Genomic DNA, 60,948 nt, shown 5'->3' with positions numbered 1-60,948 from the left:
CCCAGGGCAACGGGGGCGGGGCCGGGAGAACAGAGACAGAGACCGAGACAGACCCAGAGATAGTGAAGAACAAGTGGAGACAGAGACAGAGAGATGGGGGACAGAAACGAGAGACAGAGACAACGAGACAGACACAGAGAGAGACAGGGAGGCAGGAAAGATGCTGGAGAGGAGAGCTGGGAGGGTCCGGGCGGGATGGGGAGAGACTGAGTCAGACATGGATTTTTCGGGAACTGGGGGGGGGGGGGGCAGAGAGCTAGAGCTGGTCCGTGGGGGTGTGAGAGGGACAGACACATAGATGCACAGACTGCCTGGGGGGGTTGGGGGGCACCTTTAAGAGGAAGTCCCGCCCTCTTGGTCGTCACGGTTAACACCCCTTCCCCGGGCCCCCACTTTTCAGCAGGTACCCAAGAGCCTCCTCATAGCGCAGCGCAGCCAAAGCAACGGGGTCCCGGCTCGCCGGGCCCTGCGGCCCCCCCTCCCGCCCCCTCCCCGGCCCCCAGGACTGCGGACTCCCTCCCCACCCCTCTAGTCTCCTCCTCCTTCTCCTCCTCCTCCTCCCGTCGCCTCTGCTTTTACCCACTTCTCTCTCCCTAGCTCTGCCTCTGCCCATCGCTGCCTCTGCCCCTCCCTGTCTCCGCGCCGTCCCTTCACTTCTCCCCAGGTCTCGGGCCGTCTCTTCCTTTCCGTCCCTGGCTCGCTGTCCCCTCTTTCTCTGTCTCCCTCTGCTTCTCCTCCAGGCTCTTCTCTGTCCCATCTCTTCCTCTTTTCTTTCCCTGTCTCTGTACTCTTCCTATTCCCCAATCTTTTTCATCTTTCCTCCTCTTCCTTTTCCATCTCACTTCTCTGTCCGCCACTTTTCCTCTCTCTCTCCCCTTCCTTCCACATCTCTTCTCTCATTTCTTGTTTCCTCTCTCTCCCGTCCCTTCCCCTTTTCCATTTTATTCCGTTCTCTCTCTCTCTCTCTCTCTCTCTCTCTCTCTCTCTCTCTCTCTCTCTCTCTCTCTCTCTCTCTCTCTCTCTCTCGCCATCCCCACCCCTCCCCTGGCTCCTCGGCCTCTCCCTTGGGACTTCTGGCTTTCATCTCTTCCCATCTCTCCTAATTTCTTCTCTTTTCCCTCACCGATCCCTCCCCCTCCTTTCCCCGCCCTTGCCTGCCTTCCCCACCCTCCCCACCTCTCCCAGGCCTGAGATCTCCAGCTCCGGGTGGTTTCCCAGGCAAGGAAGGCTTGGGACCATGGCTGGGCTGGGCCCGGGAGGTGGGGAGGTGGAGGGTGGCCCCCGGCCCCTGTTTTGCAGGAAGGGGGCTCTGCGCCAGAAGGTCGTGCACGAGGTGAAGAGTCACAAATTCACAGCCCGCTTCTTCAAGCAGCCCACCTTTTGCAGCCACTGCACCGACTTCATCTGGTGAGGGAGGCAGGGCTCTGGGGCCCCAGGGGGCGGGGCTGGGGGAGGGGGCTTTGGGACCCGAGCGGGAGGAAGCTGGGAGACAGGAGAGTGGGGGTCCGGGGGGCAGCAGCTGGGTGGAAGCTCTGTGGCTCACGGGGAAGGGGCCTCCAGAAGTCAAGCTGGAGGAGGGGACTCCTGTGTCCCGAGGGGCAAGGGCTGAGGGGTTGTGAGAGGAAGGAGCTGGGAACTTCAGTGCTTCCCAGGGGCAGGGGCTGGGAGAGGCCCTTCCCTCTCTTACTGCGCTGACCTGAAGGTCTGGCTCATTTCAGGGGGATCGGCAAACAGGGCCTTCAGTGTCAAGGTAAGAGCTGGGGATGCGGAGGCCGGGGTCTCTGGAGAGCAGAGGGCTGTGTGTCCCGGGGGAGGGGCCCACGTGTTCGTGTGGAGCAGAAGCCTGAGCTGCTGAGGACTAGGATGGGGCCAGGCCTGGGAGGAGGAAGGAGGAGTGTGGGGGCCCCCGCAGCTCCAGGTGGGGAAGGATCTTTGGGGAATCTGTTACCATGGGAACAGCCAGTGAGGGGAGAGGGGAGAGTCAGAGACACAGAGATACCCGGGGAGTCGCCGGGAGATCGACATTCAGACAGACAGACAGACTGAGAGGAAGGCGGGCAGAGATCAAGACCAAGTTCAACGAGGTGTGTGTGTGTATGTGTGTGTGTGTGTGAAGAGAAAGAAAAAGAGAGAAGAAAGAGAGGAGAGAGACAGAGACAAAGACACACAGACACAGAGACAGACATAGTGTATGTGAAAGACAGAGATAGTGTGTGTGTATGTGTGTGTGTGTGTGTGTGTGAGAGAGAGAGAGAGAGAGGAGAGAAAGACAGAGAGAGAGAGAGACAGAGAGAGAGAGAGGAGAGAGAGAGAGAGAGAGAGAGAGAGAGAGAGGAGAGAGAGAGAGAGGAGAGAGAGACAGAGACAGAGAGAAAGAAAGAGACAGAGAGAGCGAGAGAGAGAGAGAGACAGAGACAGAGAGAAAGAGAGAAAGAGAGAGAGAGACCCAGAGAGAGAGAGAGAAAGAGAGGAAAGAGAGAGAGAGAGACAGACAGAGAGAGACAGAGAGAGAGAGGAGAGAGAGAGACAGAGAGAGAGAGAAAGAGAGACAGAGAGAGAGAGAAAGAAAGAGAGAGACAGAGAGAGACAGAGAGACAGAGAGACAGAGAGACAGAGAGAGAGAGAAAGGCCTAGTCAGGGAGAGCCAGAGCAGGAGAGAGGGGGTCAGGCGGGCTCCCCCTGGTCCTTCTTCTGTTTCCATAGCAACCCCATCTCTTCATGAGGATTTCCTCAAGGCGGGGCTTGGGGAGGGAAAGGGGTGGTTGCCCAAGTGGACCACAGCTGTTTCTGGGAACATAGTCAGAGAAAGGGTGGGATTGGCGGTAGGACCCCTCATTCGACCTCCATGTTTTTATTCCTTTCTGTATATATCTGCTCCTTTGGGGGATCAATGGCTCTATCTCTTGGCCTAGATCCTCCTTCTGCCCTTCTCTGGGTTTCTCTGTCTTGTAAAACCCGTCTCTGGCTCTGTCTTCCTCTGTGTCTCTATCTCTGTCTTCCTCTGTGCCTCTGTCTCTGTTTTCCTCCATGTCTCTATCCCTCTGCAATTTCTGGTTCTTTCTCTTTCACTCCCTTTTTCTTTTTCCTTGCCCTGCACGTTCCCCTCCCTGTATCCCTCTCCTTCCATCCCTGGCCTCTCCCTCCGTGTCCTGACCGTTCTCTGCTATCTCTGGTCTGTCCGGCTCCGGCTCTGTCCCTGTCTCCATTTTTCCGTCTCTCTCCTGGACTCTCCCCTGCCCTGCCTGTGCCTTCCTCATTCTGGCTCTCTGGTCTCTGCCCATCCATCGCTCTTTCTGCCAGTCTGCAGCTTCGTGGTTCACCGACGATGCCACGAATTCGTGACCTTCGAGTGTCCGGGCGCGGGGAAGGGGCCCCAGACAGACGTGAGTGCCCCCTATGCCCGGGTCTCTGCAGAGGCCTGGCTCGCTCCCCCCTTCCCCAGCTCCCCCTGGATGCTTGGCCCAGTTTCTCCAGCTATTTTTATGGGAGGGGGGAGGAAGGGGGGGCTGGAAGCAGTGGCTCCTGGCCCACATTCTCTGCCCTTGGCCTGGAAATCTAGGGAGGGGGGAGGTGATACATGGGACTGGAGGGAGGAGGGAGGAGGGGCGATGGAGGTGGAGGTGGGGCCAGGAGAGTTTCAGGATCTAGGAGGACAGGAGAGGAAAAGGAATGGAGAAGGAGACAGACACGGGCCGGGAGACGGACACGGGCAGGGAGACGGACACTAGGAGCAGGGATATTGCGGGAGACGGGCATGGGCAAGAGACACAGAGTGATAGGGGAAGAGGTCCAGAGAGATCCTGAAAGGCACCACAGTCCAAGAGATGGGGAGCCAGAGGGGTTCACGTACTGGAGACGGGAAGACGAGGGATCCATGAGACAGAAGGGCGGAATCCCATCTCTAGCCTTTACAGTCTCCGAAACGTGGAATCGCTCTATGAAGCCGAAAGCTTGGTTGTATTCGTTTATTATTAGTTTGGGATTGTATTGGGAAACTGAGGCTTCTGGAAGGGAAGTGACTCTCCAAGGTCATGACTTGAGCCAGGGACGGACCATTCGACGCCAAAGTTGCCTCAGTCTGGGCCAAGGGCTGTCCCTTTCTTGTGGGGTTTTTTCTGCCTCCTTGTCAAAGACAAGGAGAGCGAGTGAGTGACCCACAAAGCAGAGAGAGAGTAGGAGAGACATCGAGGGAGGGAGAGATTGATCACAGGACGGAGCCACTAACTGGAGCGGCCCTCGGGGAGCACCGAGTCCAACTCTTATATAAGGGAGAGGGAAAAGGGAAGGGACAAGATGCCGGAGGAGAAGAGCTGAAATCCCAGCTTGGGGGCCCGACTCCCCGCACGGTCCATCTGTGGTCCTGGGTCTCGGAGGGCACGGAGACTTGGCGGAGCCACTTGGTCGCCAGCCTGGCCCTTGTTGGATGTGGGCCGTGCCCTCTGTCTCAGTTCTCTTGTGTGTAAACCCTGGGGCCGCCTCCTTCGCAGCCGCTGTGAGGAAGGAGCTTTGTAAACCCTCAGTGAGTCTCCTCCTTCGGAGATCAGACAGATGGCGGGCAAAGGCAGAGGCAGAAAGGTGGGGAGACAGAGGCACCCGGAGAGGCAAGGGAGGCAGCAGGCCGAGGAGGGAGACCCCCTATTTGGAGGCAGGAGGCCGGGGCCCTGTTTGCGGCTGTGTGGCCCCGGGAGAGTCTCCGGTGCTCAGGATCTCCTCTGTGATATGAAGGGGCCAGACTTGATAACAACATTAGCTCATTTCTAGACCACCTCACGCACATTATTTCATTTGATCCTCACTACAACAATGGGAGATGTGTGCTAGTATTATCACCATTTGGCAGGTGAGGAAACTGAGGCAGAGAGGTTGAGGGACTTGCTTAAGGTCACCACTCACAGTACGTATCTGAGACGAGATCTGGACTCGGATCGTCCTGAATCCAAGCCCACTCATTCATGCGCTGAATCACCTCGCTGCCCAGTGAGCGCTAAAAAACTCCCTTCTGGCTCCGGAGCCGTGAATCAGCTTCCTCTTCTCAAACACCAGCTGCTTCAGGCAGAAATGCAGGAAGCCAGAGACGCGAGAGAGGCAGAGAGATAAAGTCTCCGTGACCAAGGGGGGAGAGAGACAGACTGGAGACAGAGATAAAGGGAGAGACAGAGATAGAGGAAAAAGAGGAGAAGAGAGCTGGGGAGACAAAGTCACAGACATAGTGTGACCCAGAGAGAGAGACACACAAAGACCAAGGAAGAGACAAAGAGAGAGAGAGAGAAGGAGACTAAGACAGACAGAGGGAAAAAAAGAGAGTTAAAAGGATAGAATCATGGAGACAAGGTGACCAAGGGAGACAGAGACAGAGACTGACTAGAGAGACAGAGACAGAGGGAAAGAGAGAAGAGATTTGGGGAGACAGTCATGGAGATGAGCTGACCAAGACGGGGAAAGAGACAGACAGACTGGAAATAGAGATAGAGAAAGGGAGAGACAGAGATAGAGGAAAAGAGAGAAGAGAGTTGGGGAGACAAAGTCACAGACATAGTGTGACCCAGAGAGAGACACAAAGACCAACGAGAGAGACAGACAAAGAGAGGAGGAGACTAAGACAGACAGAGGGAAAGAGAGAAGAGTTGAAAAAACAATCACCGAGATAGGGTGACCAAGGGAGACAGACAGAGACAGAGACCGACTAGAGAGACAGAGACAGAGAAAGAGAGACAGAGAGAAAGAGACAAGAGAGTTGGGGAGGCAAAGTCACAGAGATAGGGTGACTGAGAGAGACCAAAACAGACACAAAGACTGAGGAGAGACACAGAGAAAAAGAGATAAACAGAGACTGAGACCGACAGAGCCAGAGGAAAAGAGAGAAGTTGGGGAAAGAGTGGGGGTGACCAAGGGAGACAGACAGAGATAGAGGGAAAGACTGAGACAGACAGAGAGGGAGGGACAGAGTCGGGACAGGGTAACCCTGGAGACAGACAGACAGAGGGACAGAGTCGGGACAGGGTGACCCTGGAGACAGACAGACAGAGGGACAGAGTCGGGACAGGGTGACCCTGGAGACAGACAGACAGAGGGACAGAGTCGGGACAGGGTGACCCTGGAGACAGACAGACAGAGGGACAGAGTCGGGACAGGGTGACCCTGGAGACAGACAGACAGAGGGACAGAGTCGGGACAGGGTGACCCTGGAGACAGACAGACAGAGGGACAGAGTCGGGACAGGGTGACCCTGGAGACAGACAGACAGAGGGACAGAGTCGGGACAGGGTGACCCTGGAGACAGACAGACAGAGGGACAGAGTCGGGACAGGGTGACCCTGGAGACAGACAGACAGAGGGACAGAGTCGGGACAGGGTGACCGCGGAGACAGACAGACAGAGGGACAGAGTCGGGACAGGGTGACCGTGGAGACAGACAGACAGAGGGACAGAGTCGGGACAGGGTGACCGTGGAGACAGACAGAGACAGAGGGACAGAGTCGGGACAGGGTGACCAAGGGAGACAGACAGACAGAGACAGACAGAGAGGGAGGGACAGGGTGACTGTGGAGACAGACAGAGACAGAGACGGAGGACAGAGTCCCGGGACAGGGTGACGGGGAGAGAGGGGGCGAGGGGCCCACAGCCGCCGAGACAGTGGCGGGGCCGGCCGAGCACTGTGGGGAGCCAGAGCCCAGGGAGCCGGCGGGCGCTGCGGGGAGGGGGAGGGGGAACTCCCGTGACGCCCCTGCTGCCCTCCAGGACCCCCGCAACAAGCACAAGTTCCGCCTGCACAGCTACAGCAGCCCCACCTTCTGCGACCACTGCGGCTCCCTGCTCTACGGGCTGGTGCATCAGGGCATGAAGTGCGCCTGTGAGTGCCCGGCCGGCTGGGGGGCGGGGCTGCCGCTGGGCGCGCCCGCGGGCGGGAGGGAGCCCCTAGAAGGGCGCAGACCTCCAGGACCCCCGGGGGAGAGTACAGGGAGGTGGAAGGGAGGGGGCGGGGCCGCTCAGGGAGGGGCTGCTGGAAGCTTGCGCCCCTGCTCGGGCGGCTCAGGGGCAGAGGGTTGATGGACTAGGGAGACCTAACAGGGAGGGAGGTGGGGGTAGTTTCGGGAATCCCAGGAGGCCCCGCGACCCCTGCAGCCTTCTATGAGGGATGCTGGGAGTCCTAGTCTTTGCTGAGTCCCGGGGCGCCCCCTGCAGGCTGCGAGATGAACGTGCACCGGCGCTGTGTGCGAAGCGTGCCCTCTCTGTGCGGGGTGGACCACACCGAGCGGCGAGGGCGCCTGCAGCTGCGCATTCGGGCCCCGACCGGGGATGAGATCCACGTCACAGGTGAGGCTCCCCGACCCACGTTGTCCGTGGCCACCTTGGGTCCCCTGGGGCGGGACACGGGGAGAGAGGGAAGGAAGCGGCATTTATTAAGCACCTACTGTGTACCGGCACTGTGCTAAGCGCTTAGCCGTTAAGGCCGCCCTGGCTGCTCTGGCTGCGGGGGGGATGGGGGGGTGGGGGGCTCCTTGGGAGGCGGGGCGCGCCTGAGTCGGAGAGCCCGGGCCCAGTGTCCTTCCGTCCTCAGTGGGCGAGGCTCGCAACCTCATCCCCATGGACCCCAATGGCCTGTCCGACCCTTACGTGAAACTCAAGCTGATTCCGGACCCAAAGAATGTGAGCAAGCAGAAGACCCGGACGGTGAAGGCCACGCTGAACCCCGTGTGGGACGAGACTTTCGTGTTGTGAGTGGGGGGCAGCGGGGGTCCCTGGGGGAGCGGAGAACCCTTGTGGGGAACGCGGGGCCCTCAGAGGGATACCTGAGCCAGAGGCCCCGGCCTGTGCAACCTGCGGGCTGAGCTGTGGGCCCCGCCCGAGATGCTCTCCCCGCTCCACCTCGGTTTCCCCATCCGTACTCCCATCCAGTCAGGGCTTTTCCTGCTCCCATCCCATGGATTGAGTCCCGGTTGTGTCCCAGGCTCCGTTCTGGGAGATGGGGATTCAGAGACACAAAGTTCAGATCCATCTGGGGAACTGAAATTGCCTGGGGGGGGGACAGGCGGGCTCCCCCCTGTCTCTCTTCCACTCCCTCTCCTGCTCCCCCCAAGCTTCTCATTGCCCGGGATTGTGCCTAGAACCCTCCCTCCTCCTGTCCAGACTGGAGAGTCCCTCAGCTCCGTCTTCTCCCATAAGGCACTTCTTTCCCTCTGGTTCCTGTGCTCTATCACCTCCTCTATGTACTTGTCTCCTGGCAAAAGTCTAAGCTTCTTGAGGGGAGGAGCCGTTTGACTTTTGTCTTGCCAAGGACAGAATAGATGCTCCCAGAGTGCTCTCTGTTCGATAAGCCTGAGCAGAATAGAGACTTCAGACAGGGCAGAGAGCTGGGCGGAGGACGAAATTCTCAGCCCGGGGCCAAGTAGACTGAGAGTGTATTGACTAGTTGTTCGACTTGGGCAAATCACCTGACTCTGCTTGCCTCAGTTTCCTTATCTGTAAAGTCTGGAGAAGGAAATGACAAACCACTGGGGTGTCTTTGCCAAGAAAATGTCAGATGGGGTCATAGAGACCTGGACGTGACTGAGCCACAAAAATTTCAGATAGGCTCAGGGGATGAATGAGCCAGATTAGAAACAGAAGAGACCGTGATGGGGGAAAGAGGCAGCTAGCGAGGCCGGATGGGAGGAAAGGGGCAGGAAATAGCGATGGGGGAGAGACAGAAAAGGAGGAGGGAGAGAAAGAGAGAGACGGAGAGAAACAGAAATAGAGACACAGACAGACATATAGACAGAGACACAGACAGACATATAAAGAGACAGATACAGAGACAAACAGAAATAGAAACAGAGACAGAGACTGGCAGACATAAAGAGACAGAGCCAGAGAGCCCTAGATTGAGACTGACACAGAGAGGTAGAGGGAAAGGGAGCGACCGGGACAGAGACAGACAGAGGAGACATGGAGGGAGAAGCCGGCCTAGTAGAGACAGACAAGAGAAGACAGAGAAGGTGTCCAGATGTCACGAGCAGGGACGGAGAGGCGGAGGGGTGGGTAGGGGCCCCACGTGGAGGGCGGGAGTGTGATTGCAGACGTTGGCGAGGAGGGGGCCAGACCGAGCCCACCCTGGTCCTCCCCGCAGCTCCCTGAAGCCCGGGGATGTGGAGCGCCGCCTGAGCATCGAGGTCTGGGACTGGGACAGGACGTCTCGTAACGACTTCATGGGAGCCATGTCCTTTGGCGTCTCGGAGCTGCTCAAGGCCTCTGTGGACGGCTGGTGAGGCTGCTCTGTCCCCGGGGAAGGGTGCCGGCTCTAACCCAGCCTCCTCCTCTGTCCTCAGCTCTGCCATGATGCTCCCAGCCCAGCCCAACAGCCCCTCTCTTTCTGTTCTGTATTTCTGAGGTCAGAACATCTCGAGTTTCTCTGGTCTGTCGCTCCTGTCCGTGTCTGGGATGCGCTGGGGGACCTCTCGCTGGCCTCTCTCTCTGAATCTCCCCCCCTCCCCCCACTGCTGCCTTTCTCTGTCTCTGGGTCCTCGGTCTCTCCACCCGTCCCCCTCCTCAACGTGGATCCCCGTATTTGGGGGACGTCCACGTCCACAGCTCCCTCCATTGTCTCTCACCCTCTGGAGGATGTGGGGCCTCTCATTCACTACATCTCTCATGGTCTCTGGGTTTCTCTGTTATAGGTACGGGCGGGAGCTCTCTCCCTCGTCTCCCCTCTCCGAGTTCTCTTTGCCCCTCTGCCTTGGGGGAGGGGCTCTGCTATTCCGGGCTCACTTTTCCTTTTTCTCTGTGGGTTCTCACTCCCTTTGTGTCTGGACCGTTTCATCCCTGTCTCGGGTTTGTTTTGGTCTGTGCCCCCTTCTTCTCTTGCGGTCTCTGTGTGGTGGGGCGTCTCTTCCTGTATCCCCTGGGTCTCTGTCTTCCCTTGCCCCCATGTTTGGTCCCTCCCCGGGTGGTGTGTGTGCCAGGTACAAGTTACTGAACCAGGAGGAGGGTGAATATTACAATGTCCCAGTGGCCGACGCTGACAACTGCGGCCTTCTGCCCAAGTTTGAGGTATCCTTCTCCGTTCAGGGTTCTGGACTCAGGTCCGACAGCCTTTGCACCACCTCAGGGCTCCCTGTAGCTCCCCCTCCCTTTGGTCCCCAAACCCGACCCTCCAGGGACTGAAACCCCGAGCTGAGCTTGTGTCTAAACTTGCCTCTCTTTCTTGTTGTGCCCCACAGGCCTGTAACTATCCCCTGGAGCTGTATGAGGTGAGGAGGGGCCAGAGCTAGCAGAAGTGGGGAGCTGTATGTAACCTCAGGGATCTAGGGGCTTCTTCCCTCTCCTCAGACCTGCCCCACTCGCTCCCTCTTAGTCTCTGTTCCTGCTTGTGCTGTCTGGTTCTCTCTCCCACAGGTCCACTTATATCATGTTTATATCTGTGTCTGGAGCCTTCCTTTGTCTTTTTATATGATTTCCCTCTCTCCCTTCTTTTTTCCCTTTCTCTTTTCCTTCTTTCTTCCTTTCCTTCTATCCCTCTGTCCTTCCCTCCCTTCCTCCATCTCTCCTTCCTTCCCTCCTCCCTTTTTCTTTCCTTCTTCCTTCTTTCCTTCCTTCCCTCCCTTCCTCCCTTCTTCCTTCCCTCCCTTACTCTCTTCCTTTCCTCCTTCCTTCCTCCCTCCCACCCTCTCTCCCTTCCTTCCTTCCTCCCTCCTTCTCTCCCTCCCTCCCTCCCTTCTTCCTCTCTCCCTCCCTCCCTCCTTCTTTTCCTCTCTCCCTTCCTCCCTCCCTCCTCCTTTTCCTCTCTCCCTTTCCTCTCTCCCTCCCTTCCTCCCTCCCTCCCTCCTTCTTTCCTCCCTCCCTCCCTCCTTCTTCCCTCCTTCCCTCCCTTCCTCCTTCCCTCCCTCTTTCTTTCCTTCCTTCCTTCCTTCCTTCCTTCCTTCCTTCCTTCCTTCCTTCCTTCCTTCCTTCCTTCCTTCCTTCCTTCCTTCCTTCCTTCCTTCCTTCCTTCCTCTGTGTCTCTCTGGCTCACATATGACAAGGACATTATTACATCCTGTGCGATCCAAACCTTTTTTTTCTTTTCACCAATTCTAAGCCAGACAAGTCAGGGATAATTTTTTTTTGGGGGGGAGGGGTGTCCTTCCAGTTAGGGAGTGTCCTGGCCCCCAGCTGGTCCCTCAGGCCTCCGTAGAATGTGCTCCTCTGTCGAGGTCCGCCTTCCTGTGTTCCTGTTTGGGTGGCCTGGGTTCGGGATCTCGGGGAAGATCCTGCTGGCCCTTGCCCCTCATCTCTCCTTTCTGTCCGTCCCTCCCTCCTTCCCTCTTGGGCAGCGGGTGCGCCTGGGCCCTTCTCCCTCCCCCTCTCCCTCTCCCAGCCCCACGGACTCCAAGCGCTGCTTCTTCGGCTCGGGCTCGGGCTCGGGTCGCCTGCACATCTCCGACTTCACCTTCCTCATGGTGCTTGGAAAGGGCAGTTTTGGCAAGGTGAGGGCCGAGGGACGTTGGGGCCCCAGGGGCTGGGGTGGGAGTGGACAGGAGGAAAGGAGCTGGGGGTCATAGGAAGCCTGACCAGGCTGGGGGGGGGTGCGGGACGGACTGAGGAAGGGCCAGAGGGGCCCCTGGTCGGAGCCGTGCCGGACACCTGGGTCCCTCCGGCTCCCAGGTGATGCTCGCTGAGCGTCGGGGTTCCGAGGAGCTGTTCGCCATTAAGATCCTGAAGAAGGACGTGATCGTGCAGGACGACGACGTGGACTGCACGCTGGTGGAGAAGCGCGTGCTGGCCCTGGGGGGCCGCGGGCTGGGCGGCCGGCCGCACTTTCTCACGCAGCTGCACTCCACTTTTCAGACCCCCGTGAGCGCGCCAACCCGAGGCGGGGCCCAGGCTGCGGGGGGGCGGGGACGCCGAGGGCTTTGGGCTCCCGGGGTTCGAGGGCGGAGAAGCGGGAGCTCCCCCGAGCCGGGTCTTCCTTTCCCCAGGACCGACTGTACTTTGTGATGGAGTACGTGACGGGCGGGGACCTCATGTACCACATTCAGCAGCTGGGCAAGTTCAAGGAACCGCACGCCGCGTGAGTGTCCGAGAGCAGAGGGGGAGCACGGCAAGGGGACCCCGGCGCTGACCCGCTCTGGTGTTCTGTCTCTCGCCCCACACAGGTTCTACGCGGCCGAAATTGCCATCGGCCTCTTCTTCCTCCACAACCAGGGCATCATCTACAGGTGAGGGGCCCCTCCCCTGGAGATTTGCCTCCCCCCCCCCGCCCCTTCAAACACTCCACGCTCCGCCCCCCCGAGCCGCTCCGCCCCCCTGAGCCACACCCCCGGAGAGCCATCACCCCCGCCTCCAGCCCCCTTACCAAGTAACGCTCGGGTCCCTTCCCAGACCCCGCTCCTTTCGGGTTCGGGACGCCCTGATCCCGTCCCGCCTTCCTCTGGCCCCTCCCCTGCAGGGACCTGAAGCTGGACAACGTGATGCTGGACGCGGAAGGACACATCAAGATCACGGACTTCGGCATGTGCAAGGAGAACATCTTCCCGGGGACCACGACTCGGACCTTCTGCGGGACCCCGGACTACATAGCTCCCGAGGTGCCTCTTCCTGGGGAGGGGGAGGAGCTGGGCCTGGAGTGGGGCGGAGCATAATGTGGGGTCTAGAGGGAGCAGAGTGCGGGGGCGGAGTGTCCTGGAGGGCTCGCCTCCTAGGGGTCCGTAGTGGGAGGAATGTAGTGGGGGAATCTGTAGGGGGCGGAGGGTAATGGGGCCCGCCTCCTGAGGACCCAGAGGGAGGCGGAGCTTGATAGAGGGGGGGCCCGAAGGGGGCGGAGTGTAATGGGATCCTCCTCCTGAGGACCCAGAGGGAGGCGGAGTATCACGGGGGATCCTAGGAGGCGGAGAGTTTATGGAGGATCCTTAGGAAGCGGAGTGCAATGGGAGTCCTGAGGGGGTGGAGTGTAATCGGGGTCCGGGGGACGCAGTGCAATGGGGGACCCGCAGTGGGCGGAGTGTAATGGGGTCCGCCTCCTCAGGATCCGGAGGGGGCGGGGCATAATGGGGGTCCGGAGGGAGCGGAGTGTAGTGGGGAGTCTGGAGGAGGCGGGGTGACATGAGGGCTCCGCCTCCTCGGGGGTCCGGAGTGGGCGTGTCCTGACTGCTCTCCTAAAGGCCCCTCCCTGTGCCCCGCGCAGATTATCGCCTACCAACCCTACGGAAAGTCGGTGGACTGGTGGTCCTTCGGGGTGCTGCTCTATGAGATGCTGGCGGGGCAGGTGAGGAGGCGGGGCCGGAGAGAACGGCGCGAGCCGGGGGCCGGCCCGGAGAGCGCTGACTTGTGGTCTCCGTCCCCAGCCTCCGTTTGACGGGGAGGACGAGGAAGAGCTGTTTCAGGCCATCATGGAGCAGACGGTGACCTACCCGAAGGCGCTGTCGCGGGAGGCCGTAGCCGTGTGCAAGGGGGTGAGCCCCGCAGCCTGCCTCCAGCTCCCCCCGCCCCTTTCCCGCGTGCGGGCTTCGCTGCCTCGCGGGCCGGGGTCTCGGCCCCCCCTTTTCCGCGTTCGTCCTTCCCTGCCCGGGCTCACCTCTGCCGGCCTCTAGGCCGCTAGGTGGCACCATAGTGCTCGGAGCGCCGCCCGGAGGACTCGACTTTTCCCAGTTTGGCCCCAGGCTCTTAGAGCCGCCTTCGTGCCCCCGAGCAAGTCCCTTAAGGCTGTCAGTCCGTTTCCTCATCCACCAAATGGGCTGGAGAAGGAAGCGGCGGACCGGCCTCTTTCCCAAGAAGGCCCCACACAGGGAAAAACGCGGGGACCAGGGCCGCTCCCCGGCTTTGCCATTCTCGGCGTCCCGGCGTCGGTGTCTCCCTGATCCCAATTTGCCTGTTCTTTCTTCCCCTCCGTCTTCACCCCTTTGCTCCCCTTCACCCCAACGGGTGAACTGTCGAGCTCGGTGCCTCCCTGCTGTGCCCTGTGTCTGTCTCACGGCTCTTGCTTCAGTAGAACGGAAGCTCCCCGCGGCCTTCCCTGCCCGAGTGGCGGTGGGAGCCGGCACCTCCTGTGTGGATGGAAGGGGGCTCTCTGTTCTCTGAGATGTTGTCGCCCTTCTGGTCTTTCTGAGACTCGTTTCGTTGTTTCCCCGAGGGCTCCACCTTTTTCCAAGTCCTGCTTTTATCTTGTGCTCCTGTCTCCTTTCTCTGTCTCTCCCCGGGCTCTGCTGCGATTTTCCTTGTTTCTACCTCTTCCCGTCTAGTTTCTCACTAAACACCCAGGAAAGCGTCTGGGCTCGGGGCCTGAAGGCGAGGTTGCCATCCGGGGCCATGGCTTCTTCCGCTGGATTGACTGGGAGCGCCTAGAGAGGCTGGAGATCGCTCCGCCCTTCAGGCCACGACCAGTCAGTATCTTCCTCCATGTGTGTGCTGTATGTGATGGGGTGTATGTGGTCTGTGTGTACCATGTGTCCAGTGTTCTATGTGGTATGGTGTAGTGGTCTGTGCGTACCACGTGTACATTGTATTGTATGTGGGCTGTGTGCATGTACCATGTGTATTTTGTGTTCTATGTGGTGTGATGTGTGTGGTCTGTGTGTACCATGTGTTTTGTGTTATATGTGGTCTGTGTGTACCACGTGTGGTGTGTGATGTATGTGGTCTGTGTGTACCATGTGTCCAGTGTTCTGCGTGGTCTGTGTGTACTGTGTGTTGTGCGTGTGCGGCCTGTGGGCTCTCCAGGACCCGGGAAGGCCCTTGGGAGAGGAGCAGGGGCCCCACTGATCTCCCACCGTCCTTTCCCCCAGTGTGGCCGGAGCGGTGAGAATTTTGACAAGTTCTTCACCCGCGCGGCCCCGGCACTGACGCCCCCCGATCGCCTGGTCCTGGCCAGCATCGACCAAGCCGATTTTCAGGGTTTCACTTATGTCAACCCTGACTTTGTGCATCCCGATGCCCGCGAGCTGCCCAGTCCCGGGGCCGGGGCCAGCCCCGTACCCGTCCTTTGAGCGCTCCGCTGCTTCGCCCTCTCCTCGGACGGGTGCGGCCGGGGGGAGTTCTCGGATCTGTTGGTTCTCTCCCCCCTTCCCCCACCTGGGACTGGCATCCTGCATCCGCTCCCCTCATTCTAATCTCCCTTATCCTATCCTACTTTCCTAATTCTAATCCCCACCCCCATGTTCTAGTTCCCCACCCCCGCCTAGTAGCCCTGGCCCACCACTCTCCTAGTCCCTTGTCCCGAGCCTACCTTCAATTTGAAGTCCTGTGGGAGGCTGCGCCCCCACACCTGGGACCCCAGGGGAGAACGGAGATGGTCCCCAGCCGGGGCCCAGCATCCAGATCTGCCCGGTCCCCCCCGCCCCCATCTGGTGTTCTCCGCCAGCTAGTATTCTAGAGCTTCCCACCCCCATCACTGGCAAACCCCTTTCCTGCTGCCTGTGTGATTCAAGTCTCAGCTTCATGGAGCCCTGGATCCAGCTTTCTGGGCCCCCGAGGCCTCTCAGTCAGGCTCCCCCATCTGTCCCCACCCCCATCCCTCAGGGCTGGGAAATAAAGTTGGGGTTTGATGCTGGCTAAGCTTGTGTTTGCTTGGGTCCTGACTTAGGGAGAGGTGGAAGGAAGAGTCAGTGGAGGAACAGACAGAGCTCGAGGGAGAAACAGGGGCAGTGGGAAGGACATTAAATGTTAAAATTAAATTAATTGAGACGGAGCCCTTTCGCTGGGGCCTCAGAAAAACCCCTGGATGCCGCAGATCCGGTTCCAGGCCAAAGGAAGGTGGGGCTCGGACCGGCGGCGGCCCATTTCTCAAACCTCTCCTAAGAGCCGGGCACTGATCTGGGGCTTACCACCCAGAGGTAAACGTTACACGCTCCCTGCCCTCCCGCTGTTTACGTTTCTTCTGGAGGCAGCTAGCCTCAAGGAGGCTCAAGCATCGGGAGCCCAGAAGATCTGAGTTCCACTCCTGTCTGCCAGGGACAATGAACTCAAACTCTTAGACTCCTCTTTCTTAAGTGCAAAATGGGGATAATAATAGCATCTGCTTCCCAGGAGGGTGGTGAGGATCACATGATATATGGAGACACGTTAAGTGCCACAGAAAAGGGAGGTGGTGTGCTTATTATGGGAGAAGAGAATATACACAAACATATAAAATAAGAACAAGGCAACTTTTCTGGAAGGGGGAGAGCGGCAACGGCAGCTCGAGGCTTTCGGATGTCAGCCAGGAGCACTGATGTTTGCTCCTTAGCGGCAACGGGGGGATCCTGGGAGCAGGACTGGGGCAGGGTGAGACCTGTGGGTTATAGAGGAAAACCACTGGCGGCCACACGGAGGGTGGGCTTCAGGCTTTGGACGCTTTCTGGGTCTCAAGTTAGTTTCCCCATTAAATTGTAAGCTCCTTGTGGGCAGAGGCTGTATCACCTTCTGCTGCATCTCCAACACGGAGCACGGTGACTGGCTCACAGCAGACACTTAACGAAGGCTTAGTGACTGCTGGGAAAGGTTATCCGGACTCCAGGTCTCCCCTCTAACTAGCAGACCCTAAATAGGTATAGAAAGGGGAGAGAGAGAGAGAAACAGAGAGAGACAGAGAGACAGAGAAAGACATACACACACACACACACACACACACACAGACAGAAAGAGGAGACAGAGAGGCAGACACACACACACACACACACACACAGAAGAGACACACACAGAGAGAGACAGAGAGAGAGACACACACACACACACACACACACACACACACACAAAGAGAGAGGAGAGAGACAGACAGAGAGAGGAGACAGAGAGGCAGACACACACACACACACACACACACACAGAGGAGAGAGGAGAGAGAGAGAGAAGAGAGGAGGGAGAGAGAGACAGAGAGAGACACACACACACAGACAGAGAGAGAGAGAGAGGAGAGAGACAGAAAGAGAGAGAGAGAGAGAGACAGAGACAGAGACAGAGAGAGACAGGAGACAGAGACACGCGGAGACAGAGAGAGAGGAGAGAGGAGAGAGACAGAGAGAGAGAGAGAGACAGAGCGAGACAGAGAGAGAGACAGAGAGAGAGAGGAGAGAGAGAGAGAGACAGACAGAGAGAGAGAGAGAGACAGAAAGAGAGAGAAGAGAGGAAGGAGAGAGAAACAGAAAGAGAGAAACAGAGACAGAGACATAGAGAGACAGAGGAGACAGAGACACACGCAGAGACAGAGAGAGGAGAGAGACAAAGAGAGAGAGAGAGAGAGAGAGAGAGAGAGAGAGAGAGAGAGAGAGAGAGAGAGAGAGAGGAGAGAGAGACAGAGAGAGAAGAGAGAGGGGAGAGAGAGAGAGAGAATGAGGGAGAGAGAGAGAGAGAATGAGGGAGAGAAAGAGGAGGGCGGGAGAGAGGAGGGAGGGAGGGAGACTGGGAGTGAGGAATAAGCCAAAAGACAGAGGTGGAGGGGAAGAGGCTGAGACAAGGACAGATGGAGAGACAAGCTCAGAGATGGGAAGGATAATGAGAGACAGAGACATGCTGAGCTTTGGACGGTGAAACAGTGAGAGACACCTACAACCGGGAGAGACAGAGACAATGACAGAGAGAGGCGGAGATGGTGAGAGAGAAGCAAAGATTCAGGCTCAGGGTGAGTGAGAGACAGAGGGAGGGTCTGAGGGGTCACTTTCGGACTCGTTGCTACTGTTACCTCCCCCCCCTCACAACCGCCTCCTTTACACCCAGACTCTATTTCCCATAAGCAATTGCGGCCAGCTCCCCTAATCCTGTCTCCTACCAGCCCTTGGTGGAGGAGATGTTGGGGGGGGGGGGTTACCTGCACGGGGCTGCTGGGAAATGTAGTCCTAGGGTGGGGGAGGGAGCGGGGGAGCAGTAGCCGACCCCTGAATGTCCAAGTCCCCTTGGCTCAGTGCAGACACTGGGGCCCTGTTAGGGCTCGGCAAGACGGGAGGGGGCTCTTGGTTCCCCTTCAAGGAGCGGAGGTCCAGCCTCTGAATCCCTCTGAAGATGGGATGTCGGCTGGATTGTCCAAGGAAGCTGGGCTGGGGGAGGGGACGCCTGGGTGCCTGAGGGGATGGGTTTGGGAAAAGAGACGTCTGGGTCCCCAAGGGGGCGGGATCCCAGACTCCTGAGTCCGTCAGGAAGTGGGGCTAGGGAAGGGATCTCCTGGGTTCTTGAAATGGTAACAATAATGAAAAGGAAGCCCTTCGCGCCTGCCCCCTCCCTTCCCCCCCCCCAAGGGCTAGTTTCTAGAGCATTGAGGGGGCTGCAAGAGGGAGTCTGGCGGGAGGTTGAGGAAGGAGCCCTAAGTCACCGAAGGGGTGGGACAAGTGGAGAAGTCCCTGGGTCTCTCAGGAGTCATTCTGGAATCCCCCTTCCCAGGCCAAGTGAGAGCAGCTTCGGCCCCTGTGCCTTTAAGAGAGAAGGGTGGGGGGAGCGCACGACGGCCCGCTGACATCACGCTGGGGCGGGAGGGGGGTGGGGGGGCTCACTCAGGCTCTGTGAAGGCTGCAGGACCCGGCCCGGCCTCGGCTCCGTCCACCCAGCGCCCCCCGCCCCGGTCCCTGCAGGCCTGGCCTGCCGTCCCTCGGCCTGCTTTTTGCTGCTCTGTCCGGTGTTTCTGCGTGTGTCTGACTCGGCCCCTCTCTCCCCGTATCTCTGTCCCGTGAGTGTCTCTGTCTCTGCATTTCCTTCTCGTCTCTTGTCTCTCGGCTTCTCGGCCCCGGAACCCGTGCCCCCCTCTCTCACCCTGGCTCTGGCTGTGGCTCCCTCTCTGTCCGCACTGCTCCTGGCTGGCTCCCTCCCCTCTCCGCCCCTCCGCAAACCTCCCGGTCTCCCTGCATCGCTTTGAATCCCGTTTCTCTCCGCGTCCTTCTTCCCGGCTCTCTGGCTAGGTCTCTTTGTCCCTGTCCCTGTCTGTCTCTGTGTCAGTGTCTCAGTCTCTCTCCATCCCCATCCTCTGCGTCCTCCCTGCTTCCCTCCCCTCCTCCTCGGCAGCCAATGAGAGACCTGGGCTCCCTGCTCCCGTCTCCGTCCGACGAGGAGTGAGGGAGGGAGGGAGGGACGGAGGAGGCTGGGCCCGGGGCCCGAGAGCAAGCCGGAGCCGGGGCCGGAGCCGGAGCGGAGGCCGAGGAGGAAGAAGAAGCCCAGGGGGGCGGGGGCCGGGACGCCGGGGGCCGGGAGCGGCGGGGCCGGTCCGGGGAGGCCGCGGGGCCGGACATGCGGCTGCGGAGCCCGGAGCCCCGAGCGTCCGCCCAGCGTTGAACGAGGTGAGACCGGCCAGGCCAGGGGTCCCTAACGGGGCTGGGGAGCCTGGGATGTTTGTGTCCCCGAGGAGAGTCCAGCTGATTGATGGATGGAGAGGGGAAGCCTGGGTTCCAGGTGGGAAGCAGGATCCTGGAACGCCTGGGTCCTGGGGAGGTGGCAGAGAGGGCCAGGAGGAGGGAGCAGAACTCTTGGGTCCCGAGCATTTAGAGGGGGGAGGGGAGAGGGGGGCGGCCCGTCAGCCTGGCACATAGGGACCCCCGAGTCCAGGCTTCGGGAGGCAAGTGGACATTCCAAGTCCCGACAGGAAGGAGCTGGGAGGGACGGACGCCCGGGTCCATTAGTCGGGAACCCTGGAATGAGTAAGGGGTTGAGGCGCTGGATCCCGGAGGGGATGCGGCTGGGGGGCTGAACCGGGCCCACCGAATTCCGAGGCACGAGGCAGGCGGGGATCTCGAGGGCCCAGAGGGGGAAGAGTGGAGGGGGCGGGGGTGGACACCTGGCTCCTATTCACCCGGGACCGGCCGGGGGAGAGGCCTCGGAGCCGGGATGCCTGCATCCTAGGGGGTACGGGGACGGCGGCTCCGAGGCCGGGAGCGAGCCCGCGAGCTCCAGCTCCCGGGAGGGAAGGCTTGGAGCCCGCTGCGGGGGACACCGGGATGCGGTCGGGGCCGGGGTCGGGTGGCGGCCGCCCGGGCAGGTGGGGAGGGCCTCCGGGGCTCGGGAGAGCGCGGGAGAGCAGGCCGCCCGCCTGGGCGCTCTCCAGCCCCGCATCCCCGCGCTCCCGCCTCTCCGTCCGCCCGGCCGCCTGTCTCTCCGCAGGCCCCGCGCGCCTCCCGCCCGCGGCCGCCGCCGCCATGAGCTCGTGCAGCAGCCGCGCGCTGACCTTGCTGAGCAGCGTGTTCGGCGCCTGCGGCCTCCTCCTGGTTGGCATCGCGGTCAGCACCGACTACTGGCTCTACATGGAGGAGGGCACGGTGTTGCCCCAGAATCAGAGCACCGAGGTCAAGATGGCGCTGCACGCTGGCCTCTGGAGGGTCTGCTTCTTTGCAGGTAGCCGGACCCCGGCCGCCCTCCCCCAGCTCCGGGCCCGCCCCCTCGGGGACCCCGCGCCCTGCCCCTCAGGGATCCGGGTGGGGGTGGGGCCGCTGTCAGCCCCAGCCCCTCCCCCTCCGGAACCTGACTGGACCTTCCCCCAGTCCGCGCTTCTCGGGGACCCTGGAGACCCTCCCCTTCTGGCGACTCGCCCCCCCATCCCCAGGCCTTTGGGGACGTTGCCCTCATCCCTGGATCGTCGGCGCCCTTCTCCGGCTCCCCTCCCCCTGCCCCTCACTAGGGTGTTCCCTGCTCCGTTTGTGGCCTCGGCCTCTCTCGTGCCCCCTGCCCCAGTTCTCCCCCGCCCCCTCCCCCGCCCGTGCCCGCGGAGCCTTCCTCGAAGCAGCTCCTCCCCTGGCCTTTGCCCGCGGCCCCGAGAGCTCCGAGGGGCGCCCATCGCACTGGCCGAGTTTGACCGATCGCTCTCTCCCCGCAGGCCGGGAAAAGGGTCGCTGCGTGGCCTCGGAATATTTCCTCGAGCCCGAGATTAACCTGGTGACCGAGAACACCGAGAACATCCTGAGTGAGGGGGGGAGGCTTTGTGGAGGGGCGGGGGAGGGGCTTGTGGGCCGAGGGGCGGGGCTTGGGCTGGCAGGCTCCCAGGCTCACCCTCGCCCCTCCCCCCTGTTCCCCTAGAGACTGTCCGCACCGCCACCCCGTTCCCCATGGTGAGTCTTTTCCTGGTCTTCACGGCTTTCGTCATCAGCAACATTGGCCACATCCGCCCTCAGAGGACCATACTAGCTTTCGTGTCCGGCATCTTCTTCATCCTCTCAGGTGAGCGCTGGGTGCCCGCTCTGCCCCCCTCTGCCCCGGGCCGGGCTCTCTCTGGGCCCCTCCAGGGTCCCCCGGACAGCTGTAAGGCCTCCGAGAGAGGCCAGCCTCAGAGTCTGGGGGCCTGCGCCCCACCCCTGACTGGCTGCCTAGGACCCCTCTTCGGCTCTGGAAAGCGAAGACCAGGCTCAACGTACCAGTGGCGCCGGCTGTGGGTCCCCGAGCCTTCCGGTCCGTTTCTGGTCCAGCCTCCCTCTCTGCAAAATCAAGGTGGGGGAGGACCAGATGAGGGAGGCCTTGCACAGAAAGGCTCCTCGGGACCCTCCTGCTTCTGCCCTTGGTTTGGGGGAGCTTAAGCTTCCTGTGTGATCTAGAAGTCCCTTTTTCCTTTGGACTTCACGCCAAGGAAAGGGACCGGCCAGAGCAAGATTTCCTCCTCAAGGCTCGTAGATACATTTCAGGGAATCCATGAACCGGAATGGGAAAAAAAAGATATTTCTATTTTTCCTAATCTCTGATTGAAATTTAGTGCCTTCAATTATTTAAAAACTTGATTCTCAGAAAGGGTCTGTGGACTTGCCAGACTGCCCATCTCTCTCTTACACACACACAGTCATACACACACACACTCACATTCATACACATACACACTCACACTCATACACACTCACATTCATATACATACACACACACAATCACACTCACACACAATCACATTCATACACACACATTCACACACAATCACACTCACACCACACACACAATCACATTCACACACACAATCACACTCACACCACACTCACACACAATCACATTCATATACATACACACACACAATCACACACACACAATCACATTCATATACATACACACACAATCACACTCACACCACACTCACACACAATCACATTCATATACATACACACACACAATCACACTCACACACAATCACATTCATATACATACACACACAATCACACTCACACACAATCACATTCATACACACAAATTCACACACACAATCACATTCACACTCACAATCACATTCACACCCACAATCACACTCACACCACACTCACACACAATCACATTCATACACACACATTCACACACAATCACACTCACACCACACTCACACACAATCACATTCACACACACAATCACACCCACACCACACACACAATCACATTCACACACACAATCACATTCACACACGCACTCACACACAATCACATTCATATACATACACACACACACTCACACACACAATCACACTCACACCACACACACAATCACACTCACACACAATCACATTCATACACACACACTCACATTCACACACACAATCACACTCACACTCACACACAATCACATTCATACACACACACAATCACACTCACACCACACTCACACACAATCACATTCATATACATACACACACTCACACAATCACACTCACACACAATCACACTCACACCACACACACAATCACATTCATATACATACACAGACTCACACACTCACACTCACACACAATCACACTCAAACACACTCACACTCACACACAATCACATTCATACACACACACACTCACATTCACACACACAATCACACTCACACTCACACACAATCACATTCATACACACACAATCACACTCACACCACACTCACACACAATCACATTCATATACATACACACACACAATCACACTCAGACACACACAATCACACTCAGACACACACAATCATGTGTACACACACACACACACACACACACACACACCACACACACACAATATTTAGAACTCCTGGCCAAGGTATCTCTAAGCTGTCTGTCCAATTCTATCATTTGATGAATCTCTACTGAGCTCCCCTGACTCTTTTCAATCCAGTGCTGGAGGAGCAGAGTAGGGGAGATAAGGAAAAGGGGAGCCTTAAGCCTTATGCCAAGGGGGAGTGTGTGTCTGGGTATGACTGGGGAGGGAGGAGGGTGGAAAGAGCCCCCTTCCCAGGAGAGGGAGTACCTGCAGCTGAGGTAAATGGGGGTGGCTGTTTGGCGCAAGGCGCCCACCAGGGCCCTGGGGATGGGGGGGACCCATCAGGGGTGCCTCCCGGAGCCAGCTCTGGGACAGCCGGCTGAGCAGCCCTCCTCCTTCCGGGGCAGGCCTCTCCCTTGTGGTGGGCCTAGTCCTCTACATCTCCAGCATCAATGACGAGGTCATGAATCGGCCCAGCGGTTCGGAGCAGTATTTCCACTATCGCTACGGCTGGTCCTTCGCCTTTGCGGCCTCCTCCTTCCTGCTGAAAGAGGTGGGAAAGGGCTGGAAGCTGGGATTTCTGGTGGCCTGGAAGCCTTTTTCCCGATCTCCCCCCCATATTACATATCTGGGGCCCTAAGTCGAAAAGGCAGGAAAGGGCTTGGAGGGGACCCTGGGGTTCTGAGAGAGTGGGGCTGAGCTGGGGATTCTGGGTCTCCGAGGGGCGGGGCTAGAGTTGGGGAAGGAGAATGGGACCCAGGATCCCCGAGGGGGCAGGGTTAGATTTGGGGAAGGGGATGAGTTTTGAGAGAGAACCCTAGATCCCCAAAGGGGTGAGGCTAGAGTTGGGGAAAGAAATGGATTTCAAGAGAGAACGTAGGGATCCTCGAGGGGACGGGACTAGAGCTTGGGAAGGGGAGGGGTCCCTGGGTCTCTCGAGGGTTCGGTTCTAGAGTTGAGGAGAAGGGAATGGGTTTTGGGAGAGGATCTTGGATCCTCGAGGGGGCGGTAGGGCTGGGAAGGGGTCCCTGAGGCTAGAGCTGGGGAGTGGGGAATGGGTTTTGGGAGGGATCTCTAGGTCTCTGAGGGGGCGGGGCTAGAGCTGGGAGGGGTCCCTGGGTCTCCGAGGGGCGGGGCTAGAGCTGGAGGGGGTGGGGTTTGGGGAGAGAAGCTGGGGCCTTAGTCCCGGATCACGGCTCCCCACAGGGGGCCGGCGTGATGTCCGTCTACCTGTTCACCAAACGCTATGCGGAGGAAGAGATGTACCGGCCTCACCCGGCCTTCTACAGGCCCAGGCTCAGCGACTGCTCCGACTACTCGGGCCAGTTCCTCCAGCCCGAGGCCTGGCGTCGAGGCCGCAGCCCCTCGGACATCTCCAGCGACGTCTCGATCCAGATGACACAGAACTACCCTCCCGCCATCAAGTACCCGGACCACATGCACATTTCCACCTCGCCGTGCTGAGGGGCTGCGCCGCCCCGCCCCGCCCCGCCCCTCCCCTTCTCCTCCGCTTTCCCGAGGCCCCCCTTCTACTCCCCGCTTCAGCCCGGTCCTTTCTCCTCAGCCTTTCCCCTTCTTCCCAGTTCCTTGCCCTTCTCCGAAGCCCGGCCCCTTTGGTCCTTTTCCTTCCCTTAGTCTCCTCCCCTTCTCCAGTCCCCCTCCTCTCTCCCGCTACTCCTCCCCCCTTCCTCCCTCCCCCTGCCCCTCCGCCCCCGCCCCGTTTCTTGGGTATCTTCAATGTCAGGCAGCTCCTCATAGAACCAGACCGCGGGCCATCTTCCAGCCTGTGGGTCCTTTCTCCCCCAGCACCCTGACCCTGATTTTCCCGGGTCCATCCAGCTATAGGCACCTCTTCCCCGGCGCCCCTGCCCCTTCCCCCCGCCCTTCCCCTCCCCCTCGCGGCCTCCTACCCAGTCAGGAGCTGGCAGGGGCGGGTTGCTAACCTTGACCTTCTCGTTCCCCTTGCCCCTGGGTCACCTGGCCCCCCTTCTTCCTCCCCCCCAAGTCTGTCCCTCCCTTATGTTACTGGAAATCTTGTCTGTCTCTTTTTCTTCCACCTTTCTTTCTTTTCCACACCAGAGGCCCCCCTGGGATGGGGAGAGAAGGAGGCTGCCAGGCTGACCCGGACGCCTGGGTCCCCTCCCTCCTCGCTCCTCTCCCCCAAGGCAGGGGCAGTAGCGGGGCCTAATGGCCCCCCAAACCTCCGAGTCTTCCGCCTCTGCCTCCTCGGCACCTCCGCCCCTGCCCCTTGCTCGACTCCAGACTTCGGCCCTCTTAGGGGGTCTGCGCTCTGGGGACGGCTGGGGCGGGTGCAGGGGCCCGGAGGGGGCAAAGTTATGTACTATGAACCAGACGGCCCCCAGTGGTGGGGCCAGGGCTTTTAGTCTGCATCTTTGGGGGGAGGGGGGAAAGCGGGGGGCAGGGCATCAGTTAACCCGCCATTATGCCGCGGGTTTTTAATGAGGCTTGGGGGGAGGGGGCCCAAGTGGGCCAGGGGCCAGGGTGGGGGGTGACTCTGTTACTTACTATGTATCATATGTAAATACCAACAGAAACTTCAATAAACTCTATTTCAAACACTGGGTGTCTGCATGGCGGAGGGGGCGGGAGTGAGTCAGGATGGGCCCGGCTGCCTGGGCTTGGGGAAGGTCGGGCTCATCCTCCTCTCCACACCTCAGTTTCCCCCTCTGGAAACTGAAAGAATTGGGCCGACATTTAAAGGGCTCTGGGGGGATGGGGCTATGCGGGGGGATGGGCTCTCTGGGAGGATGGGGCTCTCTGGGAGGATGGGACTCTCTGGGAGGATGGGGCTCTCTGGGGGAATGGGGCCCTCTGGGGGAATGGGGCTATGCGGGGGGGTGGGCTCTCTGGGGGGATGGGGCTCTCTGGGGGGATGGGGCCATCTGAGGGATGGGGCCTTCTGGGAGGATGGGGCTCTCTGGGGGGATGGGGCTCTCTTGGCCATCCCTCTGGGCTCTGCTTTTCACCTGAGCTGGTCAGCCTCTCTGAGGCTGCAAATACAATGCTCGGGGCTTCTGTACTGGACGACCCCGAGATGTTTTTCTTCCAAGCCCTCCCTTTTTATCTCCTCTTTGCCCCTCCCTGCCTGTGCTCCAGGAGCCCACTCCCTCCCCCGTTGCCCCTTGGCTGGGGAGCATCCATAAAACGACAGGGCCCGTGCGCCTCCCTTCTTGGGCTGTGTTCCGGGACTGACGCTTCCTAGTGGGCTTTTCTCCTTGGAAGATCCGGAGGGCGGGCACTGACTGTGTTTCGCCAGACTCAGCATCGGCGGGCGGGCGCATCACAGGCACTTGATAAAGGTTGAGGGCAGCCGGGCAGTGCAGGGGATAGGACACCTCTTCCCCCGAGTCAGGAAGATCTGAATTCAAATTCAGCCCCGGGCAAGTCGCTTCATCCCTCTAAGGGGCCACACGGGAGACGGAAATGGCAAAGCATCCCAGGGGCTCTTCTCCCGGAGTCACATAGAGTTGGACGCAATGAACAACAATAAATGAAGGTTTATTGATAAACCGTGCCTCAGTTTCCCCATCTGAAAAAGAAAGGCTTGGGTTTCATACTTTCCAAGGTTCTTCTTTAAATCTAATTGTTTTTCCGTGATACTCTGATATTCCCCAGAGGGCCTCAGCCCACTCATTCTTTTGCCTCAGTTTCCTCCTTTGGAGAAGGAGAGGGCTGAGCTGAGCACCCACAAAGCTTCTCTCCCGGGTCTCCCATCCTGGGACTGGACTGCTTTCGAAGCCCCATCGCTCCTCCCGCCTCCCAATAAGCCCAGTGAGCCAGCAGGGGGCTGCCAGCACGGTCTGGGACCTGGAGGGCGGGGGGGGAGGCCCCAGAGCCCCCCTCCTCTGGGTGCCTGATGGCCACCGAGCTCTCCAGGGAGACCTGGCTTCCCGTGAAGCGCAGGACCCTAATAGCAAGCCGAGCTAAGCTTGGTCACTTTAAGAGCGACATCCCTCCCTTCCTCCTCCCCCCCTGCTTCTCTTCCTTCTTTCCTGCTGAGTCTGGGGGTCCTGCAGTGGTCGGGGAAGGATCCCCCAGATCCATTCTCTGCTCCTGGATTCAAGAGGATGAGGAGAGGGTTTGGAGCAGCGGCTGGGGGAGGGGAGAGGGAGATGTAAGGGGGGTCCTCCTTTTAAAGGGCCCCCACTCTGTTTCCGGTTGAGGCCTGAATCCGGTTGCCATGGGGACAGGAGGAGGTGGAGGAAGGGAAGGAGAGATGTTGCTACAGGGGAAGATGGAGATGGGGGAGGGGGGCTCGTGCCCCCTTCTCCCCTCTCTGGTGACCTTGGCCACTTCCCCATGGGGAGTTCCGAGGGTCCGGCCCCCCCATGTGCTTTAGGCAGCTGCAGCTGCAGCCCCTCTTCCTGTGTCTCTCCCCCTCCCCCGCTTGTCTCTCCTGTCTCTCGCTTCCTGTCTCATTTCTTCCTCAATCTCTCCCCATCTCCTTCCTATCTCTGTCACTCTACCATCTCTCCCTGTCCCTCCTCCTCTCCCTCCACTGTTCTCTCATCTTTCCCCCTTCCGTCCACTGTCTCTCATTTCTCTTATTTTCCATTCCTGACTCTCTTCCTCTCTTCACCTCTCTGTTTCATTCATTCCCTCCCCCCCATCTCCCTAACTCTGGTCCCCCCCTTCTTGTCACTGTCAGGCTCCCCCAATCCCCGAGTTTCCCTTTGCCTTTGCCTTCTCTGGAGCCAGACCTTACCCCCTTCCCCCATACCCAAATCCTCGCCCTCCCCCCTCCCTGCCTCCCTCCCCCTCCCTCCTGTGTTCCCTCCCTCCCTCCTTTCCTCCCTCCCTCCCTCCCCTTCTCCAGCTCTTCCCATCACCCAGTGGCAGCAGAACAGAATTCTCTCCTCCCCCGGTTCTCGGGCCGGATCAGCCAGGCCCCCTCATCCCCTGGCCCCCGATCCCAGACTCCTTGGTCCCCGGGGCACCCTCTCCCTCAGCTGCCAGGCCCAGGCACTTGGGTCCCCAAACTGCCCAGCTCCCCCTTCCTTCCTTCGGCACTTAAGCTCGGCGCCGGGGTTCCCCGGCTCCCCCTTCCCCCATTCCGGAGGCTTAGCTCTCCAGACTCCTGCATTCTCTAGTCCTCCACTTTCTGAACCCCCAACCCCCATTCATCTGCTTCATTGGCCCCCAAGTCCTGAGGCTCAGCCCCTTGGACAACTGGCTCTCCCAGCCCCCCCATTCCGGACACCTGAGTCCCCTCCCCGCCTTCCTCTCCATCCTCCATCCTAGGAGCTCAGCTTCTCGGACTAGCGGGTCCTCCGCCAGCCCACTCTCAGCCTCCCCATCCCAGACACCTGGGCTCTCATCCCCCAAGCCTTTGACTCAGCTCCCCGGACACCTGCGTCCTCTGGACAGCCGGGGTAGGGGGCTTCCTCCTCGTCCCCATCTGTCAATCTCAGCGGAGGCCTGACTACCGGGAGCTCCAGGTGAGGAGGGGGTCATTGTCCAGGAGGGAGGGGCTGGGGGACAGGGCCCCGGGCCACTCGGAGACACTTCCTCCAGGCTCAAGTCCGGCGGGCGGGAGGGGGCAGGGGATGGGGTCTGGGAGGCCCCCTCCTGGCCAAGCGGGACTACAAAAGAGTGTGTGGGGGGACGCCCCGGGGTCTGCCTGGAGGCAGATCGGAGGGACTGGTGTGTGGGAGGGAAGAGGATGGGGGAGGAGAGGAGGCCTCTTAAAGGCCCCGTTGCCATGGTGACCACCTCCCCTACATCCGGCCCCTCTTTAGCTAATAAGAGGAATGGGGGAGAAACTGAGGCAGCGGCCAAGGTTACGGTGCCCGAGAACTTAGGCATTCTAGGTTCTGAGAGAGATCTGGGGGAGGGGGGAGGAGCCTGAGATTGGGGGTGCCGGGGGGAAGGGAAGAAGTAACAGGAGGTGGAAATGAAGTGACTGTCAGCTGAGTAGAAGCTGGGGGTCCAAGGATGGAGTTCTTTAGGGTGGGGGTTCTAAACCCTCTTATGCTTCTTGTCTGTCAGGTCTCTGAGCTGTGGGGGTTGTGAGTGCCAAGGGAGAGAGTGATAAAAAAAAATTCTTTTTCCTTCCCTGTGCCTCAGTTTCCTCCCCTGTAAAATAAGTCCAGACCAATAATTTTTAAAGGTTCCTTTATTTTCCACTGAGCTATGAATCTGGGGGTCTCTACAATTGGAGGGGACTGTTGGAAGTCAGATTGAAGGGGTGGAAGAAGACAAAGTCAGGGGTTTCTTTGAGCAGCAGGAAGAGTGGGTGAGGATAAGAGGGGAAGCCAGAAGAAATAGTGGTCACCCGGGAAGGACTCTGGGAACAGGAGGGAGAGAATGCTTTCATCATGGGGTCCCTACCTTCTCTGCTCTCTGAGATCCCCACTCTGTCTCTGTGGGGCCCGGAGAGACTGGAAACTGGGGGGGGGGTGATGCTCAGGATGAGAAATTTTGCCTCTAGTAGACAGAGGTAATGGGGCTATGGGGTCAGCAGTGGGGCAAGGAATGCCGGGAACCGGGAGATACCCAATCTGGGGAGCGGACAATAAGCCAAGAGGGGCAGGGCTCCTGACAAAGGGCACAGGGGGCCCCGGAGGTTTGTTAAAGGGGGTCTCTTCTTTCTCATCCTTGTTCTTCTCTTCCTGGCCTCTGGGATGCTGAGAGGAAAGACTGGGAACTCAAGTGGTGGTGGGAGGAGGGGACAATCCGAGTCCCTGGTACGGATTAATTTTCTCCCCCCCCCCGGAAGAAGAGGTGGTTAAACTCTGCTCCCCAAGATCTCTTTTGCTTTGAAAATTGTGGATTCCATGGCGAGGGGGTCAACAGTGAGGAGCCATGCTAGTCAAGGTCACGATGGGGCAGAGGTTGCCGTGGAGGGAGGAGATGGAACAGAAGGTGGAGATGAGGGAAGAAGGCAAAAGTAGTCCATGGATGCCGCTCAACAGCCCAGAGGGCTTGCTTTGGCCAGGGGGTCCCGCTCTGTTCCTCCCCTCCCCCCAATATGGGAATGGCTGAGGAAGACATTTTAGTCCCTCATCTTCTCCAAGCCTCAGTTTATCATCCTGTTAAATGGCCAAGATATTCTCTATAATAATAAATTGTGGGGAGGTTGTCTAGGTCATAGAATCATAGGTTTCCATCCAAAAAAGACCCCAAAGGTCATTTTCTAGGGCAAAACTTGCCTTTGACAGAGGAGAAGACTAAAGGACGGGGAAAAGCCATTTGTCCTGGGTCACAAAGCTAGCGCTGAGTGAGCCTGGAGTATCCTCACTCCGAGGATCCTGTGGGCAGAGGCAGATGTAACAAAATATGGAGACACATGGGGGAACTGGGAGTGGGGGGAGAGGAGCATCTGCGTGTGGAACTTGGAGACGAGAGCTCGGGTTCTACACTGGCTCCAGTCACCATCGTTTCAGCCTCGGTTTCCTCGTGTGTCATAAAATGTATCCCCACATGTAACATAGTAAGACCTTCGTCAGAGTTTGTTATGAGGATCAAATGAGATAACACTCGGAGAGCTCTAGAACTGCTGGCTATTATTATTGTTTATTCTGGGAAGTATTCAGGAAGGCTCGTTGGGGGACTGAGTCCTCGCCTCCCTCTCTCCTCCCTCCAAGCCTTCCTTCTTGCCTTTTCCTCCTGGGCTTGGAACTGACAGCAGGCTTTGGGGATCGCCAGGACGAAGGAATAGAATTTAATCCTTTTTCCTTTCTGGATCTCAGTTTCCCCATCTGTGAAATGGGCCTGTTGGACTGGAAGATTTCAGAGCCCCTTTCTAGCTCTAATTCTTCTAATCCTATGAACCCGGGAGATGCCGGAGTGGGGTCAAAAGGATAAGAAGGAAAACCTATGGAGGCCTTGTGGGTTATTAAATACCACCAAGGAACATGCATTTATTGAGCCCCTACTGAATGCTAGGCAAGGAACTGGGGACATGGAGATGGAAAGGAGATCATCCTGCTCTGGGGGCCTGGCATTCTAGGAGAGGATATCCTGTTCTCCAGTGGGTGGGACGTGACACGTACAGAATAAATGCGCAGTGATTTGGGAACGTTAACAATGGGGGAAATCGGGAAGGGACTGGAAGGCGGAGTCTGAGGGGGGGGGGGGGGGGGGGGGGGTGGGGTGGGGGGGTGGTTTAAGGCCAGGTGGTAAATACCGGAGATGGTGCCTGCAGAGGGCTGGGGGCGGAAGGAGGTGCTCTGGGGCACTTGGGTTTGCCTGGAGCACGATGGGGGATAGATATTGGGCAAGCAGCCGGGAAAGGTTGCTGGGCTCCAGAGCCCGCCCCCTGGGAGCAGAATGGAGCGCTGGGGCTCCGCGGGAGAGGAGACCCGGCCTCTGGGAGGACTTGGGAGGTCCGAGCGCCCTAATCCCTGTCCTCCCGTCTCTGTAGCCACTGACCATGGCAGCCCGCTGACCCCCGTGCTCGACCGCCCGCCTGCCTCTTCGCTGCCCGGCGCCAGCCCCCCGGGGGGTCCCGTCTCGCCTGAGCCTGCCCAACCCCCGCCGCAGGCACGGCCCCTCCCCCGCTGCCCCGGTGGTGGCCGGCGGCCCCCCGGCTGCCAGCCTTCAGACTGGAGTCCCTGAAGCGCTGGACAGAGGCTCGGGGCCTGTGGTGTGAGAAGGGCGTCCAGGTGCTGCTGACCACGGTTGGTGCCTTTGCCGCCTTCGGCCTCATGACCATCGCCATCAGCACCGACTACTGGCTCTACACCAGGGCCTTCATCTGCAACACCACCAACCTGAGCGCCTCTGCCTCCGAGGACCCCCCGGCTCGAGGGCCCGGCGGGGTGGCGGAGAAGAGGGACCCTGGGGGGCTGACCCACTCGGGCCTCTGGAGGATCTGCTGCCTGGAAGGTACAGCGCCCTCCTCAGGGCCGGCCCGCGAGTCTGGGCCCGGCGTCCTCCTCCCGGGGTCCGCCCACCTGCCGGGCTGGGGCCCCTGGAGCCTCGGCTCCTCCTCCTGTGAAGTGGGAGGGTCCCACTTCCCTTCTAGGTCTGATCTCTCCGGTTAACGGCCATCCCTGCCCTTTTCTCGGTTTCTGGGACCCCCTCCCAGGCCATCCCGTCTCCCTTCCGGTGGGAAGAGTGCCGGCTCACCCTCCGGGGGCTCTGAGCTCTCCCGGCTCCGACTCTCCGGAATTCTCTGGCGCTGGGGAGGAAAAGGGAAGGAATAAGCAGTTATAAAGTGCCCACTGTGTGCTAGTACCCGAGCTAAGCCCCGGACAGTTACGATCTCATTTGATCCTAACCCTGAGAGAAGTGCTATTTATCCCGTTTTACAGGCCAGGAATCGGGCAGATGGGCAAGGCCACTTGTCCAGAGTCCCACCTCTCGGAAGTGTCCGAGGCTGGATTTGAGCTCAGATTTTCCCAACTCCAGGCCTGGTCTTCTATCCCTCTAAGCATGGGTGTCTCCTCTTCCTGTCCTTTCTGAGCCTCAGGTTTTCCCCTCTGTTAAATGGGAGTTTGGTTGACCCAAGACACATGCTGGCTATTGAGCTCTTCCCACTTTGTGTTTTCATGGGTTCTTTCCCTTCTTGCTTCTTCCTCTCCCATGTTCCACTCTTCCCTTCATAAGCAGAGGAGGTGATCATCCTCTTCGACTCCAAAACTTTGAGCTGAGAACAAAGGCTCCCCCCTTCCCCCCATCCTTTTATACTCCCGGCACTTAGCACATCGTACACAGTAGGTACTTAATAAAAGCTTGATGACTGAGTCTCCTTAAGAGCTCCCTCCCAAGGTCAGAAAAGAAAGAGCAGCCTTTAAATGCCTACTATGTGCCAAGCAGGATGCTAAGTGAGGGTTGTGGAGGTGGTGAGGACACAAAGCTCCTAAGGAGTCAGAGTTTTGCACTACTCTTCCCTCTCCTCCCTCCTTTGTGGGAAGGGGGAAGGGTCTTCCTTCGGGCTCAGCCCAGCCCTTGCTCAGAGTCCGGCCGTTGTTTCTCTCTCTCTGCCCCTTCTCTGCTTTCTCTCTGCTTCTGGCTCTGTCGTCTTGCTCTTTTCTCCCCCTCTTCCTTCTGCCTCATTGCCCCTTTTCATGCATCCTCCCAGCATATTGTAGCTATTGTAGAACTTTGGATGGGAACTCCTTCCTGCTTCCCTCACCTCCCACTGTCACTTTACAGGGACAAAAATGGAGGTCAAGGGAGGGAAACGGACCTGCTTAAAGCCACATGGGGTGGTGGGCTCCCCACCCCCAACCTAGACTTATTCTCATTCTCTGAGAGACACAGAGACAAAGACAGACAGACACAGAGACAGACAGACACACACACACAGACAAAGCCAAGAGCTCAGTCAGACTGAAACCCTGGGAGCTTAGTCTCCCAGACCTCTGGAGATCCCGTGTTGGGAGCCTCACACTAGTGAAGGAAACTGGATGGAAGACCTTGAGCCAGTCTTTCCCCCTCCTTTCAACCCCAGAATCGCCCTCTGTGGAATGGGGGTGGGGGGGTCTCTCTGGAGCCTTCCAACTTGAGCGTTTTCTGATGCAAGGATGCGGACACCCCCAAGGTAACCGCCTGCACACTCCCAGGGAAGGAGGTAGGTCAGTGGGCTCCCCTTTGCAAGAGGCCAGAAGCGAGTGAAGGAGAGGGGAGAGGGAATGGTCGGCGATGCAGAGGGGGCCAGTCCCGGACTGGGTCCTTCCCCCCTAATCTCCATCTCCCCTCTCCCCAGGACTGAAGCGGGGTGTCTGTGTGAAGATTAATCACTTCCCAGAAGACACAGATTACGACCATGACAGTGCAGAGTACCTACTCCGTAAGTGGGGGCTGGGAATTGGGACTCGCCGCCCCCCATCCTAGGGGGTGGAGCCTTGGATGCCCATCTTTGAAACCCATTGGCTGGGATCTCCTGGCTTTTGATTGGCTGGGAGGACTCTCCCTGGGGAACCGAGCTCTGGGAGAATCGGAGTATTCTGCTCAGCCAGCCTGGGAATCCAGGACCGGGATTGGCCCCTGTCTTTGGGATGTCGAGGACTCCCTTCTGATTGGCTCCTTCTTACTCCGAGTTGATCTCGAATCTGACAAGTCGGTCCCGGGCCTTGGGGGAAGGGGGGAGGGCTGCGTGTGACCTGGTCCTGGTCCTCTGCCAGGTGTGGTCCGAGCATCCAGCATCTTCCCCATTCTCAGCGCCATCCTCCTGTTGCTGGGGGGCGTGTGTGTGGCGGCCTCTCGAGTCTACAAGTCCAAAAGGAACATCATCCTGGGGGCCGGCATTCTGTTTGTAGCCGCTGGTGAGGGCCGGGGAAGGGGCACGGGGGCGGGAGCCCGCAACGTCGGGGAGGGGAGGGGGCCTAGACTCTCGGGATGACCCCGCCCCGTTTCACAGAGCGGGGATGTGGGAACCTAGCGAGGGCGGCTCCTCACTCGAGGTCATCCCTAGGTCAAGGGCAGAATCGGGACCTCGGGGAAAAGAGCTCAGAAGGTCCTGGAGAGGGGGAGTTTCGGAGAAAGAGGCCGACAGGGAGGCAACAAGGGGGCAGTTGGGCAGGAGCTGGGACAGGCAGGGATTTAGCACCAAGAGAGGGACAGCAAACGGAGGCTGGGCAAGAATTTAGGGAGAGGGAGGGGCTTAGAAGGGGCGGGGCTTGGGAGAGGCAGGGCTTAAGCGAAGGGGCGGGGCTTGGAAGGGTACAGGGGTTAGGAGAAGGGCCGGGTTTGGAGGAGGAAAGGGGGCTCAGGAGAAAAGGAGGGGTTTAGGAGAAGGGGAGGACTTGGAAGAGAGGGGCGGGGCTTTGAAGGGGCAGGGCTAAAACGAAGGAGCGGGACTTGTAAAGGGAAAGGGCTCAGCAGAAGGGCCGGGGTTTAGAGGAGGAAAAGGGGCTCGGGAGAAAAGGAGGGGTTTAGGAGAAGGGGAGGACTTGGAAGAGAGGGCGGGGCTTGAGAGGACCAAAGGAAACTGAGAAGGGAATGTCTTAGAAAAAGAGGAGGAGCTGGAGTCAAGGGGAGGGAGTTCAGTGGCTGAAGGCAGAGTTATGAGAGATGGGGAGAGGTTTCGGAAAAGTGGGAGGGCGGAGCTTAGGCGAGGAGGCCGCTGAGTTTTGAGAAGAGAAAGCTTAAGAGAACTAGCTGGGAGGGGGAGGGACTTAGAAGAAGGGCCCGAAGAGGGAAGGGGCTTAGAGAAAGGAGAAAGCTTTGGAGAGCCGGGATCAGGAGGCCTGGAGGGGATTAGAGGAGTGGGCGGGTTCGGGCAGAAAGGAGGCGGGGCTTAGACGAGGGGGTGGAGCTGAGGGTGGCTGGCAGGGTGCGCGCAGCGGCCGCCGTCGAGGCTCTCTCCGGCTGACAGTTGCGCCCCCCTACCCCGTCCCCCTTGTTGTGTCTGTTCCTCTCTCCCTCCCTCGTCCCCCACCCCCTCCCTCCCGCCCTCGGCCCCTCTCTTCCTGCCGCCGTCCGTGTCTCGGTCCCTCCACCCGTCGCGCGCGGCCGGCCAGGACTCAGCAACATCATCGGCGTGATCGTGTACATCTCGGCGAACGCGGGCGAGCCGGGGCCCAAGCGGGACGACGAGAAGAAGAGCCATTACTCGTACGGCTGGTCCTTCTACTTCGGGGGGCTCTCCTTCATCCTGGCCGAGATGATCGGCGTGCTCGCCGTGAACATTTACATCGAGAGGAACCGCGAGGCTCATTGCCAGTCCCGGGCGGACCTGCTCAAGCCCGGCGGCCGGGCCGGGGGCGGCGGCGGCGGCGGGGGCGGCGGGGGCGGGGGGCCCCCGTCGGCCATCCTCCGCCTGCCCAGCTACCGCTTCCGCTACCGCCGCCGCTCGCGCTCCAGCTCCCGCTCGAGCGAGCCCTCGCCCTCTCGGGACACGTCGCCGCAGGGCTTCCCCTCCACGGACATCTCCATGTACACGCTGAGCCGAGACCCGTCCAAAGGCAGCGTGGGCGCCGGGCTCGGAGGGCCGCCCGGAGGCGGCGGCGGCGGCGGCGGGGGTGCGGGCGGGGGCGGGGGCGGAGTGGGGGGTCCCTACGGGACAGCTGAGCGGGAGCGCTCGGGCTCGGGCTTCCTGACGCTGCACAACGCCTTCCCCAAGGAAGCCAGCGGGGTGACGGTGACCGTGACCGGACCGGGCTCCGCCCCCGGGGCCACCGGGACCCTCAGCAAAGAGGCGGCAGCCAGCGGGGCGTCCAACACCAACACCTTGAACAGGAAAACCACGCCGGTGTAGGGGGCGGGCCGGCCGGGGTGCTGGGAGGGGGGTGGGGGCCCGCTGGCGGGCGAGCGAGCGGACGAGCCAAGAGGGCGCCGAGAAGGGGGCCGGCAGCCGACGCTTGGCCCAGCCTGGACGTGGGAGGCTGGGGATCCCGGCCCACCCACCACCCCACCGCGGCAGGGACACAACGGGATCCAAACTGGGGACGTTGGGGGGGCAGGGGGGGCAGGGAAGGGGGGACGCTGGGGGGGCTGTAGTGTTTTTTGCAGTTTTCAAATCTGTATTTTTTTTGCTGTTTGCATGGGGGGGGTGGGAATGGGGTTGGGGGGGTCTTACCTGGCCCGGTCCGGGGAACACAGGGGACCCCTGACAAAAAGAACGTGAAGACCAGAGGGAGGCAGAGAAAGACTGGCTGAGAGAGAGAGCAAAGGGATTAGAGGCCGCGTGAGAGAAAGCCCTTCCAGAGAGAGCCTGAGAAAAGAGGGGTTTGGGGAAGTAGAGGCACAAAAAGGGGGAGACAGAGACAGACCGTTTATATATTTACCTGTACCCACAATGCCTTGCTCCTCTGTCACGGAGACCGAGGTAAGGAGACATGGGGAGAGAGAAGGAAAAGTAAGGAAACCCAGCGTGTGAATCCCCACACAGTGCCTGGCGCACAGTAGGAGCTTAATAAATACTGTGTTGACAGACAACAGATAAAGATAAGGAGCCATGGGAGGACAAGCAAGAGCTAGAAAAGGACAGAGGGAAGAGGGATGCCAGAGGAAGACACTGAATCTGTCTAGGGCTGGGAAGAGTCAACTAACAAGCAAAGTAATGATAAAGACATGAAAAATTAAAATCAAATTACTCTAAAATAATAGAGGGAAGAGGGAAGCAAGCAAAGTAGTGATAAAGACATCAAAAAATCAAAATCAGATTACTATAAAATAATAAAGGGAAAAGGGATGCCAGAAGAAGACACTGAATCTGTCCAGGGCCAGGAAGAGTCAACTAACAAGCAAAGTAGTGATAAAGACATGGAAAACCAAAATCAAATTACTATAAAATAATAAAAAGGGAAGAGGGATGCAAGCGAAGTGATAAGGACATGAAAAAACCAAAATCAAATTACTATCATAATCAAGGGAAGAGGGATGCAAGCAAAGTAGTGATAAAGACATGAAAAATCACAATCAAATTACTATAAAATAATAGAGGGAAGAGGGATGGCAGAGGAAGACACTAAATCTGTCTAGGGCCAGGAGAGTCAACTAACAAGCAAAATAGTGATAAAGACATGGAAAATCAAAATCAAATTACTATAAAATAATAAAAAGGGAAGAGAGAAGCAAGCAAAGTAGTGATAAAGAAATGAAAAATCAAAATCAAATTATTATCATAATCAAGGGAAGAGGGATGCAAACGAAGTGGTAATGACATGAAAAATCAAAATCAAATGACTACAAAATAATAGAGGGAAGAGGGATGCCAGAGAAAGACTATGAATCTGTCTAGGGCCGGGAAGTGTCAACTAACGAGCAAAGTAGTGATAAAGACATGATAAATCAAAATCAAATTACTAGAATAATAAAACCCCCAAAGGATACAGAGATCGGAACAGAAGAGACAGCAGATGTTTCTTTCTCTCTCTGTTTGTGTGTGTGTGTGTATGTGAGTGTATATACACACACACGCATACATAAATACACATATATGGCATCAAATGCAGATTATATTTGCCCAGAGAGTCATGAGAAGGCAGAGGGACAAAGGCACCTACTGAGCTCTATCCAGGCACATGTTACCTCCGGAGACGGAGACAGTGACCCAGAGACAAGGGGACACACAGGAGGGAGAGAGGTACCAGCAGGGAAGCCCGATGGGAGAGACAGAGCAGGCTTAATGGCTCCAGAGAGATGCTGAGGGCCAGCGGCCAGAGGGAGGGGCTGAAGAATCTGGGATAGGGCGAGCCAAGCGGTATCCGGTCAGCTGTTGCCACATGGAGACAGGATCCCGAACCTGCCTCCATCCCTGCCTCCCTGACGGGCCTGGCTCCTCACCCTGCTGATGTCCTAGTCCTGGTTGCCGACTGGGGCTGCAGGCTCGGGGCCGGGGCGGCGTGGACCACCCTGTGAGGGTGTCCTGTCTAATAAAGTCGATGAAGAGAACGGTGTGGGCTGTTATTCCAGCTGGGCCCCCTTCCTAGGAGAAGCCCAGATTTCATCTCCCCCTCTGTTGGAAGGACTCAGGCATCCCTTTCCCCCAGTCCCTGCCCTCTCCAGGACCCGGGCATCCAGGCTCCAGCTCCTCCCACCCCCAGCCTCCCTCCCTCCACTTGTTCCCTTAAAATACCCACAACAGGTGCGGGTGTTACTTACATGGTGGGGCCCAAAATAGCCCCAGAGGCCTTGGTCGGGGGCAGGGCTGCCTGCCTGTCTGTGTGGGTCAGGGGGGAGGCCGCAGTCGGAGCAGAGGGGGCTGGTGCAGCGGCGCCGGGGACCCCGACCAGCCGGGAGAGCGGTGGGGCTGGGGGCCGAGCCTGCGCTGGAGGCCCGGCCAGCCACCTGGGGCCTGGGGCAGCCCGGTGGGGCTGGACCCCTTCTCCCCCAGCCACCATGATGTGGTCTAACTTTTTCATCCAGGAGGAGGAGAGACGCCGGGCTGACGCAGCGCGGAGGAGAGCCCAAAGGCCCGGCCTGGCCCGGGAGCGCCGCGGCCCAATCAAGCTGGCCCTGCTGCTGGCCGGCATGGGCACGGCCCTGGCGGTGCTGGCCGTGGGCACCGAGTTCTGGGTGGAGCTGGGCACCAAACGGGGCAACGGCACGAGTGGCGTGTGTGAAGCTGCCCACCTCGGGCTGTGGCGAGTGTGTGCCAAGAGGCTCTGGCTGGAGGACCTGCCCCCCAACAGGGAGACCTGTGGCCCTGCTGAGTTACCTGGAGGTGAGGACCGAAGGCGGCCCGGGGAGACAGGGAGACCCTGAGAGAGGCAGACCCAGGGAAAGGGCCCAGGGCCCGAGGAGAGTCCGCTGGGACAGCCCCCTACTTTTACAGAGAGGGAAACTAAGGCTCGGCCAATCGGGCTCACAGGAAGGAGACAGTGAGTCAGGGACTCCGAGGCAGAGAGGGACGGCTGAGACCGAGGCAGAGATCCAGGGAACTTGAGGAAACGGGAGGCCCGGACTTCTGATGGGGTGGGCTCCTCTGGAAGTAGGGTAGGGCCGCCTAGACCCGCCAAGTGCTCTGGGGGCCGGGGACATGGTCCAGACGGGGAGTGGGGACCCAGGTGGCTTTCTGACTGACCGGCTCGAGGGGAACGAGCCGATGACGATGGCAGCCCAGGCAGAAAGGATCCGGAGATGCTTTCAGCCCCTGAGCTCCTGGGGAGATCTGGGACAGAGCGAGCTGTTCCAGGGGGGCGGGGAGCGGTCTAGAGCTGCTCTGTGGGAGAGCTCACTCGGAGCCCAGGGGGAGCCAGCATCTCGGGCTTCCGGGGAGACCCATCGGCTGCCAGGGACTCCTGCCTGGCTCCTCCCCCGGGAGAAGTCCAGATGGCCCAGACGGTCGGTCTCTCCAGGAGACGTGGCGGTCCCGGCTTCGTCCGAAGAACTCAGAACTGAGACGGGACGATGAGCCGGACCTCGGGAGCCACGGAGAGGGCGGGGCTCCCACAGGGTGAGACCCGAGAGCTGAAGTCTGAGGGCGGACCTCGGGTACCCCCGAGCTCTCCAGGGAACCCCACGGGTTGGAGAGGCGGTAATACCCGACCCCCCGGGAAGAGGCGTGCTGCCCACATCTGGGAGAGAGACACGAGTGCCTCCAAGCTCCCCCCGAGATGATGGGCAGTCCAGACCACCCCAGGAGCTGTGGCTCTGAGCTCAGTCCCAGCCGGTCAGAACCAGCTAGACCCCCACGACCCTCAGGGAGAGCGAGGGGAGTCACAGACTTCTCACTGCCCGCTGTCCCAGGGACATGGAGAGACGCTCGGGGCCTGGACCTCTGGCCTGGGCTCTGCACCCAGAGACCTCGAGGGAGTCAGGGGAGCCGTGGGGATTGGGCCGGGCTCTGATGGGGCCCGGACCCAGGGCAGAGCTCCAGGGGAGGCCCAGGCCTCAGGCTGCCTTGGAAGGGCCTGGAGCGGCCAGGAGTGAGACAGCCCCGACTTCCGAGGGCCTCAATTTTCGACTGCCTGGGGGACGCAGAGTTGGCTCTGGGGGACGTTAAGCGATCCTGAGTGTGCCGGGGACAGCGCCCAGGAAGGCAGGCCCAGGAAGCTGAAGACGAGACCCAGAGAGTGTCCGAGCTGAGGGGCGCCGAGCTGGCCCGGACCTTTGGCTGCAGAGGGGTCAATGATGTGACCATGCTGGCGGGAGAGCGCCGGCTTACAGAGCAACCCCTCGAGATGGAGCGAGGTCTCCCCTCGGCCTAATCCGAGGCAAGGTGATGCCGGGGAGATGTTCCGAGCAACCGGGCCCTCACGGACCCAAGGAGAAGGCTCTAGAACCCCCTCCTCCTCCTCTGGGTGCTCCCCAACACGGCCCATCGGGCCTGCTGCTGCTGCTGGGATGTACGGAGATGCTCTACTCCCCTCACTGAGCGGGGCGTGGCAGAGATGCATTAAACTGGGGGGCGCAGACGCATCCCTGACCTCTGCCTGTTCCTGGGGGCGCCCCGGCACTTTCCTGGGGAGACAGGCAGTGATCCGCACCTGCGGCTGGTCAGATGGTGAGACACCCTGAGCTCAGCTCGGCTCTGGGAAAGTAGAGAGCCAGACTCGGGTTTCCTTGAGACTTTGTGGGGATGCTCTAGGCCGCTGTTCCCCCCGGGAGACAGAGACAGGGCCATAGTGCCCAGAGAGAGACCGGGAGCCAGCGCACGCCTCTGGCTGCCCCCAGGGACTGGAGAACAGGAAGGTTATGTGAAGCCCACCGCCCGGGGGGGGTTCTGCCCAGGGATTGCTGGGAATAACGGACAACCCAGCCTCAGAGCCGTACCAGGCTAAGGGAGGGGAAGGAGCCCTGGCAGCCCCAGGGACGTGGGGAGACACCCCCAAATCTAGGAGTGACCCCGTGGGAAAAGCAGACACCCCCAAACCTAGGAGTGACCCTGTGGGAAAGGCAGACACCCCACGTCTCTGAGTCTGAGACTCAGATGTGACACGGAGGACCATCTATCGCCGACAGAGGCAGAGGAAGCAGAAAGAGGATGGAGAGAGGAAAATGGGGGGATAGGGAGATAGCAGAAGGGAGACAGGGATCTCTGAGGAGTGAGAAACAGATTAGAGATAGAAAGAGAGACAGAAATAGAGACGGAGAGGAAAAGGGGAGGAAAGAAGAAGAGGGAGAGAGAGAGACACAGACAGGCAGCCAGAGACAAGGAGAAAAGGAGAGGGAGAGAAATACAGAGACAGAGAGGCAGAGACAGAGGGAGAGACAGAGATGATACAGAGATAGGGGAGATAGGCCGGACTTGGGGGGACAGAGAGAAGCTTCTTGGGAAGGCAGAGACAGGGCCGTGACCTCACCCTGGCCCCTGGAGAACAAGAATCGACAGAATTAACTTATTTTTAAGTTAATTGTCCGTAGAAGGACATGAAGGACAGCTGCGAGTTCTGACCACTGGGAGGGAGAGAGAGATGCTGAGATGAGGCAGGCTGCTGATCAGCCTGGACAGAGGCCAAATCGCAGACTCCGGAGCCATCCGGCTGTGGAAGAGGTCGGGGGAGCCATCTCTTCAGAAAACATAGAAGCCCCAGACTTTTTCAAGCTAGAAGGCCGGGGTGAATCTAATAAGATAAACGTTAGCCAATAATTTTCTATTCTTAAGCCTAGTTTAAAAAAAAAAAAAAGTTAATGCTGAAGACCTGGGAAGAAGGTAGATAGCGGTGCAGCTGAAAAAAAAAATCTAGAGATCTCAGTGGACTACAAGCTCAATGAGAAGCAAAACCAGCCGTGGGATAAGGAAGCCCACTACGCTAATGGGACGTTGGGCCCGGCTTCCGGGAATGGAGAGTCTTCTCCAGATCGCGTATTTTTAATTTTGGGAGGGGCAGTTCGAGGATATTGCTAGATGGGGAATATCCAGAAGGTATCCAGGGCGGGGAGGGGGGGGGGCGGCTTGAATCTAGGTAATATGATGCTCAGTTGAAGGCTCAGAATGTGCTGGAGAAGGGAGGACGCATGGGGTGGGGTGAGGGGACATGGGAGCCTTTGTGCGGAGGAGGGAGGGGCGGCCGCCCGACCCCGGAGGGTGCGATCAAGAGTGGTGGCAAGGCTCCGCAGCTGCAGGGGGCGCTGCGTCAGATAGCGCTGAGGCTTCTTCCCAGTCGGAGAGTCAGCCCCTCATTTGTGACTCAGTTTGCCTAGATCTTCTCTCTGTAAACCCGAGAACAGACTCAGGAAAGCGGGAGATGGAGGAGACAGGAGCCAGACCATCCTGGAGATCACAGAGGCCACTCTCCGGCCTAGGGGGCCGCCATCGGCCTTCTTGGGAAAAGGGGCCAGACTCTAAACTGCAGTGGGGAGACCTGTGATACAAGGACCCGGACTTGGCCAGCGGACTCCTTCCCTCCTTCCCTTAAGCTCCACCCACTTCTCTCTGGACCGTAGCATAGGGAGGCTGGGGCTCATTATTCCCATTTCCCAGAAGAGGAAGTGGATACACAGAGGACAATGACTGTTCCACAATCGGCTAGCTATGAGAGCCAGATCTTCCCCTCCTCCTTTGTCCTTCCATCCACTTCTCTCCCTTTCCCTGACTTTAGCATCCCCCACATATCTGTGTCTTCTTCCCGCAGAGGCAAACTGCTCTTACTTCAGATTCTTCACCACGGGGGAGAACAACCGGATCCTGCAGAGGACAACGAAAAAAGGTAGGTCCTCTTAGCCCCCGGGGGTCTCCTGGGCTGAGATTCAGGCCCCGAAGGAGCCTCAGGGAATGCCAGAAGTCACCCGGCTCCATTCCATTCTAAACTCCCTCCAGCCCATTTTACAGATGAGGAAAAGTGCCAGAGAAATGAAGTCACCTCCCTAAAGTTGCCCGGGCAGTCGGGGAGGGGCTCCTGTTTCTACAATGCCACTGCTTGCCTTCCCCAGGTAGGCCATAATGGAGCTGTCTCTAATGTGCTTTTCCCCCCCCCCTCCCCTCTCCTGTTCTCTCCTCCCCACTCCCCTCCTCTTTTTCATTCTCCTCTCCTCCCCTCCCCTCCTTTATTCCCCTCTCCCCCCCCCCCCCCAGAGCTGGGAGTAGCTGCAGCCATCACTGCCACTCTGGCCCTGGCTATCACGGTCCTAGGCTGCATCTGTGTCATCATGGTCCTCAGCAAAGGCGCCGAGTTCCTGCTCACGCACGCGGCCGTCTGCTTCAGCCTCTCAGGTAGGGACTGGTCCATATCTGCCCGGTTCCCCAGGCCCTGTGCTCCGCCTGGCCCAAAGCTGGCGATTTGCAGAATTCAGCCCAGTTGCATGCTGGAAGTTGGGATTTCCAGAGAGCGCATCATATTGTGAGGGGCAATAATGTATGGGGGCGGGGGGAAGTCTCTGAGGGGTTTGCTCCCCAGCAGTTGTAGTTCTTGGAGCCTCAGCCACTCAGCGCCTAGCACACAGTAGGCGCTTATAAATGTTTGTTGACTGGCCGGTGCTGCAGGCCGGGAGTGGTAGTTCTAGGGATTGTTGCTGTCTGAGATTTGTGGACCCCAGCAGTGCCCGCTGGGAGCTGGAGACCACGGGCCCCGGGCGGCTGAGTGGAGCGCTGGATCCCTTTTCCTATTCTCTCCCCGCAGGACTTTTGTTGCTGGTGAGCCTCGGGCTGTTCCGCCAGGGGGTCCGGGAGCTGCTGGCCAGGACCGGGCCAGGCCCCGTCCCTTGGCTGGGGTACGAGTATTCCTGGTCAGTGGCCTGCGCCCTCGCAGCTGCTGCCCTGCTGCTCCTGGGGGGCGGCTCCTTCCTGCTACTGGCTCTGCCCTCAAGCACCTGGGGGATGTGCTGCCGTCAGCATCCCGGGGATCGAGGGGCTGGAGGTGCGGGAGCCACCTAACGGCCAGTTCCCTTCCACCATGGGCAGGTTTCTTTGGGTCCCCCAGAGATCCCTCTGACCCCCTGCCCGGCCTCATGCCACGGAGCTGCTCAGAGATCTCCCCAACCGCAGAGAGTGGGATCTCCTCGGACCTTACCCAGCCTCAGGGACGGCATCTCCTCTCCTGGCCCCATGAGAGGGGCTCCTTTCGGGTGCCAGCTGATGCCAAGGAAGAGGTCCCGTGGGTACGAGTGAACAACCTCCGGTTCCCGTCTGGGCCTCCATCGCTTGCTGAGTCACAGAGAGACCTCTTCCTCTCCCCGTGCGTCTCTGGGGAATAGATTCCTTCTTCTCCCCTCTCTTTCCCCCTTGGCCACCAGCCCTCCCCCACCCCCGAATGCAGGGAGTAGATAGATCCCTTCCGGCTCCAAGAAGCCCAGGAGTGGCTCCTCCAGCTTCTCCCTGGACCAAAGGAGCGGATCCCTTGCTACCTCTGCCCATCCACGGGGAGTCGACCCTTTGCCGGCGCCTCTCTGACAACTTCTCCTCTTCTTCCCTGATCCCGGAGACCACTGGCTCCCCTCCAATGGACCATCCCCCCTCCCTCCCTTTGTATATATGTTGTGCTAAATCTTGGCGTACGGGGGTGGGTTCTTACAGACGAGGGTCCCTGCGGAGGCAGATGGGGACCTGATAGGGGCAGGGAGAAATCGTAAGGGATTCTTCTCCTTTGCCATAATTTATTTATTGGGGAATAGAATTTGCTTGGGACACGGGCGAAGTTGTGGACCGGGACTGCTCGGGTTCCACCTTCTACAGCCCAGGATTAAAGCTGGGGAATTGAAATCATCTCAAGTGTGTCCCTTTCTTCACAAGTACATGGGCTGGGGGGGATCTCTAGGAAGGTAGATTGCCCACAAAAGTCCCTCATGCCCCCCCCAGGGGGCAAACAGCCTGCTTCCCCGGCAACTCGGGGTCCCTGAAGGAAGGGTCTTTCCATTGTCAGGAATTAAATCCAGGCGCTTCCACACTCCTGGAAATCAGATCCTCTGAACACAAAATTAGGCCTTCTTCAATGGTTATGATTTCACAAGCTTGATCCTAATCTGCTTTTATGCATCCAAGAGCCTGGTGCGTATTAGCCGGGAAGTTCAGTGCCCGCTTTGTTTCCCATGTGGGGAAACAGGAACTCATCCAAGGTGATACAGCAAGTGCGCCGTGATTGAATCTGGAGTTAGAAATGCTCTTTAAAAATTTATTTTCGATTATGGCTTTTTATTCACAAAATATATACATGGGTAATTTTTCAACAATGACCCTTGCAAGGTACAAGAAACACTTTTAAAATAAGTGAGGCATTAGAAATTTTAATGCAAGGATGCAAATTGGACGAGATAAAAGCCAGCCTGAGTTTCTAGATCCCGGTGTTCCTGAAACAGGATAGGTGAAAGGGAGACTGTATGCTGAAAAGGTAGAATTACAGGAAGAAATCCAGGGAAAAGACTGGGGAAATGTGATGGAGATGTTTGGGTGAAAGTTGAAGGAAGGAGAAGTCGGAGTCATTTTATCACCAGAATATATTACAGACCACCTGGACAAAAGCAGGGAAGAGATGGGGAAAGCGATCACACAGCACCTGGCCAGAGGCATGGGGGGGGGTCCACTGTGCGGCTCCCTCCCTCATAGCCAACATTCACATTGCTCTTTTTTTTCCTACTACTTCTTTTCTTTTCTTTCCTTTCTAAGGATTGGGGTTAAGCAACTTCCTCAGGGTTAAGCTAGTAAGTGTTAAGGGTCTAAAGATGGATTTGAACCCAGTTCCTCCTGATTCAGAGCTGGTGCTCCATCCACTTCTCCATCTAGATGTCCTTCTCCTTATTCTTAATGACTCACAAAGCATCTCACAAATATCACCTCATTCGATCTCCATGACAACTATGGGAGGCGAGTACTAGGATGATTTTCTCCATTTCATAGGTGAGGCAGACCAAGGTTAAGTGAGGCTCACAGCTAGTGAGCATTAGAGACCAATCTTAAACTCAGACCTTCTGGACTTGAAGCATTATGGAGCCCCCACGGGAAAGATCATTTCATCTTTCAAAGGACAGAGATGGGGAAATTCTGGATGGACCCGTCTGTTACTAACTGCTCTTCTGATAAGAGAGGCAATCTGGGGCTGATCTGACATCTTGATATTTTTCTTTTTTGTGATCTTGATTTTTCAAAAGTGAATTTCATTACAAAGAAAATACAGGTAGGATCCCACGGCTTAAAATGTTCCAGTAAAAGTCAGCCCAAGTGGGATCGGAAATGCTCAACAATGAAATTCTGAGAGTCCGCGATGAATTCTGAGGGTCTGTGATGAATTCTGAGGGTCCGCAGAGAAACAATTCTGATGTCATCTCAAGGAAATGATGGAGATGTGCTGGAAATTTGTGACAAACTTAAATTTGAAGAAGAAATGTCTGTACGATGGAAGCAATGGCAAGCACAAGAGGATGAGTGTAAGAGTATGCTGGAGTCCGAGAAAGCTGCCTCGGGAGGGCTAAGATTTGTGATGTGCCAAAAGGAAGGACATCTAAAAGGGTCGAGATGGTGCTTCTTAGCTTGCTCCATTGGGGAAAGTGCAGGCCCAAAGAAGGTCCAGGACCTTCTCTTCCAAAGTTTGGGATGGGGACAACTGGCCCAGGGGAGAAGGCCCGCATGGTCTGTACTTATTTTGCCTTTATTTTCACCGTCTAGGAGAATGATCTTTGTGTTGAAAGAGAACAAAAGGGGCTGAGAGGCAGGAAATACCCAATATAGCTAAAGAGGGAAAATGGATTCTGAAAAGACTCCTGAAAACTTTCTCCAGAAGATCATTAAAGAGATGGTTAGCAAACCTCTAGAAAAAGGAAATGATTATAGAAAGTGAACCTGGCTTCCTGAAGAATGGGTTATTCCAGACTAAGCTTTTTTTATATGACAGATTACTAAACCAGTAGGTTGGGAGAAGCTAGATTATCTAGATTTTAGTTAACTGTGTGCTCAAGTATTCATGTAATTCTAGATTTAGAAATGGAGACCAGGAAAGACTACAACAGGGGAATTCAGCACCACTGGAGCGGACAGAGAAGTCTAGTCGCTAATAGTTTTTGGTGGACTTGGAAGGAGGTCTCCTGTGGTTCTGAGCAGGGATATGATTTGGTCCTAGTTAGATTAACATTTTTAATCAGTTACTTAGACAAAGGTAGAGAGAACATGCTCTTAAATTTGAAACTGGGTGAAATGGTGAACACACCGGAGGAAAAAAATAACATCTTCATAGGTGAGAGCATTGGACTGAATCTAATCTGATGAAATTGAGTAGACATGGATGGAAAGTCTTTACATTTGGTCTTTAGAATTCAACATTATAAATTATAAGAAAGGGAAGAATTAGAGTTACACATTTTTTTTTTTTTTTTTGCTGAGGCAATTGGAATTAAGTGACTTGCCCAGAGTCACACAGCCAGAAAGTGTTAAGTGTCTGAGGCCAGATTTGAACTCCGATCCTCCTGATTTCAGGGCTGGTGCTCTATCCACTACACCAACTAGCTGCTCCCAAATTTTGTTTTTTTAAAGAAAAAAAATTAGTGGACCCTAATAGAAAGATGAGTGGATAATGTGACAGGACAGCCTTAAAGTTGAGGCTACATTGGACTTCATGAAGAGAGGAATAGTTTGCCATCATCATCATCACCACCCTAGCACTGGGCTAAGGACTTTACAGGCATCTTATTTGATCTTCACAATGAGTCTGTGAGGGAAGTTCAGTTATTATCTCCATGCTAAGTGAGCAGCTCTTCAACCCCTTGCCCTGGTCAGACCTGTTTGCAGGAATATGGGCATTTCTAGATCCATATTTTAAGAAGTCAAGCCAACAAGCATTTGTTATACGTCAGGTGCTTCACTATATATTTTATCTTTTCAATAACAGCTTATTTTTCAAAACACATTTAAAATACAATAGATTTTTATTTTTCAAAAGATATAATTTTCAACATTCACTCCTGCAAAACCTTGTGTTCCAGATTCTTCTATCTCCTTCCCTTCCTTCCCCCTCCCCTTTCCTAAGCAATTCAGTATGGGTTAAACGAGCAACTCTTCTAAACATATTTCCATATTTATCAAGCTGCAGAAATGAGAATGAAAAAATCTACATATTTTAGAAAGAACATCTGTGAGCGAGGGCTGTCCAGATGGTGAAGGGCCTCACGTACAATGGGACAAAGATTGTTTGATGGTTTCGGGGAGGTTTAGTTAGGTCATAATCATGTTCAATATTTAGAGAGCCACAGAGAAGAGATTTTACGCCCATAACATGTGACTTGATGGTTTTGTTGGTTTTTTAAAAAATAGATTCTATTTGACCTTGAGCCTGGAGCCACAAGGAGAAATTGTGAAAAGGGCATTTTGAGGTGAGATGACAAGGAAAACTCCCCAATAATTAGGGAGCTGCCGAGTCTCCCTTGTGAGATAGTGGGTTCTCTCTCCTTGGAGGTCCCTGAGCAGAGTCTGGACAGCCCCTTGATGGGTATTTTTGGTAGAGATTTTTATTCTGTAAACTTGTAATTATTTCATTTTTTAAATTAAAAAAATGGATTTATCTAAAAGGCAGCTAGGTGATGAGGCAGTTGTAGTATTAGACACGGAGGCAAGTAGTTCTGAATCCAGATCCTGCCTTATCAGAAATTTCCTGGCTTCCTGACTCTAAGTAAGTCACTTAACGTCTATTGTTTTCTTCCTCATTCATCATCATCATCATCATCATCATCATTAAATGGGAACAATAATGTCACCTACTTTGCAGGGTTGCAGTGAGGATCCCATGAGGTCACATCTGTAAAACATTTTACAAGAATTAAAATGCTACATGAAATGCAAAATGTCAATAGAAAAGACCTAGAGAGGGTAAGAGAGCTCCTTAAAACCACAGCAAGTCAGTGTCAGCATCAGTTGACTCCAGCTTTCCTCCTATGATAAGCCACCTGAGAGTAATGATTCAGGACCTTGGACCAAGGTGGGAAAGAGCCTCTGTAGGACAAGGAAACAGCTGCCGGGAAGCCTAGGCACCTGGGGAAGGGACAAATCGATCCCACGCTGAGGCTGGAATCTCTTGGCAGAATTGAGTAGCTGACAGGGGATATTCCTTCATGAACTTGGCCATCTGCTTTTCTAGGGTTGGGAGCTGGAAGAACCCTTAGGGCACATCATTGAGGCGATCTTTGTGCCATTTGACTGGGGGAAACGAGTTCAGGAACTTCTACCTACACGTCTGCTCTTGACAACTAATGTCCCTCAACTACCCTTTCCCTTTCTTCTACTATTTTGGTTAACTTTCTCACAAAATAAACTAAATAAACCATAAAAATACTGGTTTTCCATCATGGCTTTGCTCCTGTCCAGGTGAAGGCGGCCTGGCATGGTGGACATCCCACTGCATGTGAAATCAGAAGTTAGGTTCAAGTCCAGCTCTTTGAGAATAGTTAACAAGGCAAGGACTAGGTCTTTTAACTTTTAAGGTCTCAGTTTCCTCATTTATAAAATTGAAATGTACTAGGTGTAAAGAACTCCAACCAGTGAAGTCTATTAGTCAACAAGCATTTATTAAGCTCCAATTGTATGCTAGGCACTGTGTCAAGTGCTGGGGGCACAAAGCAAAGTAAAATAAAGTCCCTGCACTCCAGGAGTCCACTGAGAAAGACGGCACACACATAGCTAGGTACAAACAGGCGACAGCCAGGAGAAATTGCAAATCCTTCATCGTCTTGAGGTATACAGGTGGAAACAATGGGAGCTGGCTACAGATTGGTTCGGAAGTGTATGAGAGGGAGCGAACAGTGGAGGCTGACGCCCAGGTTGGGAGCCTGGGGCTACTGGGGTGGTGACATTGTTGACAGTAAAAGGGAAGTTAGAAAGGAGAATTTTGTATTTAGTTTTGGACTTGTTGAATTGAAGGCGTCCCCGGAGGCAGTCTGGGATGTCCTAAAAGGGGGGGAAGACTCAAGAGTAGAGGTTAGCAGAGAGGAATGGATCTGAGAATGGTCAGCAAAGAGATGGTGGTTCAGTCTATGGGAGCTGATAAGATCTCTAAGAGAAGCTGTGGAGAGGGAGAAGAGGAGACGGCCCACGGCTGAGCCGTGTTAGAACACAGAATGCAAAATGTGAAAAATAATCGCGGAGTTGTTTTCAGAAAAGTGTTCTGTTTGTCAACCGTTCCTCCCTGAAAATGTGTGACTAATTTTGGGTTACACGTCTCGGTGAGAGACAGATGTCTGGAAGGATGCTGAGCCTACTCCCAGAGGAGTCTGGGGTCACCAGAGCTACTTCAAGTAGGTCATAAAGCCCACTTGTCCCATTTTACAGATGGGGAAACTGAAGGCTAGCAAAGTTATGGGACATTTTTCCAAACTCTCCTCTTATCACTTGTCCATCTTTTTCTTGTTGATCCTGTGGGTTCAATTATCATTTGTACCCAAACACAGATGATTCCAAGATCAAGATATCCAGCAATAATCTCCCCTGAGCTCCAGTCCTGAACCATCGATTACCTGTTTGCCATCGTCAATTGAGAAGTCTCGACGTCTCCCTTTTATCATGTCCAAAACAACTCAGTAGCTTGCTCCCCAAGCCAATGCACAACAGAAAAGATTGTAGCTAGGGAGAGAAGGGGTTAACAGTGTCGAAGGCTACAGAGACGTTAAGGAGGATGAGGAGGGAGAAAAGGCTGTTGGATTTGTCAACTAAGAAGTCATGGTAACTTTGAGGATACTAGTTTGGGGATAATGAGGACAGAAGCCAGACTGTGGGGTTGGGAAGAGGGTGAGAGGAACGGAAGTGGAAGCAATAGTCATGAGACTGCAGAGGAGACAGAGAGGAGAGAGCTAGACAACAGCTGGAGGCATCGGTGAGGTTCCTTTTAGGCTAGGGGAGAGTTGGGGTATTTGTAAGCGGCAGCCGGGGAGAGATGCAAGACTGGAGATGGAGGTGGGGGCAGATCTACTAGAGGAGTCAGGCTGGAAAGCATCCCTTGTGCGTGTCGGGGGGAGCCTCGGCAGGAAGGGCTGAAGGAGCAGGTGGCCGAGGGCATTTAGGGCTAGAAGAAGGGAAGAGGGAGCCTTTGACCAACAGCCTTATTTTTTGTCATTGAAGTATGATATAAAGTCTTTGGCAGAGAGGGGGAGCAGGGAAGACAAGATTTGGAGCCACTGCTCTACTCAGAGGGATAAGGGATAAGGGAAGTGTGTGTGTGTGTGTGTGTGTGTGTGTGTGTGCACGTGTGCGTGCGTGTGATTGTGAGTGTGTGTGTGATTATGTGTGTGAGTGAGTGTGAGACTGTGTGTGAGTGTGTGTGAGTGTGATTGTGTGTGAGTGTGAGAGTGCATGGGAGTGTAAAAGTGAGAGTGTGTGTGTGTGTGAGTGCAAAAGCAAGAGAGTGTGTGTGTATGCGTGTGTGTGTGCACGTGTGCGTGAGTGTGATTGTGTATGTGATTATGTGTGTGAGTGTGAGATTGTGTGTGAGTGTAAAAGTGTGAGTGTGTGTGTGTGTGTGTGTGTGTGTGTGTGTGTGTGTGTGTGTATTGCAGCTCGAAGGCAGGGCTTATTTGATGTGTGGTCTGCATTCCCTGCATCCAGCCTATCCCAGTCACGTAGGTAAGTGGACAGCTGGAATCAGCTGGAATTTGAAAACTGGCTCTGGGATGGATGGGTCTGCCTCACTGGTACCCCGTCTGTGGCCAAGGGGTCCTGCCTCCGGGTCCCAGAAAATCAAAGAATCCCAGCTTTGGAAGGGGCCACAAAGGCAAGGCGGGCCAGCCTTCCTCTCAAATAACCCCTCCTCCTGACAAATGGTCATCCCGCTTCTGCAGGAAGGGGAACCCCCTCCTCCACAGCCCCGGCTGCCAACTCCGGGGGAGGGGAGACAGCTTAGGTGACATGGCTCATCATCAGATCAGATCTCTGCCCTCTGGAGCCAAACAGCTTCCATATGACTTGAAGACAGCTATTAATAATGACACACTCCTAGACGTTCAATTTGTCAAAGCACTCTGCTCAAAAAATGGTTGGATGCAGCACCGGGTTATTATTAATACCATTCCTCTGGCATCTTTCCAGATCTCTCCCCTTTCTCTCTTTTCCTTCTCACACGCTCAAGTGGGATTCCCTGATTAGCCACCGGCACCTTTAGGTACTTTGTACGTTTGCCGCTTTTCCACATGACAGCCCATGGGTTTTTTCCTACTCGTCCAGAAGACAACTGGGTGATGGAGTGATTAGAGCATCAGGCCTGAGTTCGAATCCAACCTCAGACATTTCCTGGCAATGTGGTCCTAGGCATAGTGTCTCAGTTTCCTCATCTGTAGAATGGGGATCATCACAGCACTCACCTTCCAAGATCTTCATGAGGATCAGATGAGTCAAATCTGAGCATATGTAATATGCTCAGCACATAGTAGGTGCTGTAGAAGTACAGGTAATTATTATTATTGTTATTACTCTATTCAAGGTGAAGCTTTTGATGAGAACATTTCTCTCACAAACCCAGGGCCCACTCCCCCATAGATGCACCTCATCAGCTGAGAGAACACAGAGGGATTGTGCACGGGAGGGCAAGTGACGTCGGGGACCCTGACATCCCCTCTCATTATTCTGTTTTTGTGGGTTCCTGGCTCTGCGGGCTCTCCCAGAATGTTCGTCTCCAGCCCCTCCAGCTTATGCTCACTCTGCGCGGGTAGAGTAGCTGAAACCTGTCCCTGAGAGAAACAGCATGGTGGCTGTTTAGTCAGAGCCGCCCAGCCAACGCAGGCACCCGGTCAGCCAAGGCCAGATGGGGTGCCCTGGACCGGTCAGTGGCTCCTACGGGTCCGTCCCCTCCTCTCTGTTAGGCATTTCCCTCTGCTCTGGTCAACCCTGTGCATGTTTCATTTAACTGGGTCTGAGTCTTTGTGATTCTGTTTGGGGTTTTCTTCGCAAAAGTACTGCAATGGTTTGCTATTTCCTTCTGTAGCTTGTTTCACAGATGAGGAAACCGAGGCAAACAGGTGAAGCGACTTCCCAGGGTCACACAGCTAGTGTCTGAGACCAGATTTGACCTCAGGAGGACCAGCTTTCCGGACTCCAGCCTGGTGCTTTATCCACTGAGCCTCTTGGCTGCTCCCTCCCCGCTCCAACCCTCAGCTGTCTCCCTTGGAGTCTAGTCAATCAGCCATGTCATCTCCATCCTCTCTGACTCAAGTCAGTGTCTCCCCCACCTCCCCCCCCCCCTTTTTTTTTTTTTTTTTACTGTGTATTACTCTGTCAATAGGTGCAGCCTTAGGGCTTTGATGCAGGTTTGTCTGGGAAAATCTCAGGCTCAGATGAGCCTCCGAGCATCTGCAGAGGGGAAGCCTGGGTAGTGGAAGGACCACCTATCCCAGGAAGATCAGTGGAAAGACCTGGGCTTTTTCAGCCTGAAGTAAGACTTGGGAAACCTGAGAGCTGCACGCAAGTGTCTGTCAGGGATGAGGCACTGGCTTTGCCAGGCTTGGTCCAGAGGTCAGAAGCAGGAGCAAAAGGTGGGAGTCAAAAAGGGACCAATTCAATCTGGAAGACAGACTTCCCCCAAATCTGAGGAGTAGAATCCTCCTGGAGGAGATGGGCGTCCCCAGAGGTGGGAGGGAACAGTGATACCACACATTTCTTTCTTCCTCCCTCCCTGTCTCTCTCTCTCTATCTCTTTCTCTCTGTCTTTATTTTTATCTTCTTTCCTCCCTTCCTTCCTCTTTCCCTCCCTCTTTCTTTCCTTTTTTCTTCTTTTCTTTTCCTCCCTCCCTCCCTCTCTCTCTCTTTCTCTTTTTCTGATTTCAATAGTGTTTTGTGGTTTACAAAGAGCCTTCTTGACAACGGTTTATAAGTGTACATTCATTTTTTACACACTTCCATGTGAGTCATATTGGGAGAAAAAAATCAGAATAAGAGGGAAAAACCATGAGTAAAAAAAACTACAGCAAAAAAAGAATGAAACTAGTATGTGTTGATGCACATTCAATCTGTTCTCTGTCTGTATGCAAATAGCATTTTCCATCCAAAGTTTACTGGGATTTCCTTGGATCACTGAATTGTGGAGAAAAAGCAAGTCTGTCATAGTTGATCATCACATGATCTTCTTTCTGGGTATAAATTTTCCCGGTTCATTCTGGAGAGCAATCTGGAATTTATGACCAAAAAGTTATCAAACTGTGCATCCCCTTTGATCCAGCAGTGTATCTACTGGGCTTATACCCCAAGAGATACTAAAGAAGGGAAAGGGACCTGTATGTGCCAAAATGTTTGTGGCAGCCCTGTTTGTAGTGGCTAGAAACTGGAAAATGAATGGATGCCCATCCATTGGAGAATGGCTCGGTAAATTGTGGTATATGAATGTTATGGAATATTATTGTTCTGTAAGGAACGACCAGCAGGATGAATACAGAGAGGCTTGGAGAGACCTACATGGACTGATGCTGAGTGAGATGAGCAGAACCAGGAGATCATAATACACTTCAACAACGATATTGTATGAGGATGTATTCTGATGGAAGTGGATTTCTTTGACAAAGAGACCTAACTGAGTTTCAATTGATAAATGATGGACAGAAGCAGCTACACCCAAAGAAAGAACACTGGGAAACAAATGTGAACTATTTGCATTTTTGTTTTTCTTCCCGAGTTGTTTTTACCTTCTGAATCCAATTCTCCCTGTGCAACAGGAGAACTGTTCGGTTCTGCAAACATATATTGTATCTAGGATATACTGCAACATATCTAACATATATAGGACTGCTTGCCATCTAGGGGAGGGGAAAAATCGGAAGTGAGTGCAAGAGATAATGCTGTAAAAAATTACCCTGGCATGGATTCTGTCAATATAAAGTTATTATTAAATAAAAAAAAATTAAAAAAAATAAATTTTCCTGGTTCTGCTTGCTTCACTCAGCGTCAGTTCATGTAAATCTTTCCAGGCTTTTCTAAAATCATCTTGGTCCTTTTTCACAGAATAATATTCCATTACTTTTGTGTACCACAATTTCTTCAGCCATTTTTAACGGATGGACATGTACTCATTTTACAATTCTTTGCCATATAAAAAGAGCTGCTACATTTCTGCACATGTGGGTCCTCTTCTCTCTTTTATGATTTTTTTGGGATACAGCCTCACTAGTGGTACTGTTGGATTTATAGCCCTTTGAGCATCGTTTCAAACTGCTCTCCCGAACGGTTGGATCATTTCACAGCTCCACCAACAATACAATTACGTCCAGTTTCCCTACATCTTCTCCAATATTTATCGTTATCTTTTCTTAGCATTTTATCTAATCTGCTAGTTGTGAGGTGTTCCTTCCAAATTGTTTTAATCTGCATTTTTCTAGTCTAGAGTGATTTAGAGCATTTTTATATGACTATAGACGTACTATCTATTCCTATCCTTTAACCATTTTCCAATTGAGAAATGACTTATATTCTTATAAATTTGACTGGGTTCTCTGTACATTTTAGAAGCAAGGCCTTTATCAGACACGATGACTGTAAAACTTTCCCCAGCTTTTTGCTTTCCTTCTATTCTTGGCTGCATTGGTTTTGTTTGTGTGAAACCTTATTAACCTAATGTAATACAAATGATCCATTTTGCATTTTATGTTCTTTATCTCCTGTTTGGTCATAAAGTCATCCCTTGTCCAAATATCTAGCCTTGCTCTCCTAATTTACTTAAAGGGTCACCCTCAGGTACACGTTTTCATGTGCCCACTTGGACCTCATTTGGCTGTGGGGTATGAGATGTCGGTCTGGGTGACCCATCTCCTAATTCAGGTAAAGTACTACCCTTTAGGGGCCACTTGGACCTCCCCTGGGTGTGGGCTGTGAGATGTCGGTCTGGGCCAGGTTTCTGCCGTGTTATTCCCCAGTGTGCCCAGTCAAACAGTGGGTTCTCCTCCCAGAAGCTGGGGGGGGGGGTTACAAGGCTTATTTCCACGGGCTTTGCTGCTGGGGCAGGTTTCCGGGGTCTGCCGCAGCTTCTGGGGAGGAGGGGACTGGGAAGGGGGGCTACCGCCTCTTTGGTTTGGTCCAGAGGTTTGAGGGAGAGACTTTAAAAGGCGGAAAGGGGACTTTGGGTCTGGCTCTGCCCCGGGCGTCCCCTCCCTTTCGCCACCCCCTGCCTGAGGGGTGTCTGCCACTCTTGGGGGGGAGGGAAGCTTCCGGAAGGAGGCAGCATCTCCGGGCCCAGCCAGGCTCCTCCGGGGTCTTTGCGCTCCCGGTTGAGAGCCCCGGGCTGCGCCGGCCGCCCCGAGGGGAGAGGAGCTGGCGGAGGCTCCAGCCGGGCCGAGGAGCGCCGGGTGAGGGCGAGGAGCGCCACCTGGTGGCTGGGAAACGCCCCCAGCACACGTTGGCTTCTCCCCTGTGAGCCTCGGCCCGGGGCTGCTTGGGCTTCGTGGCCGCTTGTTCCCGTCCGGTCCGCGCCGGAGACTTGCCCAGCTCAGACCTTTATTAAGCGCCCACTGCGCGCAGGCCCCGGGGATACGGACGGAGCCAAAAGGGACCCGGGGCTGCGGGGAGCCGAGCCGGGAGCGGACCGGGCAGACACCGCGGCCTCCGGGGGCCGAGGCCCGGGATCCCTCCGCTCCCCTTCCCGCGCTCTAACGTGCGCGCGGGACCGTCGGGCCCAGACGGCCGAGAAGCGGCCGGAGCGCGGAGGCCGCGGGGGACTGGGCAGGAAAAGCCGAGGGTCCCGGGGGGAGGGTGATGCGGGCCGCCGAGGGAAGGGGGGGCGAGAAGAGGACCCGGGGCGCCCGCCCCCGAAGGGCCCAGAGTCCCCCCGGCTTGGGCCGGTGCCAGGCGCCCCCTCCCCTTCCCGCCCCAGCACTCTCTTCCCTAGGACTCCTGGCTGTCGGTGCCGGGGTGGGGGAGGGGGGGAGAGAGGGGGTAATACTGGGGGTCCCACAGGGCAAACTGGCTGGCGGCGGAGGCCCCTCTCAGAAGAATGGGATCTCCTGGGGAAAGGGGCGGCGTCGCCTTTGGGCCATTAGCTCCCGGGCTGGGGTCCCCCTCCGCACCCCCCCAAGTCCCCTCAGTGAGGGATGTCGGCGCTTTGGGTGGTGTGGAAAGCCCAGGGAGCGGGGCTCCGCCCACCCCGTCCATCTGCCACGGGGATCCCTGGGGGGTGCGGCCCCCGACATCCCGGAGGGCACCTGGAGGAGACAGAAGGCTCAGAACACCAGCCTCCCACCGCCCTTGAACTTGGCGGCTCCCACCCTCCCGGGCCAGGGGCGCTAGCTTCTGGGGCAATGGAGGGAAAGGGGGGGATTGGGGCGGGCCCACAACTCCTTCGGCCTGGGCCGATCCCCCGTATGGGCTAGTAACCGTTTTGTGAACCACGCCAGGGTTTTAAGGGATGGGGGCTCTTTGGCCGCCTCTCTCAGACCGTGACCCCGGCTGGGGGCGGCGCAGATTCTCCGCTCCCTGGAAGAGGGAGCTCCTGAGGGCGGCCCGCCCTGACCGCTTAACTCAGGGAGAGAATATTGCAGCAAGGGCTGAAGCTGGGTCCCGTCATTTCCTTCTAAGCCCCCCTAGCTGAGGCGATCCCCCCTCCCGCCCCCACCCTGAGCAGCTGATCTAGTTGGGTGGAGGAGTGATCCCCGGAAGGAGAACGTTAGGTATGGCCTGCGTCACCCTGTCCTTGAGGGACTGGACAAGGAAATGGGGGGGGGGGGGAAGGGAAGCTGGGTCTGCCCGATTTTAATAATTGGTTATTAATATGAGAAATAATCACTTCCCTCATTCCCCCGTTCAATTCTATGGAAGGACAAAGTCTCGGCCACGAATCACTAGTGGACATGACAAACTCCCCCAAGGGTTTCTAACCCAGGGCTCCTGAGGGGAGACAACGGGAGGGGAACGGGGAATTCAGGCACTTGGACAAAATCAGAGCAACCCTTTTGATAAGGGGACCTTGTAGATAAAAGGCACAAAAGAGAAAAAAAAACAAAATAAAAGTCTGCTCTGTTTTTGGTCTCAGAGCAGTGCTCTCATTCAGGGCACGTGTAGAGATCCTCAAAATCGACAAAATTTGTCTTAACTCTGAATTTCCTCGGCCAATAACCTCAAATAATGGAAATTAGTCCAAAGTTTGTCTCTAGTACTAGGAAACCAAATTTGGAACCTTTTAGACCAGGGAATTGACATTTTCAGGTTGCCCAACTGCCATGTTGCTCCATGCGTACATATCCTACGTCCATACACACATCATTTTCCCCATTAGAAGGATGAGATTTTGCTAAGGACTTCATTAAAAACAATATCCTTTTTACTGGATGGACTCTTAATCCACAAATGAATTCATTTAGAAGCTGCCAGATGAACTTCACTTGTAACAAAAGGTTCTGGGCTAGGATATGGAAATACATTGAATAATTAATTTTAAAACAGTGCATAGCAAGTAAGTTATTTATAACATTTTCGACTCCCAGCCCTGTGCAAACGAATAACTCCTAACAAAAATTGGTGTCTCTTTGAGGCATTGACAAAATAGACCATAAGCCTTCCTTTCATGTCCTTCTCATAGGGCTGCTGGCATCTTGAATCCTGAGCCTAACAGCAATTTCCTGATGATGGTATCTGCAGTCAGACCGAGAACAATATGAGAGCCCCATAAGATCTTAAATTAATAATTAAATTAAATTATGTTCCAATAAGCAGAGCTCTCAAGGATCACATATGCTAGATCAAAAATACTGACTATAATATCCCATTAGTAATAGTAGGAGATTCATCACAGGAAAATCACAACGTGATATAACTAGTGATATAACATGCTAAATAGATGCTTTTTCTTTCCTCCCATCAACATATATTGATGTATTTTATATTATTTATCAATGAATGTATTAATGAATTAATATTAATTATAGAATAATACACAATTGCATTAATACATGATAATGTATTAATGAATTTTATATTATTTATAAATTATTATTTATCACTAACATAACTGTCTGTATTGAAATCCTATTCCTTAAAACCAAAAAAATAGAGATTTTTGACTTAAACCTGACAAATGAATAGATTTAGATCTTTGTTTCATAAACTTCTGTATCCATATCATTTTTTTTTATCCAAATCATTTTGAAAGAATGAGAAACTTCAGGAAATGAATATTATATATATGACAAGTTTAGGCATTAATTTAACTCTTGCTGAGACACAAATTCAGATCTTTCCCACTTGCAGCTTATTATAATAATGCAGTTGCCTTAAGATCAGTCTAACTCATAGATTCAGTATTGCAAAAATAAGCTTTTACTGTTAGCTTACCCTGATAATAGAAATTTTGCTGTAAAAGCTGTAAGCAGACATATGCTTTTAACAGCATCAAAATTGGTCTTCAAGGCCTACGCCACTATAAATAGCCTCCTAGCACATGGAACCAGGTAGACAGATTTCTCATAGGGGAAAATAAATTAAGAAAAATCCAACCCTACCTTATTCCCAGGGACAGATCTTCACAAGCCTTAGACGTTAAATACTGCTTCCACTGAGCTGCTGACTCTACGTTTTTGTCTTCAAGTACCCTTTGAAAGCTGGTCCAAGGACACAACCAACCTAAGAATGAAACTCACAAAGAATATTCAAGGTCCTAAAAAACTTTCTCCAATAATCTCACTAATAATTACAGCTGTTTACAAAAAAAAAAAAATCATCAGGCCTTCTACAATCCATTCTCAAAAAATATACAAGATTTTTATTTACTTGAATATTCTTTCCTAAAAGTATTTGTTTTTCTTAAAACAGCTTAAAATTTATCATGATATTAAAAAGATTATTAGAGTTTCATGAAATAAATTAATTGGAAACCTCTAGTCTTACAACTATCTTTTATTCAACTTTAAAATAAAAGTAAATCCTTAAAATTGGTATTTATCAAAGTTAAGTTGATGTAAATTTTTGAAGGATCATAAATACATCCCAAAAGTTCCATAAAAACCAAAATAAATCCCTAATCATCATAAATTCCTAAATACCATCCCCCTCTAGTTAAAGACGTTTTCGATGGGGAGGATATTCAATTTTTCTAAGCCAAAATAATTATACCCAATTAAGTTCATCTTATCACAATCACAAAATTTACCAGATCTTTAAACATGTTCTTTCTTTTGTCTTATTCTAGAGTATAAATTTACTCTGATATAAAATATATCACTAGAAATTTTTTAAATCATAGCTAATAGCTTACTGGATTGCATAACATAAGAAAATTTAGACAATATCAAAAATAATATCATGTATTTTAAACTTTACACAAAACCCATTACCAATCAGGTAGCCTCAATTCAGATAAGTGTGCATCCATATTACCTTATACAGAAAAGCATTCATCTCATCACCATTGGCAATGTATATTGATCACATTAAAAATCCATGTAACATATCAAGTGTGAAGCAATTACATCTAATTAAAGAGATGATAAAAACAGTTGACATTCATATAACTCTATGCTAAGCACTTTATAATCATGTGATCCTCACAACAACCTTGGGTGCTATTATTCTCCTTTTACAGAACAGTAAACAGAAGTAAACAGATATAAGGTAACTTTGATGGGGTCATATAGTTAACAAATTCCTTAATACCAAATAAGAAATGTCTTTTGTGTTAGGTTCTAATTTACTATAATTATCCTGTTAGAAGAGCACATTCAGACTCTGTTTTTACTATTTCCTTCAGGACAGATTTTGGCTTAAATCAAATCAAATCCAGATTTATAATCGCTAATGGTAACATTTTGATTTCCAAGGTCCAGCACTCAGCACTTCAAAAGAAAAAGATTATTATCCATAAATTCATATATTTATTTCCCCCCCATCTTCACAAAAGCTTTTCCCTTGCTTCCTTAAAGAATTTGATTCTCAATTCCTTGCCTCTTTTAAATATCTGAGATTTATAAAAGGAGCGGCCTGGAG

At 55.3% G+C, this 60,948-nt stretch overlaps 5 protein-coding genes across 6 annotated transcripts; all 5 read left to right on the top strand.

Moving 5' to 3' along the window:
* Positions 1–1,008: 1,008 nt before the first annotated feature.
* PRKCG (protein kinase C gamma) lies at positions 1,009–15,504 on the top strand. Its single transcript, XM_051989717.1, has 18 exons — positions 1,009–1,407; positions 1,719–1,750; positions 3,301–3,383; positions 6,739–6,850; positions 7,183–7,314; positions 7,559–7,715; positions 9,107–9,241; positions 9,939–10,026; positions 10,197–10,226; positions 11,289–11,441; positions 11,620–11,808; positions 11,934–12,025; positions 12,111–12,173; positions 12,404–12,542; positions 13,139–13,219; positions 13,299–13,406; positions 14,193–14,333; positions 14,736–15,504. Exons 1-18 carry the CDS (start codon positions 1,238–1,240, stop codon positions 14,934–14,936), a joined length of 2,106 nt encoding a protein of 701 aa, XP_051845677.1. The 5' UTR covers positions 1,009–1,237; the 3' UTR covers positions 14,937–15,504.
* A 3,599-nt stretch (positions 15,505–19,103) lies between these two features.
* CACNG7 (calcium voltage-gated channel auxiliary subunit gamma 7) lies at positions 19,104–24,357 on the top strand. 2 transcript variants are annotated; one of them, XM_051989716.1, is made up of 6 exons: positions 19,104–19,184; positions 20,002–20,232; positions 20,711–20,797; positions 20,911–21,051; positions 23,213–23,358; positions 24,012–24,357. In XM_051989716.1, exons 2-6 carry the CDS (start codon positions 20,037–20,039, stop codon positions 24,267–24,269), a joined length of 828 nt encoding a protein of 275 aa, XP_051845676.1. In that variant the 5' UTR covers positions 19,104–19,184; positions 20,002–20,036; the 3' UTR covers positions 24,270–24,357. The 2 variants fall into 2 exon arrangements, with proteins under 2 accessions (XP_051845676.1, XP_051845675.1); XM_051989715.1 differs by lacking the exon at positions 19,104–19,184 and having other exon boundaries at positions 19,807–20,232.
* A 2,481-nt stretch (positions 24,358–26,838) lies between these two features.
* LOC127556518 (uncharacterized) lies at positions 26,839–31,362 on the top strand. Its single transcript, XM_051989713.1, has 2 exons — positions 26,839–28,264; positions 31,192–31,362. The coding sequence occupies exon 1, from the start codon at positions 27,126–27,128 to the stop codon at positions 28,065–28,067; it is 942 nt and encodes a 313-aa protein (XP_051845673.1). The 5' UTR covers positions 26,839–27,125; the 3' UTR covers positions 28,068–28,264; positions 31,192–31,362.
* CACNG8 (calcium voltage-gated channel auxiliary subunit gamma 8) lies at positions 31,291–36,166 on the top strand. Its single transcript, XM_051989714.1, has 4 exons — positions 31,291–31,655; positions 33,481–33,564; positions 33,899–34,039; positions 35,237–36,166. Exons 1-4 carry the CDS (start codon positions 31,475–31,477, stop codon positions 35,971–35,973), a joined length of 1,143 nt encoding a protein of 380 aa, XP_051845674.1. The 5' UTR covers positions 31,291–31,474; the 3' UTR covers positions 35,974–36,166.
* A 2,185-nt stretch (positions 36,167–38,351) lies between these two features.
* On the top strand, positions 38,352–44,802 carry CACNG6 (calcium voltage-gated channel auxiliary subunit gamma 6). Its single transcript, XM_051989712.1, has 4 exons — positions 38,352–38,883; positions 42,737–42,811; positions 43,177–43,314; positions 43,721–44,802. The coding sequence occupies exons 1-4, from the start codon at positions 38,559–38,561 to the stop codon at positions 43,972–43,974; spliced, it is 792 nt and encodes a 263-aa protein (XP_051845672.1). The 5' UTR covers positions 38,352–38,558; the 3' UTR covers positions 43,975–44,802.
* The last annotated feature ends 16,146 nt before the right edge of the window (positions 44,803–60,948 follow it).

Source organism: Antechinus flavipes, chromosome 3 (assembly GCF_016432865.1).
Source record: "Antechinus flavipes isolate AdamAnt ecotype Samford, QLD, Australia chromosome 3, AdamAnt_v2, whole genome shotgun sequence".
In the NCBI taxonomy this organism is placed as follows: Eukaryota; Metazoa; Chordata; class Mammalia; order Dasyuromorphia; family Dasyuridae; genus Antechinus; species Antechinus flavipes.
The sequence above is the reverse complement of the archived record's forward strand: the minus strand, read 5'-3'. Positions and strand labels throughout refer to the sequence as shown.

Excerpts from the sequence above, each read along its gene's own strand:
- CACNG7 (XM_051989715.1), top strand. The coding sequence starts at position 19,839 with ATGCGGTCGGGGCCGGGGTCGGGTGGCGGCCGCCCGGGCAGGTGGGGA. Across the intron at positions 20,798-20,910 it reads GAACACCGAGAACATCCTGA|AGACTGTCCGCACCGCCACC; the intron begins GTGAGGGGGGGA and ends CTGTTCCCCTAG. Across the intron at positions 21,052-23,212 it reads CATCTTCTTCATCCTCTCAG|GCCTCTCCCTTGTGGTGGGC; the intron begins GTGAGCGCTGGG and ends CTTCCGGGGCAG.
- LOC127556518 (XM_051989713.1), top strand. The coding sequence starts at position 27,126 with ATGGGGAGTTCCGAGGGTCCGGCCCCCCCATGTGCTTTAGGCAGCTGC.
- CACNG6 (XM_051989712.1), top strand. The coding sequence starts at position 38,559 with ATGATGTGGTCTAACTTTTTCATCCAGGAGGAGGAGAGACGCCGGGCT. Across the intron at positions 42,812-43,176 it reads GCAGAGGACAACGAAAAAAG|AGCTGGGAGTAGCTGCAGCC; the intron begins GTAGGTCCTCTT and ends CCCCCCCCCCAG. Across the intron at positions 43,315-43,720 it reads CGTCTGCTTCAGCCTCTCAG|GACTTTTGTTGCTGGTGAGC; the intron begins GTAGGGACTGGT and ends CTCTCCCCGCAG.
- CACNG8 (XM_051989714.1), top strand. The coding sequence starts at position 31,475 with ATGACCATCGCCATCAGCACCGACTACTGGCTCTACACCAGGGCCTTC. Across the intron at positions 31,656-33,480 it reads GAGGATCTGCTGCCTGGAAG|GACTGAAGCGGGGTGTCTGT; the intron begins GTACAGCGCCCT and ends CCCTCTCCCCAG. Across the intron at positions 34,040-35,236 it reads CATTCTGTTTGTAGCCGCTG|GACTCAGCAACATCATCGGC; the intron begins GTGAGGGCCGGG and ends GCGGCCGGCCAG.
- PRKCG (XM_051989717.1), top strand. The coding sequence starts at position 1,238 with ATGGCTGGGCTGGGCCCGGGAGGTGGGGAGGTGGAGGGTGGCCCCCGG. Across the intron at positions 10,027-10,196 it reads GCCTTCTGCCCAAGTTTGAG|GCCTGTAACTATCCCCTGGA; the intron begins GTATCCTTCTCC and ends TGTGCCCCACAG. Across the intron at positions 12,174-12,403 it reads AACCAGGGCATCATCTACAG|GGACCTGAAGCTGGACAACG; the intron begins GTGAGGGGCCCC and ends CCTCCCCTGCAG.